Consider the following 72,089-nt stretch of genomic DNA (forward strand, 5'->3'; position numbering starts at 1 on the left):
GTCTTAGGTTCATGCATGAGTCGTTTTTCCGTCATTTGAGTTGAGGGTCCATTCCATTTCTATTCTCTTCCATATCCTCTTTCAATCTATTGCATGTTCAATTGAGCTTGAGCCAAAAATAATAAAAAAAAACTTATCCCTAATTTCCCTTTCCACAATACTTGGTCAAGAAGAGAAGGGCGATTAATCAAGTGATGCAAGTCTAAGCATGGAGAACTTCGAAGATTTTCTTATCATGCATCAAGATAGCTTGTCCCTAAACATTGATTCAAGCCAAGCATTGCATGGACACTTTCTTGGATATCAAAGCAAAGCCACGGTTTGCTTAGTGGTTTTTATTGGAGTCTAGTTCACTTTCTTGAACTTTCTTGAATTTTCTTTACTTAGATTTTGCTTACAAGTTTTTACCTTTCACTTGAAAGGGTTTTTCTTGGTTCAAGCATTAGGATCCTTAATCTTTATTTAGTTGCTTTAAAAATCAGTTAGTTAGCAAAATAAATCAGTTTAGGCGTGTGCTTGTTCTCCAAGGAGATTGGTGTATGCTTGTGCTCCAAGGTGCTTGCTCTTCAAGCAAGTTAGAATTCTAGTTTAATTAGGATTGAATTAGGAACTTGTCCTAATCTTGCTAGGTAAACTAAGTCTATAAATAGGGCTGTAAAACACACGAATTAAATAGAGATTAATATTCAGATTTATTTCTTAAGTTGCACACTTGAGTTTTTGTTGATTGCGATCAATTGCTGTTTTGCTTGTTTTAGTTAAAACATTCGTTTGGATTGATCAATTAGGTGGATTCTTAATTGATTAATCTTAGTTTTTGTTTAATTCTTGGTTGATTTCCTGTATAGAATTAGACTTAAACATATCCCTTGTGTTTTGTTGATTTTCGGATCAATAATTTACATCATCAAGGACAACACCTTCATTCAAGTTCAACTTTCTGATAAACTAGTCGGTGGAAAAAGAAAAGTTATGAAGATAACGGCAATTCAAGAAGAAGTCAATGAGCTTAAGAAGCAAATGGCTAATGTGACTAAGGTGTTGAAGGCTTTAAACCTTCAAATCAATGACCCTGTGAAACAATAACAAATGGAGCACATGCAAGAAATCTTGAGAAAAATATTCAATGACTATAGATTCCAGGGCATTAGCTCACAAGGGGTCTCAGTGGACAAGGAGCTTCTTCCGCAGATGTTCAATGCCAATGACATCCCTAAGTTCAAGGAAACAGATAATCCTTACTTCCACTTAAGGGCATTCAAAACTATAATGAACATTAAAGGGATTGATAGGAAAGTCTTTCATTCCTTGTTGTCTTTATCTCTTGAAACTGTTTGTCAACAATGGTTCTTTTCCCTTGACAAAGAGAAAATCTCTACTTGGGATGCCATTGTAAACGCTTTCATTGGTAGATATAAGTGTAATATTCAAGTCGAAACCGACAATAGACAACTTCATATGCTAAGACAAAAAGAGAATGAAGGCTTTACTTCTTTCTTTAAAAAGTGGAGGGAAACTTCCACTAAGATGATTTAAGTGCCCACTGAAAAAGAATCTGTAAGAATGTTTATCAAGAATCTCCACGAAAAGTATTCGAAGCATTTAAAATATCAACATAATTTGAATACTTTCAAGTCCGTCTATGACATCGGTATTGAAATCGAAGATGACCTCGCAAAGCAAAAAGCTACTAACAACAGTGGCTAGAAAGGAAAGAAGAACGACAATCCTTCTTCTTCCGAAAACGCCCACTCTAGTAACAATGTTAGTACCTTTGACAATAACGGTGTCTTATCCATGGATAATCTAGGATCTAAAAAGAAACCCAAAAGAGAGCTCACAACCATTCGAATGACATATGGTGTTGCTTTCGATCGTCTCTATGGTCAAGGATTAATCAAACCTATTGGCCCTACAGAAGATCCAACGCTAGAAAAGCGATCTTCAAGATGGGACCCCAATTCTTATTGCAAGTACCATCAAGGAAATGGTCATACTACCAATGAATGCTAGAGGTTTTAAAATATCATTCAAGATCACATAGAACCAAATAAGATCCCATTGCCTCTAGCTAGTAAGAATATCGGGTATGAGCACAAGACACAAGGCGAGCTTCGACAACAAGAGTTCATAACCATTTTTTCTATTTCTTTTATCTATCCTTTCCCCAATAAGTCTAGCATAGGAACCTTTCATTATCCATTAGATTCATTTTGTAGGAATTTCTTTTAATTTTACCTTTCAATAAAATGAGCATTTATTTTCTTGCATATGATCATTTCATTACATTGCATTAAAAAAAATGTCAAAATAAGCACAAGGTCTACCAATGATTTGAGGCACCCCTTGTAGCCACATCATATCAACTTTCACCCTTCAAATATACAATCCTTTCTTGATAAACTACTTTGAGCCTCGTCTAACGATAGACTTCTCTTTCTTCGACCCGCATCTACCTAACCTTAGGATGGGATGGTGTGTAACTTATGCAATTTTCAAAAAACAAAAGCTTGAGTGATTCAAAAGATTAAAATAGCAAAAATAGAAATAATTAAAAGTGTACAAAAGGGCAAGTGTTCCAATGTCATTGATATGAACATGTCTTTGATAAGAATACGTCTCATATTGCGAGTTTCGGCTAGAGCTATGTTTAGCCTAATTCCTAACGGATACATAGGCAACCTCACATCGAGGTGCGGCCGTAATAAACATGAATTCATATTCACATTCACAAACTCACACCATGATCATATCAAAGGATCTCTAATGCTCATCCCTATTCATTTAGAGCTAGACTTGGGGGCTTGATTCTTACATTATTAGTCTACCCAGCCTAAGAGTCACCACCATTTGACCCTTTTTAATATATTTTTTTCACACACTTAGCCCTTGCGGCCTAACTTTAATGTCACTATCACACACATCAGAGATACATGACCAAATATACTTCCCTTCGGAACCCTTTGTCATTAAATCTTAACACAAACGTTGAAGCATACTTCATCATAACAACATCACTCATCATTGCATCACAAAGAATGAAGTGTAAAGCCTCCTTGCCTAAGTTACCCAAATACTTTCATCATTGAGTCAACAATTGAGATAGCCTAGGATTAATTAATCCTTTCGCCTTGAGAGATAGTATCAAACAACATTTGACTACGCTCATTCAACATGCACCATCAAACACTTCTTCTTTTTGCGTCTTTCTTTTTCGGGAGAAAGTCAGTACCCTCCACAAAAATGACGGAATTTTTTTGTTTTTCTACATTTCAAGCCATGTACATATCGAGTTTCATGAGTCAACACTATGCACACACGAGTCACACGAGGTGAGTCATCATTAAGTTAAGTTTATAGCTTGAGTCATGTCAAGTCAATGAGTAAAGCAACACTATGTCTTAGGTTAACCCTAAGATTATTGCAAAAGACGAGCAAAGACCTATTGTCCAAAATATAAATGCAGGTTCATTCCAAAAAGCAAGCAAGTAAGAACATTCCAAGTTGAAGGTTCGGAGTGAAACCGGGCAATGAACAACAGTAGCAGCAGAAATGGAAAAGAAATATATCGCCAAACGACAAGGTTGTCGCCTGGCGACAAAGCAATAACGCGATGACAAAAGGTTCTGGCATGCGCTGGTGCTGCGACAAGATGTGTGATCCCAATATTAGATTATGCGGACTTCATGCTGTGATTTCGGGTTCTTTGGTACGCCAGTTAGCCCCTATAAGCAAATTGACATGATTAGTAGTTAGCTCGATTACAATCGCAGTAAGTGGTTGACCTGACTAAGCTTAAACGCCTAAGAATTGGCTCATTACAAGCACCAAGGCATTGGTTCAAAAGCAAGCACTTATACGACAATTTTTCCAAGATTGGATTGTCATCCCCAACTGACAATATTTCAAAAAGTGGATTGTCGCGTATTCTTCTTAAATGACAATTTTTCCAAGATTGGATTGTCATCTCTGGCAAAGTTTCCAAGCGTGGATTGTCGTACTCCTTCTATGTTTGGCAAGTTTTTACAAGTTCGGATTGTCATCCCTGGAAAGTTTTTCGAGATTGGATTGTCATACACGTAGTTCCCTATGGCCAAATTTCCCAAAGGAATATCGTAGGTCTCTATTCATCATAAATTTAGGTAAAATTTCCTCAACGTTGATTGTCAATCATTTCAGTAAGTGGCAAATTTTTCCGAAATGTATTGTCGATCGACTCTTTTTTTTTGCAAATGTTCCAAGACGCGGATTGTCAATAGTGGCAATATGTTCCTAAAAGGATTGTCGCATAGCGTTGGCAAATTTCCAAGGTGGATTTCTTTCAAGAGTTATATTCCAAGATGTGGATTGTCGATCGTAGCAAAGTTCTTATGACATATTGTTACGAAGCATTGGAAACTTTTACCAAAATTGGATTTTGGAAAATTTTCCGAGATACGGATTGTCGCTTCATCGTAGCAACATTTCCAAGGATGGATTGTTACGTGGCATTGACAAATTTCCTAAATCGGATTGTCATACATCATACAAGAGTTGTGTTGACAACTATTCCTGAAGAAAAGAGGATTGTCATCACCCAAAGCATCAATAGCAAAATTCAAGAAGCATTAAGGATCGACATGCGTTGATCTTCGGTAATTTTCTTCGAAATATAATCGCAATAACTGAGGATGGCTTTAGGAGGAGCAATCTTCGATCATGTTCCCTGGCTTGTGGAAGATGGTCACAAGGCGGTAGAAAGTCATTTTAGGAGAAGCAATCTTTGATAGTATTCTCTGGCTTGTAGAAGACTATCACAGCACAAATTGGAGGCAGTTACAAGCGTAGCAGTCTTCAAACGGTATCCCCTAGCTTGAGGAAGATCGTCAAAAAAACGAAAAGCTCTTTGCTCAGAGACGTGTGGACATATTATTCGAAGCTCTTTGCTCAGAGACGCGTGGGCATATCATTCAAAGCTCTTTGTTCAGAGTCGCGTGGACATATCAAAAAAGCTCTATTGTTCAAAAACGAGTGAACATCAAAACAGTAATGATGGCGTTCCCATGCTTGTGGAAGGTTGTCACAACAGCAAATGCAGCAACAAATTGGTTACTCTAGAGACGTGTGCTCGACGGTGAAAGATACGAGTTTCTTAACACTTTTATCTATTTAACTAACGTTAGTTTGCAGGTATCGGCATTATAAGAATGATTTAGGATTGTAGAATTTTCTAAATCATTCTCTGTCCCTATCACTACTTTGACTTTTGTTTTCGAAACTTGCGTTTCTCCAAAACTCGGATAAAGTGGGGGCTTCTTTAGACACCCATTTGTGTCTCCCTAAAACCAAACCCGGTGACGAATACCTTTCGCGTCAAATCATATTCAAATGAAGTGAAAGTGTGGAAAGTCTAATGTTGTGGTTAGTTTTTATTAAAAATCTTTCTTTTTATTTTCAAAAACCTGCTCTATTTTATGAAAATAGCCAATCTAGTTCAATTTTGTCCATGACAAGTGTCCAATAATGGTGTAGCTGGATGGGGCTCGAAAAAAGCTTTTCAACGATATATTATAAGCCCAATTCCGATAAAATAATGAGGAATTTATGGCCAAAATACTAAACTGGACCCGGTTTGGTTCTTATATGCGGCATAATTATCTAGAGGAGGGCTTATTATGAATTATCATTCCTAATGCTATTAGGATTGATTATAGTATTCTAGAATCTTCTAGAAGGTTCTTTTAAATCCTAATGGGATTAGGATTGATAATTATGTTTTATGAGTTTTATTTTGAATAAAAGAAGTGTTTTATATGAAAATACGATTTCCTTCGTACAGATTTCACGACTCGATTTTATCAAAAAAATAGATTTCGCATTGAAAGCACGTGGAAAACCTTCTGCATCGCCAAAAGACAAGTTCGTCGCCTGGCGCTGTAGTGCAACGCCTGGCAACGAGCCCTGTCGTTGACGACAAAGGGTAGTATTATTACTTTTCGAACTCTGATTCATTTTTATCAACTCCGGACTATTTTCTTATAAATAGGGTCCCTAGACCTCCGTTTACAGAATTCTCTAATTCTTCTCTCTCTCTAAGCTAAAGCTTTCTCTTTCTCTCCCTCTTTCTAGCCTAGCCTTTTACAAACACAATCCCTCATACATTAGCACTAGACACACCTAGCTAAGTTCGAATTTGCCTTCACCCTAGACGTGAAATTTGATATTTCTAAGGGTTTGGTCCCAAATCACTATTTCAATTATTTAATTTGATTGTTTGATTATTATTTTTCCTTGAAGTTATTAACGTGTATTTTGTTATTATAAAGAAATACGAGGCATCCAAGTAAATAATTTAGTTGCTTTATTGATATTTTGACATAGAAATCATGCTTAAATTATTTTATTGATTCCTAGTATCATGTTAGGATGTTTTATTACTTTCTAGTATCATGTTTAGGGTAATATCAAGTATGATTAAAAGAATGCTTCCTATTTACTTTCCTAATAAAATTTTAGTATCATGTTAAGGTTAAATCTTTAATCTATAATGTTTTAGTGACATGTTATGATTTGTTATTAATCTTATTAGTATCATGCCTAGGATCTTGCTATTAATATTGTGCTTGAACATGATTATTTTAATTATGATTATTATGATTGTTATAATTATGATTATTATTACTATGATTATTATGTTGCTTGATGTTTATTATTATTGTTATTGCTTGATCACGTCTTTTATGCATGTTTAAAGGGAATTTGTACTTGTAATCACACTTATTGAGATAATTAATAATCTTGTTTAGGTTAATTTGATTATAATTTAAGTGATCGCCGATAATAGTTTTATTTGTGCATTAATATTCAACCAACATAGATAAACAGGTTTAGGGTAAACCTAATGATTGCATGTTAGTCAGAAAGCGCACATGAATACGAGAAGAATAAAGTAAAGGCCTATTATTAGGTCAGGTTATTTCTCTTTTAGATTGGATTTGTACCTTTATCCCCAAACTTCAAGCCATGGTTGCAGACCTATTGGAGTTAACGATCTCATGGATCGTTAAGGGGTGTAAACTTCACCCTGTGAACGGTTTACAAGTTCCTAAAACTTATTGGCGACTCTTTTGCTCTAGCTTCCTCCCCTTTGGACACCACCATGCTTAAGTGAATGATCACAGTGGGGTTCAAGTTTGGGGTAATTCTTGAAATATTCCCTACAGAGACGCGTGGACATGTCGAAAAGCTACATTGTTCAGAGACAAGTGAGCATCAAGATGGCAATCCCTAGCTTGTGGAAGGTTGTCACAACATCAAATGCAGCAACAAATCGATTACCTAAAGAGACATTTGCTCGACGGTGCAAGATATGCGTTTCTTAACTCTCTTTTCTTTTTAAACTAACGCTAGTTTGCAAGTATTGGCGTTACAAGGATGATTTAGGATTGCAGAATGTTCTGAATCATTCTCCGTCCCTATCATTACTTTCACTTTTGTTTTCGAAACATAAGTTTCTCCAAACTCATTTAAATTGGGGGCTTCTGTAGACACCCAAATGTGTCTCCCCAAAACCAAACCCGGTGATGAATACTTTTCACGTCATTTGCTTATCGAACGAAGTGAGAGTGTGGAAAGTCTAGTGATGAGGATGTTTTTATTAAAATATCTCTCTTTCTGTTTTCTAAAAATATTTCTTTTCTTACTCCTATTTATAAAAACTAGCCGAGCCAATTTGGTTTTGTCCATAATAAAGGTCATATAATAATGTAATTGGATTGGGCTCGAAAAGAGTTTTCTAATGATATATTATAGGCCCAATTCCGATGACTTATGAGGAAGTTAAGGATTAAATTAGATTAGGCCCAATGATTTTTAAAGGTGGCCCGATGATCTAAAAGAGGGCCTATTAATCGTATTTTTAAAAGAATGTTTTTTTTAAAATAAAATATATTAAATCTGATTTTGAAAACTGCTCGGACGCATAATTACCTGCAACCTGTATTGAAGGTAATTACGCGTGGAAAAGCGCGTTGACTTTTGGAGCAACACGAGTCGGCAGAGTTGTCGCCAGGTGCTGACCTTCGTCGTCTGGCGTTGGCCCTCGTCGCCAATCGACGAGCTCGTCGTTTGGCGCTGGCTCCTGTTGTTTGCGATAGGAGGAGTTTTATTCTTAATATATGATTTTCTTCAATCCCGTGCTATTTTTCATTTAAATAGGGGTCGTATCTTCCTGTTTTCAAATCATCTAAATCTACAATCTTCTTTATCTTTCTCTCTCTCTAAAATCTCGATGCTTTCTCTCTCTTTTCTTTCTCTAAACCTTCCCTCTCTCAAAATTCCTCATACATTACCTTTGGAAACACCTAGCCAAGTTCGAAGTTGCCTTCGCCTTGGACGTGAAAGGTTTGATATTTCTGAGGGTTTTGTCCCAAATCTCTATTTAAATTATTTAATTTAATTGTAATGATTTATTATTTTCCTTGAAGTTACTAACGTGTGTATTTTGTTACCAGAAAGAAGTACGAGGCATCGAAGTAAGTACTTTAATTGTTTTATTGATTCCTAGTATTATGTTAGGATCTTTTATTCCTTCCTAGTATCATGTTTAGGGTTAATTAATATTTCTAATATCAAGAATGATCTAAATGATGCTTCCTATTTCTTTCCTAATATCATGTTAGTATCATGTTAGGGCTAAACCTTTGATCTTTAATGTTAGTGACATGATAGGGTTTGTTTTTAATCTTGTTAGTATCATGCCTAGGATCTTGATAATATTATGTTTTAACATGAATATAATTATGATTATTATTTTGATGATTATGATTATGTTGCTTGATATTATTTATTTTTATTTCTTGATCACACCTTTTATGCATATTTAAAGGGAATATGTACTTGGAATCACGCTTAATAAGATAATTAATAATCTTGTTTAGGGTTAATTTGATTATAATTCAAGTGATCGCCAATAATAGATTTATTTGTGCATTAATATTCAACCAACATAGATTAAGCGGGTTTAGGGTTAATCTATTGATTGCATGTTAGTTAGAAAACGCACATGAATACGAGAAGAATAAATTAGAGGCCTATTATTAGGGAAGGTTTTTTCTGTTTTAGATTGGATTTGTACATTCATCCCCGAACTTCCAGTCTTGGTTCGAGAACTATTGGAGTTAACGATCTCCTAAATCGTTAAGGGGTGTGACCTTCACCCTATGAATGGTTTACAAGTTCCTAAAACTTGTTGGCGACTCTTTTGCTCTACCTTCCTTCCTTTTGGACGCCACCATGCTTAAGTGTATGGTCACAGTGGGGTTCAAGTTTCAGATAATGCTTGAAATATTCCCTAGAGTTTTAGCGACTCCACTGGGGAGGATTTCTATTTTAATTCCTGAAGTTTATTTCGGCAATGATTTAGAATGAGTAAATGATATTTGAAAAGTTTTAAGTATTTCATGAGCGTAATTTTGATTAACATTATTGTCATATGCATAAAAAAGGTTCACATTGGAAAGACCATCTGTAATGAGTCAAAAACATAGTATTTTTACACGTAGGAAATTTGAGAATATCTTTCACAACTAGAATCGAAATAATACTGCGAAAACTAGCGTCAAGAAAACAGAGTGCGTCGCCTGAAAAATGGCCTCGTCGTCTAGGAACAATTTGTCGTCTGTCAACGGAGTAATTTTCTGGCGACAGACTCTGTTGTCTGCGCCAAGTTCTTCCAATACCGAGCCAGAACTCTACCTTCTTGTTTTGACTAGTTCTAGCACTGTTGGCTCGATTGTACTTCCTGATTGAGTTTTTCTCTCTTTTACTTCCAATCGAACGCTCCTGGCAACGAAGGGTACATCCAAGAATGTTGAATTCACCAAACTATGGAAGCTAGTTTAACTCGCCGGGTCCCATCCACACGCGACAACCCTTCCAAAGGTAAAGCATCCGCACGGTGCATCCGGACTCATAATCATGAACCCTCTTTGACTAACCTATATCCTTGAACTTTAGAGAACTAGAGTCATGGTTAGGTTGCAAACTCATTGCATCATGTTGTGACTACTTGTGCATTATTTGCTTGTGCATACTTACATGTGATTAAACTAATCGTTTAGTCTGACTTGTAATTGTGAATATGCTTAAATAAACTAATCAAAAACTAAAGGACTTTGCTTAATTAAGTGATTAATTAATTTGACAATATGTCTAAAATCGAGTCATAGTTCCTTTGAGTCAACCCGGATTTTTATTCCCATATACTGCAAAAACGTCAACTTGTTTTGGTCATAGCCGGAGTTCTAGGAAGAGTTATGAGTCGTACAGCCTATATATATGTAGCCCCAAGTTTTATATTTAAGTTGGCGTTGGTTTAGTCCCAATCAAAGTCACAGATAAAATGTTATGACTAAAATACTACAACTTGTCCAGTTTAATGCACATACATGAGATCTTAACTTAGTCTTTGTTCGATTCTAGACACATAGTCTAGCCACATGGTCATGACACAAGTCTTAACATGTCACCTACACTCACTAGTATTAGAACACACTTTGCATATGTTACCATGACCATGTCTTAGGTTCATGCATGAGTCGTTTTTCCGTCATTTGAGTTGAAGGTCAATTCCATTTCTATTCTCTTCCATATCCTCTTTCAATCAATTGCATGTTCAATTGATCTTGAGCCAAAAATAATAAAAAAACCTTATCCCTAATTTCCCTTTCCACAATACTTGGTCAAGGAGAGAAGGGCGATTAATCAAGGACAACACCTTCATTCAAGTTCAACTTTCTGATAAACTAGTCGGTCGAAAAAGAAAATCTATGAAGATAATGTCAATTCAAGAAGAAGTCAATGAGCTTAAGAAGAAAATGGCTAATGTGATTGAGGTGTTGAAGGCTTTAACCCTTCAAATCAATGACCCTGTGAAACAACAACAAATGGAGCACATGCAAGAAATCTTGAGCAAAATATTCAATGACTATATATTCCAGGGCATTAGCTCACAAGGGGTCTCAGTGGACAAGGAGCTTCTTCCGCAGATGTTCAATGCCAATGACATCCCTAAGTTCAAGGAAACAGATAATCCTTACTTCCACTTAAGGGCATTCAAAACTATAATGAACATTAAAGGGATTGATAGGAAAGTCTTTCATTCCTTGTTGTCTTTATCTCTTGAAACCGTTTGTCAACAATGGTTCTTTTCCCTTGACAAAGAAAAAAACCTCTACTTGAGATGCCATTGTAAACGCTTTCATTGATAGATATAAGTGTAATATTCAAGTCAAAACCGACTATAGACAACTTCATATGCTAAGACAAAAAGAGAATGAAGGCTTTACTTCTTTCTTTAAAAAGTGGAGGGAAACTTCCGCTAAGATGATTTAAGTGCCCACTGAAAAAGAATCTGTAAGAATGTTTATCAAGAATCTCCAAGAAAAGTATTCGAAGCATTTAAAATATCAACATAATTTGAATACTTTCAAGTCCGTCTATGACATCGGTATTGAAATCGAAGATGACCTCGCAAAGCAAAAAGCTACTAACAATAGTAACAACAGTGGCTGGAAAGGAAAGAAGAACGGCAATCCTTCTTCTTCCAAAAACGCCCACTCTAGTAACAATGTTAGTACCTTTGACCATAACGGTGTCTTATCCATGGATAATCAAGGATCTAAAAAGAAACCCAAAAGAGAGCTCACAACCATTCGAATGTCATATGGTGTTGCTTTCGATCGTCTTTATGGTCAAGGATTAATCAAACATATTGGCCCTACTGAAGATCCAACGCCAGAAAAGCAATCTTCAAGATGGGACCCCAATTCTTATTGCAATTACCATCAATGAAATGGTCATACTACCGATGAATACTAGAGGTTTCAAAATCTCATTCAAGATCAAATAGAACCAAACAAGATCCCATTGCCTCTAGCTAGTAAGAAAACCGGGTATGAGCACAAGACACAAGGTGAGCTTCGACAACAAGAATTCATAACCTATTTTTCTATTTCTTTTATCTATCCTTTCCCCAATAAGTCTAGAATAGGCACCTTTCGTTGTCCCTTAGATTCATTTTGTAAGACTTTCTTTTACTTTTACCTTTTAATAAAATGAGGATTTATTTTCTTGCATATGATCATTTCATTATATTGCATTAAAAAAAATGTCAAACTAAGCTCAAGGTATACCAATGATTTGAGGCACCCCTTGTAGCCACATCATATCAACTTTCACCCTTCAAATATACAATCCTTTCTTGATAAACCACTTTGATCCTCGTCTAACAATAGACTTCTCTTTCTTCGACCCGCATCTACCTAACCTTGAGATGGGATGGTGTGTAACTTATGCAATTTTCAAAAAACAAAAGCTTGAGTGATTCAAAAGATTAAAATAGCAAAAATAGAAATAATTAAAAGTGTACAAAAGGGCAAGTGTTCCAATGTCATTGATATGAACATGTCTTTTATAAGAATACGTCTCATATTGCGTCTCTTATCGAGTGCTCGGTACCGTGCCTAAGAAACATGAATGCCAAGTGAGTGGTAGACCGCATGATTGGGATTTCCCACACTTATCAAAAAAGGTTCAAAATAAAAAAAAATGCAAAAGCAGAAAAAAGAGAGAAAAAATAGAAAGAGCTCAAAAATGAGAAAACTCAAGCATAAAAATACAAGGATTCAAATGCAATGTTGCACACCTTGGGGGCTTATCTAGGGTCTTGAGCCTTTATCCCCTTCTTCTTCAACCTTTAGCCTAACTACGTTACAACCCTTAAAAGAACTCCTTGAGGAATATACACACTTGTGCGAGGTTCGGCTAGAGCAATGTTCAGCCTAATTCCTAACGGATACGTAGGCAACCTCACATCGAGGTGGGCCGTAATAAACATGCATTCATAATCATATTCACACACTCACACCATGATCATATCAAAGGATCTCCAATGCTCATCCCTATTCATTTAGAGCTAGACTTAGGGGCTTGATCCTTACATTATTAGTCTACCCAGTCTAAGAGTCACCACCATTTGACTCTTTTTAAAATATTTTTTTCACACACTTAGCCCTTACGGCCTAACTTTAGTGTCACTATCACACACATCACAGATACATGACCAAATATACTTCCCTTAGGAACCCTTTGTCATTAAATCTTAACACAACGTTGAAGCATACTTCATCATAACAAAATCACTCATCACTCATCATTGCATCACAAAGTATCAAGTGTTTAGCCTCCGTGCCTAAGTTACCCAAATACTTTCATCATTGAGTCAACAATTGAGATAGCCTAGGATGAATTAATCCTAGCGCCTTGAGAGATAGTATCAAACAACATTTGACTAAGCTCATTCAACATGCACCATCAAACACTTCTTCTTTTTTCATCTTTCTTTTTCGGGAGAAAGTCGGTACCCTCCACAAAAATGACGGAATTTTTTTGTTTTTCTACATTTCAAGTCATGTACATATCGAGATTTATGAGTCAACACTATGCACACACGAGTCACACGAGGTGAGTTATCATTAAGTTAAGTTTATACCTTGAGTCATGTCAATTCAATGAGTCAAGCAACACTATGTCTTAGGTTAACCCTAAGATAATTGCAAAAGACGAGCAAAAACCTATAGTCCAAAATATAAATGCAGGTTCATTCCAAAAAGCAAGCAAGCAAGAACATTCCAAGTTGAAGGTTCGGAGTGAAACCGGGCAATGAACAACAGCAGCAGCAGAAATGGAAAAGAAATATATCGCCAAACGACAAGGTTGTCGCCTGGCAACAAAGCAATAACGCGATGACAAAAGGTTTTGGCATGCGCTGGTGCTGCGACAAGATATGTGATCCCCATATTAGATTATGCGGACTTCATGTGGTAATTTCGGGTTCCTTGGTACGCCAGTTACCCCCTATAAGCAAATTGACATGATTAGTAGTCAGCTCGATTACAATCGCAGTAAGTGGTTGACCTGACGACAATCGTCACACTTAGCTTAAGCGCCTAAGCATTGGCTCATTACAAGCACCAAGGCATTGGTTCAAAAGCAAGCACTTATACGACAACTTTTCCAAGATTGGATTATCATCCCCAACTGACAATATTTCCAAAAGTGGATTGTCGCGCATTCTTCTTAAATGACAATTTTTCCAAGATGGGATTGTCATCTCTAGAAAAGTTTCCAAGCGTGGATGGTCGTACTTCTTCTATGTTTGGCAATTTTTTCCAAGTTCGGATTGTCATCTCTGGCAAGTTTTCCGAGATTGGATTGTCATACACGTAGTTCCCTGTGGCAAAATTTCACAAAGGATTGTCGTAGGTCTCTATTCATCATAAATTTAGGTAAAATTTCCTCAACGTTGATTGTCATTCATTTCAGTAAGTGGCAAATTTTTCCGAAATGTATTGTCGATCGACTCTTTTGTTTTGCAAATGTTCCAAGACGCGGATTGTCAATAGTGGTAATATGTTCCTAAAAGGATTGTCGCATAGCGTTGGCAAATTTCCAAGGTGGATTTCTTTCAAGAGTTATATTCCAAGATGTGGATTGTCGATTGTAGCAAAGTTCTTATGACAGATTGTTACGAAGCATTGGAAACTTTTACCAAAATTGGATTTTGGCAAATTTTTCGAGATACGGATTGTCGCTTCATCGTAGCAACATTTCCAAGGATGGATTTTTACGTGACATTGACAACTTTCCTAAATCGGATTGTCATACATCATACAAGAGTCGTGTTGACAACTATTCCTGAAGAAAAGAGGATTGTCATCACCCAAAGCATCAATAGCAAAATTCAAAAAGCATTAAGGATCGACAGGCGTTGATCTTCGGTAATTTTCTTCGAAATATAATCGCAATAACTGAGGATGGCTTCAGGAGGAGCAATCTTCGATCATGTTCCCTGGCTTACGGAAGATGGTCACAAGGCGGTAGAAAGTCATTTTAGGAGAAGCAATCTTCGATAGTATTCTCTGGCTTGTAGAAGACTATCACAGCAGAAATTGGAGGCAGTTACAAGCGTAGCAGTCTTCAAACAGTATCCTCTAGCTTGAGGAAGATCGTCAAACAAACGAAAAGCTCTTTGTTCAGAGACGTGTGGACATATTATTCGAAGCTCTTTGCTCAAAGACGCGTGGGCATATCGTTCAAAGCTCTTTGTTCAGAGACGCGTGGACATATCATAAAAGCTCTATTGTTCAAAACGAGTGAACATCAAAACAGTAAGATGGTGTTCCCTAGCTTGTGGAAGGTTGTCACAACAACAAATGCACCAACAAATCGGTTACTCTAGAGACGTGTTCTCGACGGTGCAAGATACGCGTTTCTTAACTCTTTTATCTGTTTAACTAAAGTTAGTTTGTAGGTATCGGCATTATAAAAATGATTTAGGATTGCAGAATGTTCTGAATCATTCTCTGTCCCTATCACTACTTTGACTTTTGTTTTCGAAACTTGCGTTTCTCCAAACTCGGACAAAGTGGAGGCTTCTGTAGACACTGATTTGTGTCTCCCCAAACCAAACCCGGTGATGAATACCATTCGCGTCAAATCATATTCAAATGAAGTGAAAGTGTGGAAAGTCTAATGTTGTGGTTAGTTTTTATTAAAAATCTTTCTTTTTGTTTTCAAAAACCTGCTTTATTTTATAAAAATAGCCAATCTAGTTCAATTTGGTCCATGACAAGGGTCTAATAATTGTGTAGCTGGATGGGGCTCAAAAAGTGCTTTCCAACGATATATTATAAGCCCAATTCCGATAAAATAATGAGGAAGTTATGGCCAAAATACTAAACTGGACCCGGTTTGGTTCTTATATGCTGCCCAATTACCTAGAGGAGGGCTTATTATGAATTATCATTCCTAATGCTATTAGGATTGATTCTAGTCTTTTAGAATCTTCTAGAAAGTTCTTTTAAATCCTAATGGGATTAGGATTGATAATTATGTTTTATGAGTTTTATTAGGAATAAAAGAAGTGTTTTATATGAAAATACGATTTCCTTCGTACGGATTTCACGACTCGATTTTATCAAAAAAATAGATTTCGCGTTGAAAGCACGTGGAAAACCTTCTGCATCGCCAAACAACAAGTTCGTCGCCTGGCGATGTAGTGCAGCGCCTGGCGACAATTTCGTCGCTTGGCGACTGTCGTTGGCGACAAAGGGTAGTATAAATCCTTTTCGAACTCTGATTCGTTTTTATCAACTCCGGACTATTTTCTTATAAATAGGGTCCCTAGACCTCCGTTTACAGAATTCTCTAATTCTTCTCTCTCTCTAAGCTAAAGCTTTCTCTTTCTCTCCCTCTTTCTACCCTAGCCTTTTACAAACACAATTCCTCATACATTAGAACTAGACACACCTAGCCAAGTTCGAAGTTGCCTTCACCCTAGACGTGAAGTTTGATATTTCTGAGGGTTTGGTCCCAAATCTCTATTTCAATTATTTAATTTGATTGTTTGATTATTATTTTTCCTTGAAGTTACTAACGTGCATTTTGTTATTATAAAGAAATACGAGGTATCCAAGTAAGTAATTTAATTACTTTATTGATTTTTTGATTTAGAAATCATGATAAAAATATTTTATTGATTCCTAGTATCATGTTAGGATGTTTTATTGCTTCCTAGTATCATGTTTAGGGTAATATCAAGTATGATTAAAAGAATGCTTACTATTTTCTTTCCTAATAAAATATTAGTATCATGTTAGGGCTAAAGCTTTAATCTTTAATGTTTAGTGATATCCTATGATTTGTTATTAATCTTGTTAGTATCATGCCTAGAATCTTGCTTTTAATGCTTTAACATGGTTATTTTAATTATGATTATTATGATTGTTATATTTATGATTATTATTACTATGATTATTATGTTGCTTGATGTTTATTATTATTATTATTGCTTGATCACGTCTTTTATGCATGTTTAAAGGGAATTTGTACTTGTAATAACACTTATTGAGATAATTAATAATCTTGTTTAGGTTAATTTGATTATAATTTAAGTGATCGCCGATAATAGTTTTATTTGTGCATTAATATTCAACCAACATAGATAAACAGGTTTAGGATAAACCTAATGATTGCATGTTAGTCAGAAAGCGCACATGAATACGAGAAGAATAAAGTAAAGGCCTATTATTCGGTCAGGTTATTTCTCTTTTAGATTGGATTTGTACCTTTATCCCCGAACTTCCAGCCATGGTTGCAGACCTATTGGAGTTAACTATCTCATGGATCGTTAAGGGGTGTAAACTTCACCCTGTGAACAGTTTACAAGTTCCTAAAACTTATTGGTGACTCTTTTGCTCTAGCTTCCTTCCCTTTGGACACCACCATGCTTAAGTGTATGATCACAGTGGGGTTCAAGTTTGGGGTAATGCTTGAAATATTCCCTACAGAGACGCGTGGACATATCGAAAAGCTCCATTGTTTAGAGACAATTGAACATCAAGATGGCATTCCCTAGCTTCTGGAAGGTTGTCACAATATCAAATGCAGCAACAAATCGGTTACCTAAAGAGACGTGTGCTCGACGGTGCAAGATACGCGTTTCTTAACTCTCTTATCTGTTTTAACTAACGCTAGTTTGCAGGTATTGGCGTTACAAGGATGATTTAGGATTGCAGAACTTTCTGAATCATTCTCCGTCCCTATCGTTATTTTGACTTTGTTTTCGATACATAAGTTTCTCCAAACTCAGTCAAATTGGGGGCTTCTGTAGACACCCAAATGTGTCTCCCCAAAACCAAACCCGGTGATGAATACTTTTCACGTCATTTTCTTATCGAACGAAGCGAGAGTGTGGAAAGTCTAGTGATGAGGAAGTTTTTATTAAAATATATGTCTTTCTGTTTTCTAAAAAAAAATTCTTTTCTTACTCCTATTTATAAAAAATAGCCGGGCCAATTTGGTTTGGTCCATAATAAAGGTCTGATAATAGTGTAGTTGGATTGGGCTCGAAAATAGCTTTCCAATGATATATTATAGACCCAATTCCGATGACTTATGAGGAAGTTACGGATTAAATTAGATTAGGCCCAATGATTTTTAAAGGTGGCCCGATGATCTAGAAGAGGGCCTATTAGTCTTATTTTTTAAAGAATGTTTTATTTAGAATAAAATATATTAAATATGATTTTGAAAACTACTCGGATGCATAATTACCTGCAACCTGTGTTGAAGGTAATTACGCGTGGAAAAGCGCATTGACTTTTGGAGCAGCGCGAGACGACATAGTCGTCGCCAGGCGCTGACCTTTGTCGTCTGGCGTTGGCCCTCGTTACCTAGCGACGAGCTCATCGTTTGGCGCTGGCTCCTGTCGTTTGCGACAGGACGAGTTTTATTCCGAATATGATTTTCTTCAATCCTGTGCTATTTTTCTTATAAATAGGGGTCGTATCTTCTTGTTTTCAAATCATCTGCATTTACAATCTTCTCTCTCTTTCTCTCTCTCTAAAAGCTAGATGCTTTCTTTTTCTCTTTTCTTTTTCTAAACCTTCCCTCTCACAAAATTCCTCATACATTAGCTTTGGAAATACCTAGCCAAGTTCGAAGTTGCCTTCGCCTTGGACGTGAAAGGTTTGATATTTGTGAGGGTTTGGTCCTAAATCTCTATTTCAATTATTTAATTTAATTGTACTGATTTATTATTTTCCTTGAAGTTACTAACGTGTGTATTTTGTTATTAGAAAGAAGTACGAGACATCGAAGTAAGTACTTTAATTGTTTTATTGATTCCTAGTATTATGTTAGGATGTTTTATTGCTTCCTAGTATCATGTTTAGGGTTAATTAATATTATCAAGTATGATCACAATGTTGCTTCCTATTTCTTTCCTAATATCATGTTAGTATCATGTTAGGGCTAAAGCTTTGATCTTTAATGTTAATGACATGATAGGGTTTGTTTTTAATCTTGTTAGTATCATGCCTAGGATCTTGCTAATATTATGTTTTAACATGAATATGATTATGCTTATTATTTTGAAGATTATGATTATGTTGCTTGATATTATTTATTGTTATTGCTTGATCACACCTTTTATGCATATTTCAAAGGAATTTTGGTATTTGTAATCACGCTTAATAAGATAATTAATAATCTTGTTTAGGGCTAATATGATTATAATTCAAGTGATCGCCAATAATAGTTTTATTTGTGCATTAATATTCAACCAACATAGATAAAAAGGTTTAGGGTAAATCTATTGATTGTATGTTAGTCAGAAAGCGCACATGAATAAGAGAAGAATAAAGTAGAGGCTATTTTTTGGGCAGATTCAATCTCTTTTAGGTTGGATTTGTACCTTCATCCCCGAACTTCCAATCATGGTTCCAGACCTATTGGAGTTAACAATCTCCTAGATCGTTAAGGGGTGTAAACTTCACCCTGTGAACGGTTTACAAGTTTCTAAAACTTGTTGGCGACTCTTTTGCTCTGGCTTCCTTCCCTTTGAACACCACCATGCTTAAGTGTATGATCATAGTGGAGCTCAAGTGTGGAATTCTTGAAATATTCCCTACATTATTCATCACTGGGTTTGGTTTTGGGGAGACACATTTTGGCGTCTACAATCCTCTATAGGGTTAGACTCTTGGGAAAACGTTTTAGCCTATTTCACTTTATAGAATTTCAATGTTTAGAATGCAGGGTGTTTATGGGCAGTGTTCTAGTAGCGGTTTGTGGAAGAACGAAGGATTGTGTTTTTTTGTCTTTGATTGAGTGTAGGAGGGTCGTGAGTGAATTGACAAGAAAAGGTAATTCCCACTGTCTGCTAGCAATGATCTTCGAAGTCATTGCTTTCAAAAATTTCTATATGAAAGAGGCTCTCCTTACACAATGTTTGGGGGTTCATAGCGCTCTAATGAAGTTGTGTCTTATCCCATTCAAGGAGGATATACCAACTGTACCCTTTCAAATGGGTACCAAGTCACAAGGAAATGTGACTCAAGTTATGGTAATGAGCCAAGAATCCCACTTGACTATTCTTACTTCAGGTCGTTGGGATTGCTCATATTATGAGCATCAAGTCTTGCTCATAAGTATCTCTCAATCAGGCCATGGTTTCTGGTTCTTTTTGCTTTTTCAATGTTTTGTCAAGCTCTTTGGGTGTCTAGTGGTTCCATTTCAAGTATTCTACCCCAACCTCTACACTATCTCCATCAGTGCAGTCAGCTCGTGTTATGGGTTGATGTCAATGCATACCACAGGTATATTTGGTTTTGACAAGTTTTACCGCTACCGTTTGTGAATTTCGTCCAACAATCAGGCCTCCATCAAGCGCAAAAGCCACATTTTACCAGTTGTTATTGATTTGTTTCAGTTCGTCTTATATGAGCTTGAGTTAAGTGTATTTGCTGTACTTTACTTTCCTGTACTTAGTATAGGTTGTTATCTTGTTTTTTAATTAATAGTATAGTTCTGACTCAAACATATCATAATTTGATCAAAGCAAAACCTAAACCCAAGCATGGGCTGACCAACATAGTATTTAAGCATATCCAACTGCTCATTTTAAACCCACACCCTCTGCTACATTGGTCAAGCTTGAAGTTTGAGTTAAGGCTAATGACCTTACCACGTTACCAGGCCCCCTTCACTCTTCATTGTAGTCGACAAATTAAAAAAAATAAAAAAAGAGGCAGCAGCTGAAATACCGTGTTCACTACACTGCCACCTCTGCCGAAGAGTCGAAGACAATACAGAGCCTCCATTCACCTCAAGCAAGGTCTCATACAAGTTTACAAATTAAACCTATATGATGTTAATTCATTCACAAACTGAGAACACTGTTAACTGAATCAGAAGGCAACAATCACTTCATACATATTGGCTGTAAACAAAGATAAACAACGCTGATGATTAATCATTGATATAAAGCGACAATATATAGCAAGCATTCATATGCAAATGATATGTTACAGAAAGCCAAAAGAGCCAATAAGTGATTAATGTCCAAACTCAAAAATAACCCAGGCATCAAAAAACACTTGATTGAATTATTATTAATCTTGGAGACTCAAAATGACAACATATATTCCCAATACTTATGGCCTGATTCAACAACCACTAAATGCAGCCTATAGCTATATAAATACCACCAAAAGGGAGGTACAGACCTAAATCACGGGTGCCTGGGTGATTGCCAAGCGAAGCCCACACAATTTACAGTGTGTTTGGATAAAGTGGATTTGAAGAGAAAAAATGGAAAGGAAAGTAAGGGATCCATTTTCCTATTTGAATATATATTGGGGGAATAAAACCCAAGGAAATGTGAAGGATCCAATTCCTTCTGAAGTTGGAAAGATTTAGAAGGAAAACACATTCCCTCTTCTCCCTCCTTCAACCTCCACCATTGCTATCCAAACACACTATAAACTAGTGCGGACAGCCGGACAGCATGAGTTTTTAATGGTTTACGCACTGGGACTAGGCTCCTTTATTTGTATAGATGTTCTCGACAAACTAGCTTCCAGCTCTTCCAACTCATCCATATCCAGGTCATCGTCTATGTCATCCAGACCATCGTTGTCATCATCATCATTCATTGCACCTGAACTGCTAGGAGCAGCAGTATCACCATGAGCAGAATTGATGTGGTCCACTTTAACAGATTTCTCACTTACCTGAAATCCAAGTGAAAGTAAATAGTTTACTACGATTCACCTTCACAACACTTATTTGTTTCAACTACCAAATGAATTCTTCATATTCCCCACAACTGCATCGCCAATCATTACATGCTAGCAATTATTCATAATCCAAACCAGGTTACAAAAACAAAAACAAAATAAAAGAAAATGAAAAGTGGGAAATCCCATAAAGATAAACAGAATTTCAACAGCCAATAAAATACTACCATTCCCTTCCCAAAATAAAAGAAACAGTTAACAACAGCGATAGAAATGTGGATGTTGACAAATGCTGTTAATTAGATGATTATGAATAAACATGACTTTCATCTCATAAGAGGCGGATAGAGAAGGCTAATTGCAAATACGAACATAAGAACCAATCACAGTAAACAAGGACTAATCATACAAGATAATATGTGAGTGGAAAAAAAAAAGGCAGATGTTCAATAGGAGTGCAAAGCATAAACTATCATCCCATATAAATCCAAGCAGCAAGCATCGCAAGACATCTTTCTTAAAGCCATGGTGGGCATATGATCAACAAGTATTTAAGATATCTTCAATGTGGAAGTATAATAACAGTATCTCCCCCCCCTCCCCCCCCCCCCCCCACAAAAAAAAAAAAAAAAAAAAAAAAAAAAAAAAAAAAAAAAAAGCTTAGGCTATTAAGAGAGACTATCCCAAATTACTAGGATGATAATTTAGGTCAAGTACATCGTTTCATAGAAATGAAATATAAGACCTACCTCTGTTTCATTATTTTCAGATTCTTCCCTTTCATATTGATCCCATGCTCCAACATCATCAACAAATAAGCTAGCATTTGACAAAAATAATTCTCGGCCACTGAAAAGAAGGAAAACCACATTACATATACTTACTTTCTATGAGAAAAAAGTAGATGACCAAGGATAAAATGATACCTCATTCTATCATTCTTGGCTCTCTCTGCACTCTGAGAAGCCATGCTAGCAGCCTTTTCAGCTATCTTTTTCTGCTTCCATTGTTTAAACAACTCTGTAGTCATGGGCGTGGTAGACTTCACTTTTGCCCGCTACAATAATTTAAAGGAAAAAGGTTAGCATATTCATTCACTACAAAGAGGCCAATTCATTTCACACAACTTCTAAGCCACATAGATGCCAATGAACTGCAACAAGTATTATCACCTGCTCCTCAATCTCTTCTTCAATAGGCATCTTATCAGCCTCTTCCTCTAGCAGAGCCTTCATCTGAGATTTTAGTACATAACCAGGTGGAAGAGCATGCCTATAATGACAGTTTTTACCACCATTTGGACATACCCAGAACCAACCATATTGTTTTTTCTCCACAGCATCCAAAAAATGTTTACATACCTGTATAGATCCTCAAATTGTTTAACAATAACAAATTTAAATAAACCATTTAAAAAAATTAAAAAAAAAAAAAAAAAAAAAAAAAAAGAGCACTAGGAAAAATATCATCACTATAACAGACCGACACAAAACGGAGTCGAAGTTAGAGGGAAGCACAACCAAAGAACAAGAGATTGTTATATACACCAAGGTGCACCGCAATGATGCACGGATACCCCAATCTTCAGCCATCTCCCATACCGGGGATGGATACAGTACGGGTACGGCCAGGATACATCCCCATGGCGTACCCTTGAAAAGTGGTACGCGGAGATATTTTGGGGACGGCTAGGAGCAGCTCTAGGTACGTTTCGGGGATGGATTTGCTTCTTTTTTGACGTCCCCGGCCCATTTAAAACTAAAAAACCCCTAATTTACTTTCTGATTTCAATTTCTCAAGAACCCTAAAAATTGGAGAAGCCAACTACAAAGTGCAACCTACGATGCCTTGGAGGCTACTCCGGAGACCACATACGACGGACACCAATAGCCGGAAACCGGCGACCGAAGACCAGCAGCAAACCTTCAAGAGTTCTTCTCTGCCACCAGTTCTCTGCCTCTCTCTCTTCCTTCTTTTCTTCAATTAACTTGATCGAGGTTTAGATATTTGTAAGTTTTGTTTTGTTTCTTTCTTTTTTTTATAGTATAAACAATAAAGTACTTCGTATTACTGCATTAGTAAGGTTTTTTTTTATATATATATTTTTTTAACTGTAGTCAGTAGGTGGTTTTTTTTGTTTTTTACCTATATTTCTTTTAATTTGTAGTGTATAGAATAATTCTTTTTAAAAAAAAACATTTTATGGATTTATATTTTGGTGATTTTTTTTGCCGTATCCTTGTCATACCCGTTTTTTGGAATTTTGATTTTGACGTATCCCGTTTCCGTACCCGTATCCGTTTCCATGCAACCTAGGTGCACTGTACACCCATGAGTATTTTGTTCTCACTTTGATAATTGTTTTTCATTAAATCATCAAATGAAGATCAAACACTAACCTTGAGTTAGTTGGGTGTACGTGCACCCGAGTGTATGTAACAAATTCCACCAAAGAACAAGAGGACCACTGTTAAAAGTTTATAACCAATTGCCCTAAAGAAACTCCCATCATAAGACAGAATATTTCAAAAAAATCCAATAAGCTGGGATCAAACACGACTCAAACTACCTCAGTCACAAAATACATACAATTCAGAACTTCGGAGACGGTGAAATAGATAATACAAGGAACAAATAATTTTTTTTTCCTTGGATTCGAATTTTTAGAAAAAGAGTAAAAAAATAATTACAAAGCATCCACATAAATTTAGTAATGCTATGAGAATATTTAGAATTCATGGCCCTTCACTCATGTCTTTTTTAATTGATTTGGGGGGGGGGGGGGAGGGGGGCGGTTCACTTAATTATATCTATAAGTCATTTTAGGAATTCCCATTTTTATCCAACATTCAAGTTGTTCTACAACATTAATACAATATAAATTGTCATTTGTTAATATAAAAATATTATTATAGGTTGTTTTACCATACCAATATACGTAGTACTATTTTATGCCACTTAACAATACCATAGTTGTATTAAATAAACTTTCCAAATACATTTGAAAATTGGTGTACTTATGTTGGATAAAAAAAGAAACAAATAAATTAGAATTTGTTCAACAGTGTTCAGTGTTCAGCTATAGCTGTTACAACTCACCCATCTCCGAGGCGCCCAAGGGAAGGGGGAATCTAATCCAGAATGGCATTTTCACATTCACTAATAATTAAGCAGTCAGCTCATATGAGATATTCATAAAAAGGATTTGGAGGACAATATTTAGTTGACACATTCAATTTAGGCACACATATTAAGGTGAGGGGAGAGAGTGAGAGAGAATGATAAAGCAAGTGAGGTACACTTAAAAAGCAAGGTATAAAACTTAGTCAAAAAGGAAACGTGTCAACTAAAAAAAAACTTCCTACAAAAGAATACGTGTCAACTAATAAAAAATGGAGGTAAGTATGAAATTGTGATTTGTGAATTGCAATCACTCGCCTAGTTTAACTAATCAAAGCAGTACTTAATCTCCAAATACAGCCTATTGCTCTATCAGAAATATGAGTGAAAAGATTTGAAACAGAGGCAGTTCAATACAGGGCATAATAATAATAATAATAATAATAATAATAATAATAATAATAATAATAATAATAATAATAATAATAATAATAATAATAATAATAATAATAATAATAATAATAATAATAATAATAATAATAATAATAATAATAAATAATAATAATAATAAAAAAAAAAAAAAAAAAAAAAAAAAAAAAAAAAAAAAAAAAAAAAAAAAATAATAATAATAATAATAATAATAATAATAATAATAATAATAATAATAATAATAATAAAATAATAATAATAATAATAATAATAATAATAATAATAATAATAATAATAATAATAATAATAATAATAATAATAATAATAATAATAATAATAATAATAATAATAATAATAATAATAATAATAATAATAATAATAATAATAATAATAATAATAATAAAATAATAATAATAATAATAATAATAATAATAATAATAATAATAATAATAATAATAATAATAATAATAATAATAATAATAATAATAATAATAATAATAATAATAATAATAATAATAATAATAAAAAAAAAAAAAAAAAAAAAAAAAAAAAAAAAAAAAAAAAAAAAATAATAATAATAATAATAATAATAATAATAATAATAATAATAATAATAATAAATAATAATAATAATAATAATAATAATAATAATAATAATAATAATAATAATAATAATAATAATAATAATAATAATAATAATAATAATAATAATAATAATAATAATAATAATAATAATAATAATAATAATAATAATAATAATAATAATAATAATAATAATAATATGACGACGACGACGTCCACCACCACAACAACAACAACAACAACCAACAACACCACACACCAACAACAACAACAACAACAACAACAACAACAACAACAACAACAACAACAATAGCAATAAACAATAAATAATAACAACAATAGCAATAAACAATAAACAATAACAATAACAATAATAAATGAATCTTATATGCCCTACATAAGTAATACAAGTATTACTTTTGATATTGCAAACCTCAAAACATTTGCAACTATGAAAAGGTTTTGAAAACAAGACAACAAAATTACTAGTTTGAAGACCACATACAGCTTTATATAACCGTAGCCTTAGTTTCATAAAAGCACAAGGCACAGTGAGGCTCGAGAGTTGGCGCCTTAGCTCTTTGAGGCTCAAAGACATTACAAAAGGTGCGCGCCTTTGCGCTTTTTTCTAGGCTTCCTGCGCCTTATTTCGCGCTTTATGTTTTAAAGCATCCATAGCTATTGTGTAAGTTTATTTTTCCTAAAGTATACCAGGAGACTTCGTTATAGGCAGGTTTTCTTCAATTCTACTGGAGAGAGAAATCCCACATCCTATAATTCGATTTGAAGAACCCTTGTTATTGATCACATGGCTCCCCTTTCACCTTTTCTCATAATTTCATTTTTATACTTGTTTAATAGGAATTATCATTTCTTTTCTATATGAATAAAGTGCGCCTCACCTATAAAAGGTGCGCACCTTCGCCTTGTGCCTAGGCTCCAAGGACCTTCTGGGCCTTGGTGCGCCTTGCGCCCTTTAAAAGTAAGACCATGTAGCTTCAAATCGCAACCCAAATTTATTGTTTATTTACTTGATCAAAATAAAATGCTCTTCATATAGAGTGGTTTCAATAGTTTTGTCATGAAATTTAAGCTAATCACAACCAACATTTTGAAAGCACACTTTAATTAATTTTGGGCTAATACTTTAAAGAGTTCTAACTAGCCGCCAGCCATTTATAATTATTATAATTTTTTTTTTTTGGAATGGATATGAGTTAGCACTAAGACATTATACCAACTGAAACAATATCATCTTGCAAATAAGAAAATAATTGACCCATTCTTTGGACTTCATAAATGTTTAAAAGAAAAGTTGGTATGTGTTTTTGGGAGCGTAATCTTAATCAATTGTTGATAGATTATACTAAATTAAAATTTATCAAGTTAACAATGTATATGCTGAATAGTCAAAGGTTTGGCAGGGATCGAAAAGTTCGGCAAGACAACTCCAAGCAGAAGAAGTATCAATCACATCCTCTCATACATCATAATAAAGTATAACTTCAGTTTTCTCACAGGAACATTTAACATCACAACTTCAACAATTTGTGACAGGTGACATCTAAGTCAAAAGTCTAAGAGAGACAAAAATAGTATAGCATTACTCAGCTCACATTTCAAGTAGAAAATTCACAGCTTCTTAAACAATGGGAAGCTCACAATGCTAGATATTAACTACTCATGCCAAATGACATTTTACAATTACAAGACTAACTTGACAAATTAAAAAATTTATCACAACTTAAACAGGGGATGAGGGGCGTAGACCAAAGATTACATTTAAACATCTAAATAACAATGAAAAAGACTTACAATATCGGTTGGTTTGTTCTGATTGTACTCCTTGCTCTTCTCTGCCACAGCTTTTTCCAAGGTTTCTAGATCCCATTCCTCCATTGTTCCTTGAAAGAAGAAAAATAAATGCCCACAAAAAATCCAATCAACAAAATACAAGGCAAAAGACAATATTCTATGCAGTTTAAAACATAATTTAAACCGTAAACTAACATCAAATACAATTACAACATCAAACATTTAACATCACAACATCAAATACAATTACTCACCATCATCACGCTTATCTGAGTAAACGTCAATCTTCTCTCCTTTCCTTTGCACATTCAGATCATGTGAAAATTTGCATTTAAAACCCTTTGTACACTGCCCTACCTTAAAAAATTCGCACAGTATAGACTTGGGATCAACACCTGATCAAGCACAAAAGCTAACATGGTAAATACTTCACCAAAACCACAACAAACATAATAAAACATGCAATGAATTGGAAAACAGTTAAGAAATAGATAAATCCATCATCAAGTCAAAAAAATAAATGTATTACCAACTGGAACTTTAGGCTGGGTAACAGCAATCTTAAACAAATCATTCAACTCCTTTTCCCTCGCCTTCTCTTCTTCTTTCTTTTTCTGCAATTCAGACAACCAACATTATTATTGACAATATGCCTATGCGCGTGCAATATTAATGCCGTGGCATACTCAGACTTCAATACTCAGGATGTTTCAATGCCAATAAAAAATTGACAAATTGAAATCCCGAAATTCAAATACTCCCACAATATTATTTTAGGATGTTCGTAAGTTGCTACACATAAAGTGAACCCTAGTGGTTTATGACTAAATTTCTCAATATGCAATTGCCCCATCAACAAAGATTTAGGGGAAAAAAACAGCAACAACAATGACAAAGAACCACAACTATTATACTGAAAATATTATAAATCAGATGTTATATCCTTAGTACACGAAAGTAAATCCAATTTAAAAACTAATTCCAAAGAGAGTAAACCCAATATGAATCAGTTAAAAAAATTGCCATCATATATTCACTAATAAAAAATATATATATATATATATATTTAAATACAAAAAAAATTGGAAAAAAAAAAACAAAACAAAACAAAAAAAAAAAAAAATCGATAACAATTATAAACAACTGCATGAGTAGGAAAAAAAAAGTAAAAATTTAAAAAATTGAAAGGTAGAGAACCTTAGCATCAGTCTTTTTTGGGTCAACTTTAGGTTGGACGGATTGTTTGAGGCTCTGAACATATTTCTGAACATTTTTGCTCTTACTCTTGTTCTTAAGACCAAAAGTCTTATCCTCAACTTGTTTCTGCTTCTTCGCTAGATCGGCCTTCGATTGCTGCTGTTTCGGCGGCATCCTCTAACGATTACGGCGTCGGAGATGCGGTTTTGGTGAAGAACTTGCCTGAGTTTTGTTAATCTTGGTCGATTAGTTTTTCGTGAGAGTTTTTTTTTTTTTGGGGGGGGGGGGGGGGGGGGGGGGCCGAGGAAGGGTGAAAGATGGGGTGGAACTTGGAAGAGTCCGAGTGTGGGAAAAAAAGAGGTTTCGAGGAGCAACAGCCAAAATTTTATTTGTGGAATTGGGCCGACAGGTAATTTCATATGTGGACTGTGGAGGGTGGACATAAGTTAGCAAACCACAGGGGGCGTGCAACATCCAATCCAAACTACTTCATGGTATGTTCAATTTTGTTCACTATGTTGTGCCGATGCCGTTCTTCCAATTAAAATGTTAGAAGAAATTGTCAAGAAAAAGATTTTTTTTTTTTTTTTTTACAAAAAGCAAACGCAATAAATTAAAGAGATAAAGTCTCCAAGTCAGACAACACACTGCCAGAAATTTCTTGAGGATATTCCTCAACTCACACCCTCAGTTCATTGTAGCTCTTACAAAGATTAGCTAAGTCATGAGCAACTCTATTTCCCTCCCTTTTCACAAAAGAAAAGATACAAAAGCACAAGAATTGGCCAAGAAAATCATGTCTTTAACCACATTGTCCAAATTCAGTAGGAGAGACAAGTGCTTTCTTCAGATGATGGAAGAGCTTGAGGTTATCGGTCTCGAGAACAAAGCTTCTAAACCCGGCCTCCATGGCTATGGACAAAGCGAAATGCATCGTCGTTGCCTCACCCACATCACTAGCAAGGCTGCCATTAATTTTCACGCACATAACAGCCAACACATCACCCTCAAAGTCACGAGCAACCCCTCTTAGCCCTGCAGTTGAGTCACTGAAGACCGCAACATCAGAATTAATTTTTAGCACCCTTTTTACCGGAGCTTCCCAGCTGGTCTTAAGTTTTGGTTCTCCCATACTGAGATTGCTAGCTTCAAAAGCATGTTCATACCCCCTAATAAGCCCCATACACTTAAAAAAAAAAACCTCCTCCACCTCCCTTTTTTGTTTCTCAAAAACCCACTTATTTCGTCTCAACCAAATTCCCCATACTAATCCCCAAAACAGATTACCCCAATCAACATTCAACAACAAGCTCCTCATTGACATACACCACTCACTAACATGATTGCCCACAAAAATTGTAGAATCAATACAAAGAGGAGAGTGGTACCATACCTTTTTTGGCTTACGAGCAGTGGGCAATGAGGTGAATCATGGTTTCGTCTCCCTCGCCACACATAGGACAAAGTAGCATCAGTTATAAGGCCTCTTTTCTTTAAATTGCTCCTCACAACAATACTTCCTATGACCAATCGCCAAGCAAAATGCTTTATTTTTTGGAGGTATTTTAGCATTCCAGATCAAATTCCAATCAAAACATACAACCTCACGTGACGACATAGCTTGACCACTTTCTTTTTCAGCAAGTAAGATATTGTAAGCATTTTTGACCGAGAAATTCCCATCCTTTGAATAATGTCAGCACCATTCATCACCTCCTCCTGAAAGAGGAATCATGAGAGACTTAATCAGTGAGCCTCTCTCTGTGAAAACCATTTCAATAACTCCTCATTACCCCACAACTTCCCATTCCAAAGCTGAGCCACATATATAGGAGGGTTTGTTTCAGCCTCAGGTTGAGATTGAATTTTGAATTCCGACAGACTTAAACACAGCTACATGAAAAATCATCAGAAAATAAACAAAAAATCAAAAAGATGCACATGTGGTTGCACGAGTCGCCGAAAGGGTCCTCTGGGGAAAGTCGCCGGCTGAAGTGGCTCGTCTTTTTTTAATCGTGACCAGTCGATGACCGATAGGAAAACGAGTAGCCTCAAGCATCCTGGGGGCTAAGAAAGGCGAGTACGAATATCCCCAAGCCTCTAAGAAGCAAAAATAATAATAAGAAAAAAAATAACAAAAATGGAGATTAAAAGAAAAAAGGGATAAGTACGCACCTCAAGGATACGACCATGCCATGAAAGGGAGATCCGAGGCACCTTAGTAGTTGCCGCGGAATCCATCACCTGAGTCGCCTTGCCCACACTGTAAGCATACGGGCATACGACACCTCCGCCCAACTCAAGTTACCTACCTGCCCAAAATCCTTGAGGCAAATTAGTAACCCAATGGTGAAACGCTCTCCTCGATCACTCAAGATAGTGACGGAAAGAACGTGAGCAATGTATATCCGAGCCAGCTGCTCAGGTGTATAGTGTCGATCAACCTCGTCAGCCGACAACTCATCGGCAAGAACCAAGTACGGACAAGACTGCGCATATATGTGAAGGGCCACCGCAAGACGATCCCCCACGAGGTCACGCATTCTCTCGTCTGACCCTCAACGACCTCCATAACCACGGGCTCACCTCCGAAAGGTAAACCCGTAATCATAGAGAAACCGTAAGGGGTAACCGTCATCTCTCCCCATGGAAAGTGAAAAGTGTTGGTGGACTCCCACCAAAACTCCAACAATCCACGAAGAAAAGCCGATGATGCAGGCTGACTCGATAAATCCCGAAGAGCCGCCAGCAGGGAGCTGATCCCCAAAAGCTCTACAACCTCCTTTTCCACCTCGGGCAAACTCTCAAAACGACCTCGTAGATCACCATAGCCGTATAGGCACATGATAGGCTCACTCTAAAAAAGGAAAGGCACAAAAGAGAGTAAAAAATTTGTTTTGAAGAACCCGCGCCAACCCTTGATCGAAACGTGATGGTCAGGATCCCACTTAAGGACCCTCGGGTCCTAGTTGGGAGGAGCCTCCCAAACCACATCCTCCTAGCGACGAAGATCAGCTCCGACGCGTCCCTCCTAAACCTCCTCTCGGGGACGGGTTACCCTCTTTCGAGGGCGAACCGCCTCGTCAGGCACGGGATCTCCTAGAACCTCCTCAGCATCAACAAATGGAGGTGAGTCCATGCTATGAACGGACAAAGTTTCTTTATTAGTTTATTCTAAACTAAGCAAATACACATGTTTTGGACCCATTTCGGCAGCATAACGTCTACCTAAAGGGCAAAACACAAAAATCAAATGCCACCCATACTAGGGGCTACGATACCTGCAGTGAAACTCAGCAAATGGGGGCTTCTAACACCCATAAAAACCACCCTATACTAGTTTCAACTAAGCATTCAAGGGATTACATTTCAAAATCTCAAAGAATCAACTATGCCTAGGCAAATAATAGTAACAATGGTGCAATTATCGTCTACCAAACAATCTTAAAGTTCGAACATGGCACAAATAAGCTAATTATACACTTCGCGCCAATTTTCGGATTCAAAATTTTCAAAACATTATTTATGAAGATATAACTAGTTCTAATACTATAATTACTTCATAATTAATATGTATAGCCAAAATGAGCAAGCAAATTAATAAGAAACAAACAAAATTCGAAGGAAAGTGCAAAAAACGTACTCAAACAAAGAAATGCTCATACAAGGTTCAATACTTAGCCATTTTTCATGAAAGTTGTTGCAAAACACTCCTTAAACATAGCATAATAACATGGAACAAACAATTTCAAGAATAATGTTCTAATAAAATCTAAAATTGGGATTTATGATTCGAAAAACGCCCAAATTCCGCCAAAAATGAACAAATTTAAACAAGAAAGTTACATTGGATTTATGGCAAATGTGAATTAAGTGTGAGATCAGTTTCCTTTGGCCTTGAAAATTGTAAAAAAATCGAGCTTTTTAGAGCGAGAAAGGGATGAAAATGGCGAAGGAAGAAGAAGAAGAAGAAAGTAAAATGAAAATCGTGCTCAGCGATTTTCTTTTTGCTGACTAAAATGCCGCGCGCAACTGAAACAGTTACGCGTGAAAGACCAGCGCAACTCAGAAAGATGCGCGCGCTTAGCCAGCGCGACCCATTGAGTTGCGCGCGGATACTGGTCACTAAAATGACCGCAATCCAGATTTTGATCCGTTTGATCATTTTCCAACGGTTTTTGCAAATTATCAAAATCTTTTTTTTATTGCTTTGCATTTTGTAGTTTGTTTTCTTCTTTGATAGATTTTTCCATCATTTTGCATGCACACCGTGCTTTGTGCCTTCCCTAAGCATACGTTTTGAACTTTTTCGCAAAAGTGTCTTAAGACGTTTCGTAGTAGTGCTTTACGTAAAAGCTCCCATAGACAGGTTTGTCATTTTAATGTAATGACGTTATAAATGTCCGGCTTTTCTTCTTTTTTCACGTCCACAGCAAAAAGGAGGCGTCATCAAACAGCGTAAAAATGCAAGGCGTATCATACAGCGTAAAATTGTATGGCGTAGGTGTTGCATAAAATTTCACTTCTTCCCCAAGCTTTGCGAGATCTACCTCTCGGAACTAAAAGGTAGAGAATTAATTTTCTTTAGGCGTTAGCTCACGAGTCGACAGGCACGCTGAACCATTCAGGAATAAACACTTCCTGATTGGAAGCAAATACGGTAGTTAGAGCTCTTACTAGCTTACCGGACAGTTAGGGTATCGTCCACCCCTGTACAAAGAGCGACGAGATGATGTTACACCTATATAGTCACGTGCCCCCAGTCCTACGACACGTGTACTCATCTTGAGGACAAAACTGCTGAGAGAGTTGCCGATTTTCTTCACTCTCACTGGATTTGGACATATGCCTCCAGTCTTGAGACATGTATTTCTATCTTGTGGACATCGAGTATTGCGTTTTTGACAAGCAAATTGTCAAGATCTCTATTCCGGCTGCGAAAGCCGAAGTGTTTAGGCTGCGAAAGACGAAAGGCTGCAAAAGCCGAAACATTCTTTTTATCATCTTTTTTAACTGTTAAAATCAGGCTAAAGTTTCAATGACATATCGAGGGACTTTAGACCAACGATGAAATGATTGGGTAGACATCATCCCTTTTTTTCCCTTTTTAAACCAATTTCTTCTCATGACATGACATCACCCAAAACACCCTTGTAAAAGCATTCTACAATTGCAAAGGATCAATCTAGATTCTTTAGCGCGTTAAGACATAGAAAATGCTTTTTCTACCCTTAATAGCTACTTGTTTCAAACACTTAGCGAATCAAGGATCGTTTCGACATCCTTAACATTTCTGCAAGATTCTCTATTCTTTGAGAACTTCGCAGAATAAGTCTCGGATTTATTTCCTTAGCTACTTTGATTCTCATATATCCCAGACTTGATCAAAGTGGGGGCTAAATGTAGACATCTACTTTTGGCCTTCTGTCCCGACAGGAAGTGTAATGACGATAAATAAAACCATCTTCGTATTGGATCGAAGTGAAGATTGCTTATGGATGATTGGATAAACCGCAAAACACAAAAAGACTAGCATAACCCAAAACAAATGCAAAACAAGGTCCAATTAACTAAACTCGATCATAACTAGGATTAGGCCCGTGCTTAAGACCCAATAATGACGGATTTAGAGGCGCCTAGGTAAGAATTAAGGCTACCGTAGAAAAATCCGCGCACATCTCAATGAGTCGCGCTGGTCTGGCGCGCGCAACACCCAGCGCAATTTGTAGAGATACGCTTGCGAAAGATTCAAAATTTTATAAAAATATAGAATTGAATCTTAACATAAAACCGCGCGCAAGACATTCAGTTGCGCTGCCCATAGCAGCGCAACTAAATCCTGGCAGAAATTCTTGTGAACTAAACCCTAATTGCACTCATTCCCTATAAATAGGGCTTAATACGAGGCTAAAACACACAAAAAATAACCTAAAGTCATGTCAGAAACTCTTGTGAACTTGTGCTTCCAAATCCTCTTGTCCTAAACACTCACCCCTCTTAATCTTTGTTGCTATGATGGAGGTTCTCGAACAAGAAGGGGTCCATAAGTGTTCTAAACGGAGATCTAGCAAAGAGAAGTGGTAAATTCCCGAGCACTTAGATAAATCACATATACTTTTCTTTTTTAAAAGAACTTTAATCAACGAAATAATGTTGTTTGGCCACTTTAAAGGACAATTAATCAATCGATTCCACATAGTATCTTGTGTTAAATAAGATTGGAATTGAATAATTAATTTATTGATTGGTCACCGAAGCCAAGGCTAATCTTTTTTACTTTTGCTTCTTTAACGAATTTGAATTAAATAAGGAATAACGACTTTGCAAAGTAATTCCTACGTGATTAATCCTTTAAAGGGAACGTTATTTTAGTACCCTCGCTCCCTAACTCATTTCCGGTTTATGTAGACCAATTTGGGCATGGGTAAACTTATGATTTGTGCTAAATATCCCGTGAACTCTACATGGGAGAAAGACATGAACGAGGTTTATGGATTTTTCCAAGACTCATTGGCGACTCCTACTTGTTTCTTACAAAAAAGGCGTGATGATAGAATCAATTCTAATTCAAGGTCCCCCAAACAGTCAGGAATTCAAATCCTAATACACCCTAACAAGTGTAAAGTCTTAGGCTTTCAAATGGCCATGGGCATATAAGGAAGGACCCTTACGATGGGATCACCCTCCTTATAGTGTGCATGAAGAATAATGCCAAAAACTATCAAAGAAGAAAGCAAACTACAAAATGCAAAGCAATTTATAAAGAATTTGATAATTTGCGCGCCACTACGTCTAATAACGAGCAAAACCATTGAAAAATAATCAAACGGATCAAAATCTGGATACCGGTCATTTTAGTGACCAGTATCCGCACGCAACTCAATGGGTCGCGCTGGCCAGGCACGCGCATCGTTCTAAGTTGCACTAGTCTTTCACGTGCAACTGTTTCAGTTGCGCGTGACATTTATTTCAGCAAAAAGAAATCGCTGAGCGCGATTTTCATTTTGCACTCTTTTTCTTCTTCCTTTTCCATTTTCGTTCCTCTCTTTCTCTCTCTAAGAAGCTCGAATTTTGCGATTTCAAAGCAAAAGGAAGTAGATCTCACCCTTAATTCACATTTTCCATAATCCAATGTATGTTTTTTGTTTAAATTCGTTTGTTCTTGGTGTAAATTTGGGTGTGTTTCGAACCATTAAACCCCAATTTTCGAATTTGGGGTTTTTTATTCAGACATTATTCTTGAAATTGTTTGTTCCATGTTATTATGCTATGTTTAAGGAGTATTTTGCAGCAAATTTCATGAAAAATGGTTAAGTATTGAACCTTGTATGAGAATTTCTTCGTTTGAGTACGTTTTTTGCACTTTTCTTCGAATTTGGTTTGTTTCTTGTTATTTAGCTTGCTCATTTTGGATACACTTGTTGATTATGAAGTAATTATAGTATTAGAACTAATTATATATTCATAAGTAATGTTTTGAAAATTTTGAATCCGAAAATTGGTGCGAAGTGTATACTTAGCTTATTTTTGCCATGTTCGAACTTCAAGATTGTTTGGTAGATGATAATTTCATTATTGTTAATATTATTCGCCTAGGAATAATTGATTCTTTGAGATTTTGGAATATAATCCCTTGAATGCTTAGTTGAAACTGGTATAGGATGGCTTTTTTGGGTGTTAGAAGCCTCTATTTACTGATTTTAACTGCAGGTATCATAGCCCCCTAGCATGGGTGGCATTTGATTTTTGTGTTTTGCCCTTTCGGTAGCTGTTATGCTGCCAAAATGGGTTCAGAACATGTATATTAGCTTTGTTTAGAAAAAATACACTAATAAAGAAACTTTATCTATTCACAGTATGGATTCGCCTCCATTTGTCGATGTTGAGATCCCGTGCCTGACGAGGCGGTTCGGAAGCGACTCGTCAGAGCTGATCTTCGTCACCAGGAGGATGTAGTTTGGGAGGCTCCTCCCAACAAGGACCCTAGGGTCCTTAAGTGGGACCCAAACCATCACGCCTCGATCAGGGGTTGGCGCAACATTGTGAGTCCCTTGTGCCTCCGTTTTTGTTTCTTTTTCTTTGTGCCTCCGTTTTTGTTTCTTTTTCTCCGAGACAAGCTGTAACCATATTTTTACTCTCTTTTGTGCTTCTTCTTCTTCTTCTTCTTCTTCTTCTTCTTCTTCTTCTTCTTCTTCTTCTTCTTCTTCTTCTTCTTCTTCTTCTTCTTCTTCTTCTTCTTCTTCTTCTTCTTCTTCTTCTTCTTCTTCTTCTTCTTCTTCTTCTTCTTCTTCTTCTTCTTCTTCTTCTTCTTCTTCTTCTTCTTCTTCTTCTTCTTCTTCTTCTTCTTCTTCTTCTTCTTCTTCTTCTTCTTCTTCTTCTTCTTTCTTCTTCTTTTCTTCTTCTTCTTCTTCTTCTTCTTCTTTTTTTTTTTTTTTTTTTTTTTTTTTTTTTTTTTTTTTTTTTTTTTTTTTTTTTTTTTTTTTTTTTTTTTTTTTTTTTTTTTTCTTCTTCTTCTTCTTCTTCTTCTTCTTTTGTTTTAGAGTGAGCCTTTGATTGGCATGATCTTCCTAAGTTGTTGCTATTGACATGATTACTTTTTGATCCCTGTTCCTAGTGTTTTTTTTCCTTGGTTACTTGTTTTGTTGGTTGTTAGTATTCTCTCTTTATCTTTGACTTTGACCTAGCTTAGGCACCCAAATATAAAGCATTTGAACATTACCGTTCCTTTAGGTTCGACCCTTAACTTGCCTCTATACTCATATTTAGGTTTGTTAAGTGTTTATAAATTAGTTTGACCGAGGGAAGATTTGATAACGACCTAGTTTTCCCCTCTCACTATGTGCCTATACTCAATTAAGGACTGAACATGATTACTGTCATTAATAAACTAATTAAACTGTTTTAGCAAATTGATTAAACTTATTTGTTGTGAAGACTCGAGCAAAAAATAGGTTGTCGTCAGACGACAGTACCGTCACCAGACACTAAGGGTCAGCGCCAGACAACAGGATCGTCGCATGGCGCTGAACACTAGCGCGTGGCACCACAACCCAAATCTCCGCGCCATTCTGGAACATCGATCTGGGACTGTTTCCAGTATTTTAATCTAAAGGGACAGGCCTAAAAGTCGTACTAAGCCAAGTTTGATCAATTTATTAGACTTTAATCATTAATTAATTAATTAATTAAATTAGCAAAGTCCTTTAGTCATTAATTAATTTATTCAGCTTATTCACAAGTCAAACAAACGGTTAGGGAAAATACATATAAAAATATGCACAATAAATAATGCACAAGTAGTCATGTAGTCACAATATGATGCAATGAGATTGCAACCTAACCATGGCCCTAGCTCTAAAGTTCAGGATATGGGTTAGTCAAAGAGGGTCCATGGTTTGGTGAATTCAACAAACTCGGAGTACCCTTCGTTGCCAAGAGCGTTCGATTGGGTAGATGGAGCGTGAATTTCCAGAGGGTTATGGACATATGTAGAACACATATCGGTTTCAGAAAAAAAGGAAAAACTCAATCAGGAAGTAAAGCCGAGCAAACAGTACTAGAAAACTAGTCGAAACAAGAAGGTAGATTTTTAGCTCGATTATGGAAGAATTTGGCGGAGAAAATAGCGTCGTCGCCAGCCGCTGGCACTGTCGCTAGACGACAAGACTGTCGCCAAGCGACAACGCCATCGTTTGACACTGAATTTGTTTTCTCAGCGCTAATTCCTACTTGCCTCGGCAGCTTTCTATTCTTGAATTTTCCATTTTTTCGTAGCATAATTTCGACTTTAGTTGCGAAAGATATTTACCTAGATTCCTACGTGTAAAATGTTTTTTTACTCACTACGTATGGTCTTTCCAATGAGGACCTTTTTATGCATACGCCAATAATGTTAATCAAAATTACGTACATGAAATACTTAGAACTTTTCGAGTCTCATCCACTCATTCTAAATCATTGCCAAAATATATTTTAGGAATAAAAGCAGAAATCCTCCCCAGTGAAATCGCCAAAAAAACTATAGGGAATATTTTAAGCATCCCGCACTTGAGCCCCACTGTGATCATACCTTTAAGCATGTTTGTAACACCCTAGAAATTCCTTTCCTTTAAATTCACACTTTACTCCTTTTAAAATACGTTTTAGGAATATCTAAGACATTACCGCCACCGTGAAAACGGTTAAGGCAAATATCAAAGATACACAGCGGAAGACTTGAAAACCAAAACTATTTAGATAACACAATTTAAAAACTAAACCAACGAAAATAAAGTTGAAAATCAACAAAACCAAAGCCAATTGAAATCCACTACAACTTGGAACCATTTAAGGCCCTTATTCAAAACCGAAACAACCCAACTTTTAGTGTTAGTCCACAAAGTAATATAATAAACCATTCAATGCATAAAACAAAACATATCCTAATGGAAGCTAGCATGATTCCCTCTTCACTCATGCCCTGTCATAAACATGCTTCAATACCTGAAAGAGTATCTTTACTTGCCCCCACTACTCTCCATTAAAATTGATCATCGTAGGGCCAAGATCAAGACATGGCCAGACACAAACAACACACACAATCAGCAAAGCTGAGTACATAAGCGTAGCTAAACACACTAGCATGCATTCTCCTATCATCACACACACTTACCTCATTACACCTGTTTACAAGAACACCCAACAACAAACAAGACACAATGACTAGACAATAATTAATTCATTTTGCCTTGATTACGCATCGAACGGGTTTCCAAATCTACCTCCCCCAAATATAATTTGAGGTTAACTGGCACGGGAGCTAACCGTGCTAGCGACAAACCACACAAAGGTGGCGGTATTCCTGCGCATAATAAATAATAAAAAGGAATATACAACGTCCTGTACTCCATTGGAAGTTGTGATCAAATATAAAGTCACATAACTCCCCCCATATGTTCATACTCAAGGTATATACGTTCCAAGAGTTTTGGTGCGTAATCTCTTTCACTTTACGTTATTTACATATTATTAGACTTGGTGATGACTCTCAAAGCATAACTATTCAATCATCAATAATTATTCAATCAACAAACATACCAATTTAGTTCTTGAATATTTAGTGACCACATAATATTTAATGTTGAACCCTTTTTAATTCTACCTCAGTGTCAAAGACACCTTAAACGCATAACGCGCCACAAATCCTATCCCTCGGTGTTAAACACACCTTAAGTGCACAAAGGCACCGACATACAATTTATTCCTCGTGTACATAGACACTTATCTAGCTCCTTCCTCATGCTTAAAGCATCAATAAAAATTATATGAACCATAATTAAATTCCTTTTCAATATTCCAAACATAATTAAACCATTAGTTTAATTAAACAAGCTCTCTATCATGCCATAAATAAATATGTAGTCCACATAATCATGCCAAAATATAATTTTCCAATCCATAAACCATCACAAATAATTCATGCTTCACAATTCAATTACCAACACCAATAATTCACAATTTAATACATAAACCTTAGCATGACACTACTTGCAATTGTTTGAAATTAAACCTAGCATGATTCTACATCATCAAAATATACTAAGTACGCGAACGTACCTTGAATACGATCTTAAACTCGTCACAACTAGTAAAAATTGCTCACTTCGAAGTCTGCTACACATTAAAATTATAATAGAGTATTAAAACCCACTCTAAACAAATTTCCAGCAATATATACTATCCTAAAATCCCTCTTAGAATAATTAGAATAAGCTGAAATTATATTTAAAACACTCTAATTAAGTCCCACTTGATGGGTAATTTAAATTTCCTTCAAAAACATAATATTTAGGGTTCTACATAAAATTCCAGCACTTTATTTCTAATTAAAACTTGCTGTAATTTGGTTTCAAAGCACTTAAATTGAAGATCTAAACATTCATACATCATCTACTTCCATAATTTCATAAATCAAGAACCTAGGGTTTCAAAAATTGGGGCTTTTTAAATTAAAACCAAAGCTGAAAATTAATTAACATGATTACAACATTCAAACATCAAAATTAAATCCCAAAATTCATAATTTGTAATTAGATCTAAGCATAGATTAGATTAGAATAGGAAAGATTAATTCTTTTTTTTTTTTTCGAGAAAACCCATGGCAGCAGCAGCCACCACGGCACGACTGGGCTGCTGCCGCCTGCCGCCGCGGTTGCTGGCCGTGTGCTAGTGGTGCGCGGTGGTGTGTGGTGGTGGTCCGGCCACGTGTATGGTGGTGGTGGTGGCCGGCCATGAATAGGGGAAGGGGAAGAGGAAGAAAAAAAGGAAAGAAAAGTAAAGAGAAAAGGGGAGAAGCTTACCTTGGGTTTTCTCCACTCTGGGAAAAGTTGATTTGCCTCATAAGTGGGATATTTATACCCCCTTCTCTACCAACCCTTTTACCCTAAACTTTCCTCTTTTGGTTTTTCCTAATCCCTTCCCTAATAAAACTTGTTAAAATTAAACTTCCTTAAAATAAAATCCCCAACTTTTAAATAAAATACTTAAATAAACTTTCCTTTTATAATAAAATACTTTAATACTTTATTAATTAAAATACTTTCCTTTTATAATATTAATTAAAATACTTTAATTAAAATAATCACAACTATTTAATATACTTTATAAAATACATACTTTAAATAAAATACATATAAAATACAGGGTATTACAGTCTACCCCCCTTAAAAGAAGTTTCGTCCCGAAACTTGGGGAACGGAAATCAACCCTTTTTCCTTATTATGTATAATATTGCTGTATTTTTTGTCACACCTTTACTGTTTTATGTCTCTTTGAGAGCATAAATACTCGAAATACTTGTTTAAATTAGTGCAAAGAGCACGAAAATAACTGAAATATAGGGGAAAAGCGCGAAATTCTACCGCATTCTACCCCCCTTAAAGAAAACGAGTTACGCCCCCGTAACTCTACATACCTGAAACAACTCTGGGTATTTCTTTTTCATTTCATCCTCTGCTTCCCAAGTGGCTTCCTCATATTCTTAGTTAGACCAAAGTACCTTTACAATCTTAACGTTCTTGTTGCGTGTACTACGCACTTTACTGTCAAGAATCTTGTCAGGTCTCTCTTCATAGGTTAAACTTTGGTCTAACTCGATGGTTTCTGGTTGTAGCACATGGGATTTATCGGGGATGTACCTTCTCAATTGGGAAACATGAAATACGTCATGTACTTTACTAAGCTCCATTGGTAAGGCTAAACTATAAGCTACTTTGCCTATTCTTTGTAGTATTTCATATGGACCGATGTATTTTGGACTGAGCTTTCCTTTCTTCCCAAATCTCATCACTCCTTTCATCGGTGAAACCTTTAGTAACACCTTATCGCCAATTTCAAATTCTTCTTCTCTTCGCTTTAAGTCTGCATAACTCTTTTGGCGATCTTGAGCTGCTTGGATTTTAGATTGGATTTCTCTTACTTGCTTGACTGTGTCCTCAATCGATTGAGGCCCAAGAATCAGGCACCTAGGTTAAAATTAAGGCTGTCGTAGAAAAATCCGCGGGCATCTCATTTAGTCGCGCTGGTCTGGCGCATGCAACACCTTGCGCAATTTCTAGAGATGCGGTCACGAAAGATTAAGAATTTTATAAAAATATAGAATTGAATCTTAACATAAAACAGCACGTAAGACATTCAGTTGCACTGCCCATAGCAGTGCAACTAAATCACTTGCGCTAGGATGCCGCGCGCAATTCATCCAGATGCGCGCGACACCTGCTGCAGCAGAATGCTTAAAACCCTAATTTCACCCATTCCCTATAAATAGGGGCTTAATATGAGGCTAAAACACACAAAAACTAACCTAAAATCCTGGCAGAAACTCTTGTGAGCTTGTGCTTCCAAACCCTCTTGTCCTAAACACTCACCCCTCTTAATCTTTGTTACTATGGTGGAGGTTGTCGGACAAGAAGGAGTCCATAAGTGGTCTAAACGGAGATTTAGCAAAGAGAAGTGGTAAATTCCCGAGCACTTAGATAAATCACATATACTTTTGTTGTTTAAAAGAACTTTAATCAACGAAATAGTGTTGTTTGGCCACTTTAAAAGGACATTTAATCAATCGATTCCACATAGTATCTTGTGTTAAATAAGATTAGAATTGAATAATTTATTTATTGATTGGTCACCTAAGCCAAGGCGAATCTTGTTTACTTTTGCTTCTTTAACGAATTTGAATTAAATAAGGAATAACGACTTTGCAAAGTAATTCCTACGTGATTAATGCTTGTAAATAAAATTAACTAACTTAGTTTTAGGTATTGCGTTGCATATATTGTTTGGTGATGAAATTGTAAAAAAGGGAAGAGCTAGTAGAGGCCGCACTAGGGCTAGAATAGCGATTCTCCTTTAAAGGGAACGTTATTTTAGTACCCTCGCTCCCGAACTCATTTCTGGTTTATGTAGACCAATTTGGGCAAGGATAAACTTATGATTTGTGCTAAATATCCCATGAACTCCATATGGGGAAAGGCATGAACGAGGTTTATGGGTTTTCCCAAGACTTATTGGCGACTCCTACTTGTTTCATACAAAAAAGGGTGATGATAGAATCAATTCTAATTCAAGGTCCCCCAAACAGTCAGGAATTCAAATCCTAATACACCCTAACAAGTGTAAAATCTTAGGCTTTTAAATGGCCATGGGCATCTAAGGAAGGACCCCTACGATGGGATCACCCTCTTTACAGCGTGCATGCAGAATAATGCCAAAAACTATCAAAGAAGAAAGCAAACTACAAAATGCAAAGCAATTTAAAAAGAATTTGATAATTTGCGTGCCATTAAGTCTAATAACGAGAAAAAACCATTGAAAAATAATCAAACGGATCAAAATATGGATACCGGTCATTTTAGTGACCAGTATCCGCACGCAACTCAGTGGGTCGTGCTGGCTAGGCACTCGCATTGTTCTAAGTTGCACTGGTCTTTCACGTGCAACTGTTTCAGTTGCGCGTGACATTTATTTCAGCAAAAAGAAATCGCTGAGCGCGATTTTCATTTCGCACTATTCTTCTTCTTCCTTTTCCATTTTTGTTCTTCTCCTTCTCTCTCTAAGAAAGTCGGATTTTGCAATTTTTAAAGCCAAAGGAAGTAGATCTCACCTGTTTTGGGTGTTTTTGTCCCTCGGGAGAGTTACAACACGAAGACTGATCTGGTGCGGCCTGTACCTGCAAAACAAACGGAGACACCGGTTGAGTGGTGCTTCGCCTCCGACGAACAAGTTAGTAACTTGAAAGGAGAGAAAGAGGTGCGGAAATTTAGGTTGGTATCTGCTCGGTTTCCAAGCTCAGATGTCTCTATCACAGGGACAGTTTGTAATAAATGGTAAAACGTGTCCTCCAAAAGAGGAGAATCTCCCTATTTATAGGGTCCTCGGGATTTGTGCCCCTGATTAGGTCACTGAACCCTAATCATTGGTGGGCTACGCCGCATTGCGACTTTCTTGGGATTTGGGCCTGAAGGCCGCTATTGCCCCCAAGTTTCTGGAGTGACACGTGTCAAACAGGAATTGGTCCACTTTGGGCCATCATGGGGCTAACACGTGTCATCCTCTGATTGGGCCACGTGTCGGGGTAAAATTACCCTAAACATTTGCCCCTCACAGATGTGACGTGGCACGCCGCGTGGCATCTGTGACACGCGTCACGCTCCGGTTGGTGGTAATTTTACCGCCAAAAAGTAACCATTCAACTTCTGGGTAAATTACGGGGATGCCCCCGTATTTACCCACTATATATAGCCGTTTACCCTCATAATTTTATACGTTTACAAAAAATTTTCAAGAGAGAGAACTTTGAGAGAGTAGAAGTCAGCTGTCTGAGTCAAGCGCAAGTAAGAAAACTCATTCTCGTCAACCCAGCCGGACCCGTCTATCTTCAGATATCAAATCTAAAGGTACCGTCTCTACTTCTCTCAGCTCTTTTTCATGTTTCATCGCTTGTACATATTTCTTGCAATAAATGGATGCATCACCAACACACACAGCACAACCTAGGTTAGAGTCTAGCCGGTCACTAGGGACGGCTGAGTCTAGGACTGGGAGTGTCGTCTCGGGGTGTTGGGACCACCCTTTTGCTTGGATTTCGGCCATTTACGTGTCTGTGCAGGACACAATGGCTCGGACTATGCAGACGACCCCCAATCTGGAGTACAGAAGCGGGGGTCAGGCGGCCAAACGCTTGAGGGAGAAGCGTCTGGTCAGAGAAACCAGACGGCTCTGGAGAGATCCCCTCCGCGTGCCCCTTTTACTCCCGCAGATTCCTTTTTGGAAGAATGCGACCAAGGCGACGATGAAGATAGTGAGGAGGATGAGAGGAAGTAGTGGAGTGAGAAGGACGATCCCTTAAAAATCCACGTCTCAGCCAAGGACAGGGGTCACACGGAGGACGATCCCTTAAAAATCCACGTCTCAGACGGGTACAAAATCAGAGTGCCGCCTAAGGACGACACCATTGTCTGAGAAGACGATCAGTAGAACACCAACAGCTACTTCTGCTGTTATGAGGCGGCGTTCAAGGTCGGTCTTTGCTTTCCCCTTCACCAGGCGGTGAAGGCAATCTTGAGAGGCTATAACATTGGAGTCTGACAACTTACCCCCAATTCTTGTGCAAACATCTTGGGGTATGTTGCCGCCTGCAAACTCCAAGGGCTCCATCCCGGCTGGGAAGCTTTTGCTAAGATGCATTATCTTACCCGAAGCCCAGGCGGCTAGAGGGCGTGGTACACTTTAACCACGTATCTCCAATACATGATGACCTTAGACAAGGTATCTAAATTTGACGGCAGGAAGCACAGATTCTACCTGTTGACGGCTCCCAACAAGCGAGAGAACTAAGAGTTCCGCCAATATAATAAGAAGCCCGATCTGATGGGCCGAAAGTGCTGTCTTCCCCGGATCTCAGATGAGGACTTAGACAAAATAATTGAGGCAGACTTTTTCAGCCTCATAGACGCAACCTTGTCAACTGGGGAGACAATAAAAGTCCCCAAGAAGTGGATCCCTAAGAGCGCCTGGTTCAAGGACGAGTGTTTCTTAGCCACCTACGGGCTAGGAAACATGTTTACCAAACGTATGCGCCTGAGTTCACATCCGCCTGTAGTACTTTTGTATCAGAATTGCTTGATGATATATTGATCAACTTTTTTCTTTTTGCAGAAGAAGCTTTGAGCATGTTGCAAACTGAGAAGACACCCAAGCAGTCCTCCGCAACCATCTGCAAGGAGCTTGCGGAAAAAACAGGCGGCCGCGGTCAGGGCCAAGGTAAAAATCGCTTGACTCTTTCTTAGGTTGGCCTCAAAGTTTACTTTCTCTGGATGCTAACTTAACTTGGTTATTTTCACAGGGAGGAGAGGTAGGGAAGACGTTTGAGAAAGATCTCAAACGGGCCGGGGAAGAATCCGCCTCCACCCCCAACAAGACCAAAAAATCTAACTCCGCCATAACTCCTGGCGCCTCAGCCGGGAACAATCAGATGCGGATAGGGGGGCGAAATGAGAGGATAGGCGGCAGTTTGGGCCTCGACCTCGTCAACCCCCTATCAGCAACCGGGGGGCTCACCATGCCTGCAAGCGGATCCCGCTTGGCCGGTTCTGAAGGTAAGAACCCATTCGAATCCCCGCCTGAGGTGGGGTGGCCTTTGCGAGTGAAATCCCACTCCCAACAGACGTCATCCTCAGACAGTCGACAACAGATAGGTGCTGCCTTAATTTTGCACTCATCACCTGTTAATTATGGTGCAGATCAATCTCCTCGCTGGCCAGACGTCCAGAGGCATGCTAAGGCCATGCTGGAGGCGGTGAGCAGGAAGGACAAGAACGCTATCCCTGGGATAGAGACGTTCAATCTGGAACGAATCCTGTCCCTTCTAGCTGAGGTAAGATACTTAACAAATTAGCTGAGGTAAGATACTTTACTCGGCCTGCAATACTAACTTGATTTACTTTTGCAGGCTCTACTGCGGGTAGAATGGCTCAAGCGTCCTTATACCCGCAAATGGGAAGAGGTAAAAAGGGCCAAGAAGTCCGCCACAGACGCTGATAATGTTGCTTTATACTCCACTATCGTAAATGATCTTGAAACTAAAGCAATCACCATGACACAGGCGTCGAAAATCCAGCAGCTGGAGGCGGATCTGAAGACGGCCAACCAGCGAGTGAGCGACGCAGAGACGGCTCAGAAGGGGGCGGAGGAGGCTCAGAAAAAGGCGGAGGAGAGCCTCAAGAAGTTTGACGAGGCGCTCAAGAAGGCCGACGAGGCGCTCAAGAAGGCCCAGGCGGACCTTGGCACACTCCAAGGTGTTTCTGAAGAGAACACCAACTTGAAAGCCAAGGTTGAGAAGCTGGAGAAGGAGGCTGCCCAGGCTCAGATAAACTTTGCAACAACTCTGGAGGAAGAGAAAAACCGCCTGGTTGCTGAAAGCGATGCTGACAATGACGCTAGAATGAAGATCGCCTGAGCTGCCTTGTACCCAGACAAGGATTATGGCGTCTGGGCACTGGCTCACAGGTACGCCGAAGACGTGGTGTACTTGAGAGAGAAAGGTGAGCCAGAGCCTGAGTCCTTTGCCGTCTTGGCCAACGCCAACACGGAGCTTCCTACGCCTGAGCTACCCGGTCCCGGTGAAGCGCATGAGATTCCCTCAGATGATGAGGAAGAGAAGGAGGACCAGGAGAAGCCGCTTGTGGGCCAGAAGTGATTTCAGCGGCAGTATGCCAACACTCTTTTATTATTTTTTTTATCAGCGGCATTATGCCAAAAAACTTGCTTTTCCGGCCTGCGTGCCGAGTATTCTTGTATTTACCGGCTGAGGAGCCAGGTTAATCAACAATTTCTCTTTTCTCTCGGACAGGGTTCGGTTAACATTTTGATCCACTACAACCGTTTGGTTGGATGGACATTTAATGAATGCACCGACTGAGTCGGTTTTGATCATTTTGCGTTTGTGTTTGGACTTCGTTTTTTGCAGCTTTGCGTATATGCCTGATTTTTGCCTGACTTATCAAAAGCATGCGGCAATTTTTGCCTAACTTATCAAAAGCCGGTTGTCCTTGCCCCTGGACGGCTGTGTGGTTGGTTTCGAATGGAGTTGGTTAATTGACTTGGGAACATCTGATGCTGCAAAGAGCATGACGCGTTTGTAAGTCAATCAATCACAGTAGTGATTGCTCCAAACCAAGTGCACAACCGTACACCAACAGGCGTTCCAGTCACTAACCAGACGGTGTTTGTCCGTCTAGGTAGAGATTGCATAGCCATCGCACAACTTTTTTGCCCCAAACGAGAGAATTGGTGCAACTTAAAAACGAAAAAACTTTGGTAGGTCACCGGCTGATGTCTCTTTGACATTTGGTTCTCGAAGACTTGCTCGTTCTTTAGATTACCCAGGTCAGGCGGCTATGAGTTGACCAATAAGGTCGCTAAACGTTTTGCCGCCTGCATGTGTACGAAAAGCAAACGATAAGAGTGCTTTCTACGACGATTGCACTCGGAGAGGTGTCGTCGGACGCCATATTCCACATTGGAGCAGATGAATTTACAAAATTGTATAACCATCCGGCCATTGACCTCATGTCCTTTTCAAGACGGTTGTATAGCCATTGCCCAACTCTTTTTGCCCCAATGGGAGAGTCTGTGCAATTTTGGAATGAAAAGCCTAAGTAAGAACTTCGGTCGGTCACCGACTAATGTCCTAGGACATCCGGTGTTCCAAAAGCTTAGTCGTTCTTTAGACTGTTCTAGTCAGACGACTATGGATGGGCCGATTCGGCCACCCAATTGTGGTTGTCTGCATGGGTACGTAGAGTAAGCAGGTTGGCTTCTCTCTGCGACAATTGCACCCGGAGGGGTGTCGCCGGACGCCTTTGTCCATGTTGGGGCAGACGAATTTGTGAAAAAACAGCCATCCGGCCATTAGTTTCTGGTCTAGGTTGAGACCGGATGTATAGCCACTAAGCGGTTTTGTGCTTAGCTTAATTATCTGGCCATTGGCTTCTCATCATACAGACGTTAATTTCTTTTCCAAGTCTCAAACTCAGAAGGTTTAATAAATGACCGTCTGAGCATTGCTTCAGGCGGCGTACAAAACACAAACAAAATTGAAAACAAAAAGCGATTTCTCATTAATATACTTCTTGTTTACAAACATTACAAATCTCAAAAGTAGTATTTTTTTAAAATTGTCTACATTCCAAGTTCTAGGTAGGCGCCTACCGTCTGGAGTTTCCACGCGGTAGGTGCCGTCTCTTACTTCTTCATAGATCCGGTAGGGGCCTTCCCAATTTGGAGTTAACTTTCTCAGTTCATTGGCCCTACCGGTTGCCTCCATTTTCCGTAACACTAAGTCGTCAACCTTCAAGGGACGCTTGTGCACTTTCTTGTTGTAAGCTCTGGTCATTCTTAGATGGTAAATCTCATGACGCAAGGCGGCATTGCCTCTGCGTTTTGGGAGTGAATCCAATGCCAGGCATATTGCTTCCCAGTTTTGCCTTTTCATCATATAGCATGAATCTGAGAGTCAGCTCGTAATGTTCAATGGGCAAGACGACATCAGCACCATAAACCATGAGAAATGGGGTTTCACCGGTTGCCCCCTTTGCTGTTGTCCGGATGGCCCATAGGACGTGGATTAACTCTTCTGCTCACAAGCCACCGGCTCTTTCAATTTTCTTCTTAATGCCGTCTGAGATCAGTTTGTTGAAGGCTTCAACTTGGCCGTTTGCTTGGGGTCAGCCGACTGATGCAAAATAGCTTGAGATCCCTTGATCTCCCAACCAAGTTTTGAGCTGAGGCATCTCAAACTGAGGACCATTATCGAACACCATAGACATAGGTACCCCAAACCGGGTATAATGTTCTTCCAGATGAAGGAAATTACGTCTGAGGTCTTGATGTTCTTAACCGCCTCGGCCTCCACCCACTTGGTGAAATAATCAACAGCCACCAAGATGTAGCGCTTTCCGCCTGGAGCAGTTGTGTAAGGACCTAAAATGTCCATGCCCCATTTTGTAAACGGGATTGGGTTGTGGATGGCCGTCAGATCAGTAGTCGGACGGTTAATAAGTTTGCCAAATTTTCGGCACTTGTCACATTTCTTCACGAACTCCTTGGCGTCTTCCTCAAGAGTGGGCCAAAAATAATGTAATCCGGCTCTGGACGGCTAGGGACCTGCCGCCTATGTGGGAGGCGCAGAATCCCGAGTGCAAGTCTTCGAGAACTTCCTTCCCCTTTTCTGGGGTGACACACTTCAACAGAGGCTTCAGAAACCCCGCCTTGAAGAGTTCTTCGTTTCTCAACTCGAAGCTTGAAGCTCGCTTCTTCAGGACGGCTGCCTCCCATGGCGAATCAGGAAGTGTACCGTCTGAAAGGTAGGCCCGGATGCCATCCATCTAGGTAGAGCTTCGGTGAAGAATTCCAATGGGATCTTCATAGATGCTTCTTTTTTCAAGAACTTCCCAGAAGACTGACCTAGGCGTATCATGGCAGGCGGAAGATGCCAGCTTTGACAATGCATCCGCCTGGTTGTTGTTCGACCTAGGCACTTGATTCAGACGGAATTCCTCAAGTGCCCCAGCCTCTTCTTTGACTGCCCAAAGGTATTTGATCATAGCCGGATGAGTTGCCTCATATTTTCCCTCATATTGGCTAACGACCAACTGTGAATCAGAGTAGGCGTCAATTTTCATTGCCCCTGCCGCCTTACACATACGGATACCGGCTAGTAGGGCTTCATATTCCGCCTCATTATTAGAGGCCTGAAATTTGAACCGTAGTGTATACTCATATCTGCCCCTTCAGGAGACTCGTAGATTACACCTGCACCACAGCCGTTCTTTGTAAAGCTCCCGTATACATACACTTTCCAAACCTGATTAAGATTATCCGGAGCCACCGGACGGGTCATTTCAACAATGAAGTCGGCAAACGCCTGACCTTTCGCTGCCTTTCTTGGTTCGTAAGTGATTTCAAGACTTTGCATTTCAATAACACATTTCAACATTCTCCCGGATGACTCCAAGGTGGACATTGGCCGTTTGAGTGGCTGGTCGGTGTAAATCACCATCGGATGTGCCAGAAAGTAAGGCTTCAGCTTTTTGAATGCCATATACAAAGCAAGGCCAAAATTATCAGCCATGGGGTACCGGAGTTCAGCATGTTTGAGAACATGGCTAATGAAGTAAACCGGGAGCTGAACGTCGTCTCGCTCAACAAGGAGAACGACACTGAGAGCATGATCTGAGACAGCTAAATATATGTACAACGTCTCCCTAGGCAAAGGACTGACCAGCCTAGGTAGAGAATGCAAGTGTTCTTTTAACTTCTGGAATGCCGTCTCAGCATCGTCTCCCCATTCAAACCTGGTCTTCTTCCTGATTGCTTGGAAGAAGTAAAGGCATTTGTCGCCTGACCGGCTGAGGAACCTCCCCTAGGCGGCCAGGCAACCGGTGAGTCTCTGAACTTCCTTGACAGAATGGGGTGACTTCATGTCAATCACCGCCTGTATCTTTTCGGGGTTAGCCTTTATCCCCCTTTGATCAATCAGGAATCCGAGAAACTTCCCAGACTCAACACCAAAGACGCATTTCTTGGGGTTTAACATGACCTTATGGCGCCTGAGGGTGGTGAATGTTTCTCGGAGATCAGCAAGGTGATCCGCCTGTTGCTTGGATTTGACTATCATGTCATCAATGTACGCCTCCACATTCCTCCCAATTTGATTAATGAAGACCGTATTAATCATCCGTTGGAAAGTGGCAGGCGCATTTTTCAAGCCAAACGACATCACAGTATAACAGAATAACCCCAAATCGGTGACAAAGGCCGTCTTCTCTTGATCTTTCTTCTAGAGGGGTATCTGATGGAAGCCAGAATAGGCATCCATAAAGCTCATCAAGGCGTGACCGGCTGTGAAGTCGACCAAACTGTCGATCTTTGGAAGCGGGTAACTATCCTTTGGACACGCCTTGTTGAGGTCTGTGTAATCAACACATATGGGCCAGGTCCCATTTGGTTTTTTAACAAGGACCACATTGGCCACCCAGTCGGGGAAATTACAAGGCCGAATGAACCAGGCGTCTAGCAGCTTTTTGACTTCGGCAGCTGCCGCCTAACTTCTTTCCTCGCCGTGGTTTTTTTTTTTTTTGCCGGATGGGCTTCTTTTTGGGGTCCACGACGAGTTTGTGGACAGCGAGATCCGGGCTGATGCCTGACATCTCTTCCACTTCAAAGGCAAAAATGTCTTTGAATTCTTTCAGCAGAAGGTGCAAGCTTGCACCCAGAGTAGCATGAGCAACCGTTCCAACCTTTACAGTACGCTCTGGACGGCTGTCATCCAGATTGAGATCAATGTTTTCACCAACCGGTTGGGGACGGAGCTCGTCTGACTGTTCACCGATCAATGATTGCAATTTTTTCTCTTTCTTCACCTCCACAAGCAGAGGTGCCTTTCTTTTCTTCCCAACTGCTGGTAGGGCGGGTACTAGGTCGGCATCCTTGACATTGTCAAAGTCTATTGGTTCCTGGCCGTCTGGGGCCACATTATCTTTGACGGCTGAGAGGTAGCACTCTCAGGCCGTCTTCTGATCCCCATTCAAGGAACTAACAGAGCCGTCATCCCTCTCATACTTCATGAGCATGAGAGACGGGATGATTACCGCCTTGGCTTCGTTGAGAGTTGGCCGGCCAAGGATAATGTTGTAGGCGGTCAACTCCTCAACGACCAAGAATCTGACGACAATATGTCGTCCTTGGCCTTTCTCTCCTAGCCGGATGGGTAAGTCAATTCTTTTGACTAAGTAGACCATCCCACCCCCAAAACCAACCAAGGGGTGGGTGATCGGATGCATGCTGCTGATATTGTATTTCAGCTTTTGCGGGCACCGGAGGCTGATGATGTCTGATGAGCTGCCAGTTTCAATAAGGATCCGTCCAACCAGCGGGTTGGCAACCTTACATTCAATGACGACCGGATCATCATGCGGACGACGGATGCTGCCCCTGTCCTTCTCAGTGATCAGGACGTCTGGGAAGGAGGAGCTTACAGACGCCTGTTCATCATCATCTTTGTCCATCTTTCGAAGATGGCTCTTGGTGCCCTGGATGGTAGGGCCACCACATGAGAACCTGCCTTCTATTGTGTAGACCGGCTCCTTGTCGGTATCCGAGCTACTAGCATGCTGGTGGGTAGTCTTGGAGGACTGACCCTTGTTCTTCTTCTTTGCCCCGGCTGGGGACTTAGAAATGTAGGACTTTAACAAAAATAAACCAATGTTGGGCGATGCTCTTCAATGTAGCTGGGAAGCAACGACACCAAGTGGCATCATCCAACCCCTGCAGATACATGAGGTTGGTATAAGCCATGAGATGGTCTTCCGGATTGGTGGTACCATCATAGGTACCAACTAACACATTATGAACCTTGGCCGGCTAGGCCGCCTCGGTTATCTCCCGGGTGAATACAGAAGTTTGTTCACCCAGGCGAAGCAGACGGAGCTGCCATTCTAGTGGCTGATCATTGTGATATGCCGCCTGACCTCCGAAGAGGGCCGGCTGCATATAGTAAGGTGGGTAATGACCATAGACCTGAGAAGGTACATATGGTGCAGTCCCGATCATCTGAGGGCCAGAGTGGACGGTATTACCGCCTGTCTGACTCTTATGCAGGGAAAGTGCATTCCATGTAGAAGTATTGTTGAAGCTGTCTGGAAAATTCGACGTAGAAGCTGACTCAGACAACTATTGATTTCTCTTCCGGTTGATGATCTCCCGGGCATCAAGAGTTGATTTTTTACTTCCCACCGGCTGCTGGGTCCGGCGGGTATTGTTTCTATTCCTCTTAGGAAGAAGAATTTCGGACCAATCAATGGTCCCGGTGCCTTCTCCTTTGGATGAGGAGTGGGCTGCCGATCTCTGACTGACTTCCCCTTTTCCAGAGGAGTCTTCTTGACCGTCTGACCCCTACTTGGGCCAGCCCGGCTCTTAGTGATCAGTTCTTTAGTTTCACCCTTGAAACTTGTCATGAATCTCATGAGTTCGTCTCGGGTGACAGGTGCTGATCCATCTGCCATATGGGTTTCCCCTTCCGGCTGCCCAGGGGGTCGATTTGCCCCCGCCTGGGAGGCACCCCGCTCCAGAGTCTCTCTGGGCTGGATGCGCTTGGTTATCAGAGAGCCATCATCGGCTGTATAGGTTTCGACATGAGGATCTTCATCCTCCTGGTCTGTAAAGACTTATGGGTCATCGCCCAGACGGTTAGGAGGTGGTACAGACTCTTGAACCATCTTCGAGGTACTCTCCCCACAGACGACGCCAAATGTTTTGGGTGTTTTTGTCCCTCGGGAGAGTTACAACACGAAGACTGATCCGGTGCGGCCTGTACTTGCAAAACAAACGGTGACACCAGTTGAGTGGTGCTCCACCTTCGACGAACAAGTTAGAACTTGAAGGGAGAGAAAGAGGTGCGGAAATTTAGGTGGGTATCTGCTCGGATTCCAAGCTCAGATGTCTCTATCACAGGGACAGTTTGTAATAAATGGTAAAACGTGTCCTCCAAAAGAGGGGAATCTCCCTATTTATAGGGTCCTCGGGATTTGTGCCCCTGATTAGGTCACTGAACCCTAATCATTGGTGGGCTACGCCGCATTGCGGCTTTCTTAGGGTTTGGGCCTGAAGGCCGCCATTGCCCCCAAGTTTTTGGAGTGACATGTGTCAAACAGGAATAGGTCCACTTTGGGCCATCTTGGGGCTGACACTTGTCATCCTCTGATTGGGCCACGTGGCGGGGTAAAATGACCCAAAACGTCACCCTTAATTCACATTTTGGGTGTTTTTGTCCCTCGGGAGAGTTACAACACGAAGACTGATCTGGTGCGGCCTGTACCTGCAAAACAAACGGAGACACCGGTTGAGTGGTGCTTCGCCTCCGACGAACAAGTTAGTAACTTGAAAGGAGAGAAAGAGGTGCGGAAATTTAGGTTGGTATCTGCTCGGTTTCCAAGCTCAGATGTCTCTATCACAGGGACAGTTTGTAATAAATGGTAAAACGTGCCCTCCAAAAGAGGGGAATCTCCCTATTTATAGGGTCCTCGGGATTTGTGCCCCTGATTAGGTCACTGAACCCTAATCATTGGTGGGCTACGCCGCATTGCGGCTTTCTTAGGGTTTGGGCCTGAAGGCCGCCATTGCCCCCAAGTTTTTGGAGTGACATGTGTCAAACAGGAATAGGTCCACTTTGGGCCATCTTGGGGCTGACACTTGTCATCCTCTGATTGGGCCACGTGGCGGGGTAAAATGACCCAAAACGTCACCCTTAATTCACATTTTCCATAATCCAATGTATGTTTTTTGTTTAAATTCGTTTGTTTTTGACGAAAATTTGGGTGTTTTTCGAACCATTAAACCCCAATTTTCGAATTTGGGGTTTTTTTTTTTTATTTAGACCATTATTATTAAAATTGTTTGTTCCATGTTATTATGCTATGTTTAAGGAGTGTTTTTCAACAAATTTCATGAAAAATGGTTAAGTATTGAACCTTGTACGAGCATTTCTTCGTTTGAGTACTTTTATGCACTTTTCTTCGAATTTGGTTTGTTTCTTGTCATTTCGCTTGCTCATTTTGGATATACATGTTGATTATGAAGTGATTATAGTTTTAGAACTAATTAATCATCATAAGTAATGTTTTGAAAATTTTGAATCTGAAAATTGGCGCGAAGTGTATACTTAGCTTATTTTTGCCATGTTCGAACTTCAAGATTGTTTGGTAGACAATAATTGCATTATTGTTACTATTATTCACCTAGGCATAATTGATTCTTTAAGATTTTGAAACATAATCCCTTGAATGCTTAGTCGAAACTGGTATAGGATGGTTTTTTTGGGTGTTAGAAGCCCCCATTTACTGAGTTTTACTGCAGGTATCATAGCCTCCTAGCATGGGTGGCATTCGATTTTTATGTTTTGCCCTTTCGGTAGCCGTTATGCTGCCAAAATAGGTTCAGAACATTTATATTAGCTTTGTTTAGAAATATACACTTATTAAGAAACTTTATCCATTCATAGTATGGATTCGCCTCCATTTGTCTATGCCGAGGAGGTTCTAGGAGATCCCGTGCCTGACGAGGCGGTTCAGGAGCGACACGTCGGAGCTGATTGTCGTCGCTAGGAGGATGTGGTTTAGGAGGCTCCTCCCAACTAAGACCCATGGGTCCTTGCGCCTCCGTTTTTGTTTCTTTTTCTTCGAGACAAGCTGTAACCATATTTTTACTCTCTTTTGCACTCTTATTCTTCTTCTTCTTCTTCTTCTTCTTCTTCTTCTTCTTCTTCTTCTTCTTCTTTCTTCTTCTTCTTCTTTTCTTCTTCTTCTTTCTTCTTCTTCTTCTTCTTCTTCTTCTTCTTCTTCTTCTTCTTCTTCTTTCTTCTTCTTCTTCTTCTTCTTCTTCTTCTTCTTCTTCTTCTTCTTCTTCTTCTTCTTCTTCTTCTTCTTCTTCTTCTTCTTCTTCTTCTTCTTCTTCTTCTTCTTCTTCTTCTTCTTTCTTCTTCTTCTTCTTCTTCTTCTTCTTCTTCTTCTTCTTCTTCTTTCTTCTTCTTCTTCTTCTTCTTCTTCTTCTTCTTCTTCTTCTTCTTTCTTCTTCTTCTTCTTCTTTTTTTTTTTTTTTTTTTTTTTTTTTTTTTTTTTTTTTTTTTTTTTTTTTTTTTTTTTTTTTTTTTTTTCTTCTTCTTCTTCTTCTTCTTCTTCTTCTTCTTCTTCTTTTTTGTTTAGAGTGAGCCTAGCATGTGTATATACGGCTCTGGTGACTTGCAAGGCCGTTTAGAGATTTTACCCGAGGTGGTAAAGGAGATAGTGTATCTTTCAGGGATCAGCCCCCAGGTGGCGGTTCTTCGGGATTTATCGAGTCAACCTGTGTCGTCGGCTTTCCTCGTGGATTATTAGTAGGATTCCACCAACACTTTTCACTTTTCATGGGGAGAGATGACGGTTACCCCTTACGATTTCTATATGATTATGGGTTTTTCTTTTGGAGGTGAGCCCGTATCTCTGGAGGTCGTCAAGGGGTCAGATGAGAGACTGCGTAACCTCATGGGGGACCGTCTTGCGGCGACCCTTCACATGCATGCGAAGTGTTGTTTGTACTCGGTTCTTGCCGATGAGTTATCGTCTGATGAGGTTGATCGATAGTGTACACCTGAGCAGCTGGCTCGGATATATATTGTTACGTTCTTTCCGTCCATATCTTGAGTGGTCGGGAGAGCGTTTTTCTATTGGGTTACTTATTTTCCTTAGTGATTTGGGGTAGGTAGGTAACTTGAGATGGGCGGAGGTGTCATATGCTCATATGCTTATAGCTATGGGCAAGGCGACTCGGGTGATTGATTCCGCGGCAGCTACTGAGGTGCTTTGGATCTCCCTCACGTAGCATGGTCGTATCCTTGAGGTGCGTGGTTTTCCTTTAAATTTTCTTTTAATCGCCATTTTCGTTTTCTTTCAATTCAATGGAGAAAATGCTAGAATCATCAATCAAGAACTTCTCTCTCTACAATCTAGAGTTTCTCTCTCTATAAAAATGATCTAAAATTCCTATTCTAATTCTAAAAATTATCCACACTCCAATTCTTCTCTCTAAAAATAGAATGAAAATCTATATATAGTAAAACTAACAAAGAGAAATTAGTTAGATCGTCCCCAAATAAACTCGTACAGGTGCGACCAACTATAAGGAAGAGCGTAGCCACGCAAATCTGGGTACGGAACAGAGACCCAGACAGGCGCACGCTTGTGAGAGGCGCACTCGTGTCACTTGGCCGAGCTGCCGCGCCATAGTCGCGCGCGCCCGCGCCTTGGAACAGGGCAACCCTCTTCACCATCATGTCGATGCTACTCGTGCGTTCCACTCAATGCTGTTGATAAACACGGGACCTTGCAGTTTCCAAACTCCATGTTTGTGCGTTCAACACGAGAAATCATGCCCCCATAACTTAAATGCACGACCTAAGGTCTTTAGGAACTTGCACTTCTCCATGCTTGAGCTTCAAATGGAGAACATTGGGCATCATAATCAATGCCAAACTTGAGAAGGGGCCTCAGGAATCATTGGATAACGACCTTAACCTGAAAATGAAAGAAAAACAAGCAAATAAAAGAGAAAATAACAAAATAAACCAAGAAATGCATAAAGATATAAATTCTACTAAGAAAATGCAAACTAAAGAAATAAAGAGTAAAATTAAAGAAAAGATAAGGAAAAGAGCTATAGAATAGCATGAAATCCACCCTAAAGAGAATCAAATGAGTGCCATAAATGACACTCATCACGCGGCCTTCTGGGTTTTATTCGCGATTTAACTTCTTTTCTTCGTTTGTATATATTTTGTACGACTTTGTTTAGTCTTCATACATGTAATTCTTTAGTTTTAGAATAGTTTCTCTATCCTCTAAGGAGGATTAGGGTAGATTAGGAGTCTCTCTCTCTAGATTAGGAGTAGTTTTAGAGAGAGAAAGTGAGGAATTTCAATGGTGATTGAGAGATTTATGATACAAGGGTGATAATTGTGTTGAAGATCTTCTCTATTATTAATGAGCATTCTTAACTCTATCTCACCTTATTGCTTTGTTTAATTTCATGTTTGTTTTATTTGATTTTGATGTTTGATGTTTGATTATTGTAGTTGTTCTTGTTACCTTGGTGATTCTTGATTTCATTAGTTGTTAGTTGATAGATGATGATTCTTGAATAGTTGTTTGGCTAGGAATTGGCTGAAACTAGTATGATTAATTGATTGTGATTAATTTGGGAATTATGTTGATAGATTGTTAATATTAAAGTGATTAATGAAGGTTTTCATGTGTATAATTCGATTAGGCCTTGAGAATTATGCTAGATTGCATTGTAATTGCTAATGACACGAACAATTGATTTAGTAATTGCAATTATCGATTGGTTTTGATTGTGATTTTCTTATTTTGTTATTCATAGTGAACCCTAGCTTAACAATTAGGAGATAGCTCTTTGATTCCAATTGATTGCTTTTATCATTAGTCTTCACAACCTTTGATTGACATGATCTTCCAAAGTTGATGCTATTGACATGATTACTTTTTGATCCCTGTTCCTAGTGTTTTATTTCCTTGGTTACTTGTTTTGTTAGTCGTTAGTATTCTCTCTTTATCTTTGACTTCGACCTAGCTTAGGCACCCAAATTAAAGCATTTGAACATTACCGTTCATTTGGGTTTGACCCTTAACTTGCCTCTATATTAGGTTTGTTAAGTGTTTATAAATTAGTTTAACCGAGGGAAGATTATATAACGACCTAGTTTCCCCCTCATTACTATGTGCCTATACTCAATTAAGGACTGAACATGATTACTGCCATTAATAAACTAATTAAACTATTTTAGCAAATTGATTAAACTTAATTGTTGTGAAGACTCGAGCAAAAATACAGGTTGTCGTCAGACGACAGTACCGTCGCCAGACACTAAGGGTCAACGTCAGACAACAGGATCGTCGCCTGGCGCCGAACACTAGCGCATGGCGCCACAACCCAAATCTCCGCGCCATTCTAGAACATCAATCCGGGATTGATTCTAGTATTTTAATCTAAAGGTACAAGCCTAAAAGTCTTACTAAGTCAAGTTTGATCAATTTATTAGACTTTAATAATTAATTAATTAATTAATTATATTAGCAAAGTCCTTTACTCATTAATTAATATATTTAACTCATTCACAAGTCAAACAAACGGTTAGGGGAAACACATATAAAAATATGCACAATAAATTATGCACAAGTTGTTACGTATTCACAATATGATGCAATGAGATTGCAACCTAACCATGGCCCTAGCTCTCTAAAGTTCAGGATATGGGTTAGTCAAAGAGGATCCATGATTATGAGTCTAGATGCGCCGCACAGAAGCCTTACCTTTGGAAGGATTGGCGCGTGTGGATGGGACCCCGCGAGTTAAACTCGCTTCCACGGTTTGGTAAATTAAACAAACTCGGAGTACCCTTCGTTGCCAGGAGCGTTCGATTAGGTAGATGGAGCGTGAATTCCCAGAGGGTTATGGCCATATGTAGAACACATATGGGTTTCAGAAAAAAGGGAAAAACTCAATCAGGAAGTAGAACCGAGCAAACAGTACTAGAAAACTAGTCGAAACAAGAAGGTAGATTTTCAGCTCGATAGTGGAAGAATTTGACATGAGAAAAATAGCGTCGTCGCCAGTCGCCGACACTATCGTTAGACGACAAGACTGTCGCCAATCGACAGCGCCATCATTTGACATCGAAGTTTTTTTTCTCAGCACTAATTCCTACATGCCTCGGCAGCTTTCTGTTCTTGAATTTTCCAGTTTTTCGTAGCATTATTTCGACTTTAGTTGTGAAAGATATTTCCCTAGATTCCTAAGTGTAAAAATCCTATGTTTTTTACTCACTACGAATGGTCTTTCCAATGAGGACCTTTTTTATGCATATGTGTAGACACCCATTTGTGTCTCCCCAAAACCAAACCTGGTGATGAGTACCTTTTACGTTGAATCATAATTGAATGAAGTGAAAGTGTGGAAAGTTTAGTGTTGCGGATAGTTTTAATTTCTTTTCTCTTCTCTCTGTTTTTGAAAACCTATTTTAAGAACACAGCCAATCCAGTTTGGTTGGTACATGATATGGGTCCAATAGTAGTGTAGTTGGATAGGGATTTAAAAGAGCTTTCCAACGATATATTATAAGCCCAATTCCGATGAATATTGATGAAGTTATGGCCAAATTACTGAACTGGGCCTGGTTTGAGCAATATATGCGGCCCAATGATCTAGAGAAGGGCCTAATATGGATTTATCATTCCTAATGCGATTAGGAATGATTTAAGTCTTATAGATTATTCTAGAAGGTTCTTTTCATTCCTAATTCAATTAGCATTGATAAATTGACTTTTGTTGACTTTTTAAAGTTTTAATCAGAATAAAAGAATGTTTTTGAGGAAAATACGATTTTATCCTCCTGTACGACAATTTCTATCTAATTTTAGAAAACGCGACAATAACTAAGTTAGTGCCAAACTCCAGCATTAGCGCTTGACGTTAAGCTTGGCGCCTGGCGCTAGCGTTAGCGCCTGACGCTAACCTCGTTTTGCGCGTCAGAACTCTATTTCGATTTTCTATCTTTTTGGCTGGGTTTCTCTATAAATAGCCTTCTAAAAACTCCGTTTTGATTCACCAACTCTCATCAAGAATTCTTGATTACCCTCTCTATCTCTTTTCTAAACTAGCTTTTTTCAAAATACAAAATTCCTCATTCACAAGACCTAGATACACATAGCCATATTCGAAGTTGCCTTCGCCCTAGACATGAAAGGTTTAATTTATGAGGGTTTGGTCCCAAATCTCTCTTTCAATTATTTAATTTTATTGTTGTTTTATTATTTTCCTTGAAGTTACTGACGTGTGTATTTTGTTATTAGAAAGAGGTACGAGGCATCCAAGTAAGTAATTTAATGGTTTATATTGATGTTATAATGTAGAAATCATGCTTAGGTTGTTATTATTATTCCTAATGTTATGTTAGGGCATTTTGATCTTCCTAGTATCATGTCTAGGGTAACTTTAATATCAAGTATGATTAAAAGTATGATGCCTTTTATGTTCTTCCTAATATTTATGATTGTTAGTATCATGTTAAGGCTAAATATTTTATTTTTATTTCTTAGTTACATGCTAGGGTTTGTTATTAATCTTGTTAGTATCATGCCTAGGATGTTGCTATTATTATGCTTTAACATGAATATTATGATTATTTTTATAATTATTGTGATTATTATTATGTTGCTTGATATTATTTATTGTTATTGCTTGATCACACCTTCTATGCATGTTTAAAGGGAATTTGTACTTGTAATCATGCTTAATAAGATAATTAATAATCTTGTTTAGGGTTAATTTGATTATAATTCAAGTGATCGCCAATAATAGTTTATTTGTGCATTAATATTCAACCAACATAGATAAACAGGTTTAGGGTTAATCCTATTGATTGCATGTTAGTCATAAAGCGCACATGAATACGATCAGTATAAAGTAGAGGCCTATTATTAGGGCAAGTTCAATCTCTTTTAGGTTGGATTTGTACCTTTATCCCCGAACTACCAGTCATGCTTCAAGACCTATTGGAGTTCACGATCTCCTGGATCGTTAAGGGGTGTAACCTTCACCTCGTGAACGGTTTACAAGTTCCTTAAACTTGTTGGAGACTCTTTTGCTCTATCTTTTTTCCCTTTGGACGCCACCATGCTTTAGTGTATGATCACAGTGGGGTTCAAGCTAGGGGTTAACGCTTGAAATATTCCCTACAGTTTTTGGCGACTCCACTGGGGAGGATTTCTATTTTAATTCCTGAAATTTATTTCGGCAATGATTTAGAATGAGTGGATGAGACTCGAAAAGTTCTAAGTATTTCATGTGCGTAATTTTGATTAACATTATTGTCATATGCATAAAAAAAAGATCTCATTCGAAAGACCATTCGTAATGAGTTAAAACATAGGATTTTTACACGTAGGAAATTTGAGAAATATCTTTCACAACTAGGATCGAAATAACACTAGGCGAAACTAGAAAATTTTATCGAGCATAGAAAGCTGCTGAGGCATGTAGGAACTAGCGTCAGCGAACAAAGATCAGCGCTAGTATTTTGACTTTAGCGCCAGACGACAACCTTTGTTGCCAAGCGCTACAGCCAAAAGCTGGCACCAGCCTCTGTTTGTTGGCGCCAAGTTCTTCCAATACCGAGCCAGAAATATGCGTTCTAATTTCGACCAGTTTTTAGCATTGTTCGCTCGATCCTACTTCCTGATTGAGTTTTTTTTTCACTTTTCTGAAACCCATATGTATTCTACATATGGACGTAACCCTCTGGGAATTCATGCTCCATCTACCTGATTGAACGCTCTGAGCAACAAAGGGTACATTCGAGAATGTTGAATTCACCAAACCATGGAATCGAATTTTTCTAAATTCGAGGTGTCCCATCCACTCGCGCCAACCCTTCACGGTTAGGCTTTCGCGAGGTGCATCCGAACAATTAACCATGGACCCTCCATTGACTAACCCATATCACGAACTTTGGAGAACTAGAGCCATGGTTAGGTTGCAAACTCATTGCATCATATCGTGCCTACTTCACTAATTGTGCATTATTTGTTGTGCATATGGTATATGTTTTTCCTAACTGTTTGTTCGACTTGTGCTAAGATTAAATAAATTAATGACTAAAAGAACTTTGCCTAATTAATTAATTAATTAATTAATTTGAGTAAATAAAGTCTAATATTTTAACTAGAATTGACTTAGTACGACTTTATGCATACCCCTGTTGATCAATAATAACGAAAATAGTTTCAGATCAACGCTCCAGAAATGGCGCCAAAGTTTGAACTGTAGCGCCACTATGTGGAGTGTGGCGCCTGGCGACAGTTTTATCGTCTGGCGCTAAACTGCAAAGAGAGGCGCCAGTCCTGTCGTTTTGACGACAGTTCGGTTTATTACTCGAGTCATCACTTTGTGTCTAATTAACCTATTTGCTAAGTAATTCGGTTAAATTTTACTGTTAATAATACCTTGTTAAGTCATTAATTGAGTCTAGGCACCAAGTCCCATGGTCTTACACAAAAGTCCAAGCATGTCACTTACACTCACCACATAACGCACACACCAATTCACACTTTTGACCATGTCTAAAAAAGTCTCGTATGCCCGTTTTTTTCGTCATTTTTTAGGGGGGTAAGTCGGAAATTAATCCTCCAATTTAAATACCATACTTGGTTCCTAAAAATATATACCTTATTTTTGCCAAAAATATGCACCTATTTTTTATTTTTCTTTTTAAAACCGTAAAGTCAAGGTCGATTTGAGTCAAGTAATTAAAACAAAAATGGTTTAAATTACAGCGCGTGGGCAAGAAAGGAAGGGCGATTAATCAAAGACAATCTTTTTGTACAAGTCCAACTTTTTGATAAACCCATCGCTCGTAAGAGGAAAGCTATGACAGTATTGGCAACACAAGAAGAAGTCAATGAGCTCAGGAACCAACTGGTTACCGTGACTGAGGCACTAAAGATCCTAACCCTTAAGATCGATGATCCCGTGAAACAACAACAGATGGACCTCATGCAAGAGAGTATGAGCAAGCTATCTAGCGACTACAAGTTTCAAGGGATTAGCTCACAAGGGGTCTCGGTGGACAAGGATCTTCTTCCACAGAAGTTCAATGCCAACGACATCCCGAAATTCAAAGCAACTGATAACCCTTATTTTCATTTAAGAGCCTTCGAAACAATAATGAGTATTAAGGGTATCGATAATAAGGTGTTCCCCTCTCTGTTTTCACTATCTCTCGAAACTGTTTGCCAGCAATGGTTCTTTTCTCTCGAGAAAGAAAAAACCTCTACCTGGGAGTCCATAGCAAACGCTTTAGTTGATAGATACAAATGCAACATTCAAGTTGATACTGACCATAAGGAACTTGAAATCCTCAAGCAAAAGGAGAATGAAAGCTTCACCTCCTTCTTTAACAAGTGGAGAGAAACCTCAGCTAAGATGATTGAGGTGCCCAGTGAAAAAGAGTCCGTAAGGTTATTCATCAAAAACCTTCAAGAAAAGTACTCCAAGCATCTCAAATATCAGAATAACCTCCATACCTTCAAGGCCGTCTACGACATTGAAATCAATATTGAAGACGACTTGGCTAAGTTGAAAGCTGCCAACAATAACTCCAACAGTGGCTGGAAAGGCAAGAAGAACGACAATCCTTCTTCTCCCAAAACCACCCACTCAAACAATGTTAGCACTTTTAACCTAGGTTAAATCCTTGCTATGAATAATACAGGACAAAAGAAACCATTTAGGAGGAACTTTACTCCTATTGGCATGAGTTATGACACCGCATTTGATCGATTAAATGCAAAAGGTCTTATAACTCCTATTGGACCATTTGAGGACCCACCAATCGAAAAGAGGACGGCTAACTGGAACCCTAATGCACATTGCAAGTAACACCAATGTAGGGGCCATCTTATCGAGAACTGTTGGAAGCTTAAAGAAGCTATCCAAGACTTAATCGACAACAACAAGCTACCATTGCCCCCTGCCAGTAAGAAGCCAAGTATTGATAATGCGCCTCTCGCTCACTCCTTGGCCATCTCTGATGAGGAAAACCAGGTTGATCCTTCATCTCTCATCAAACCCGTCAAAGAAATCCATGCTATCGAAGAAGAGGAGGAGATCTTTTTCGATGCCATGGATAGCCTTCCAGAACTAGCAAGTAAAGAGAACTTACAATTTCTTACACTGACTATGATGAAAGGATCACACTTGCTACGTGAATCCCTCAAGGTAGTAAAATAACTTCAGCAGAAATATGACGAGGTTCCACTCTCGAAAGATAAACCCAAGAGAGAATTCACACCCATAGGAATGACCTATGATGCTACTTTTGATCATCTCTATGATCAAGGACTAATTAAACCTATTGGCCCTACTGAGGATCCAACACCAGAAAAGCAATCTTCAAGGTGGGATCCCAAGTCCTACTGCAAGTACCATCGAGGAAACGGTCATACCACAAATGAATGCTATATGTTTCAAAACCTCATTCAAGATCTTGTGGAAGCCAATAAGATCTCATTACCTCTAGCTAGCAAGGGAACGAGGAAACACTTTTCTTTGCAAGTCACCGATAAACCCAAGAAAAGTAATAGACTCTACACTCCAATTGGGATCCCCTACGTACAAATGTTCGAAATGCTCTCCGAGAGTGGCGAGATCAAACCTCTCGAACCGAGACCATTTGAATCATTGAAAATGACAGATAGATATTACTGTCAATATCATCAATTAGGGGGTCATACTATCGAAAATTGTTTTAAATTCAAGGATTTAATTCAGAAAATGATTGATGATAAAAAGCTAGTCCAACTTCCACAAGAAGAGACTGTAAATATTAATGGAGTTTGGGATAGCGACGAAGAAGACGTCTACTTAAAAGACATGGTAGGACCTCCACCTTCGGTGTCATATGCCATGGATGACTTTTGGGTTGAATAAGATTCATCAATAGACGTCCTCACAAGATCCGGGAGAATGCAACCTCTTATTTTAACACAACCCATGCCAACCACACAGCAAGTTCCCATACCTATCATTGAAGATAATGACATCGTCAAACAATTCAAGAAAACAAAAGTCGAAATGAACGTATGAAAACTTCTGGCCACGTCTCGAGAACATAGGTTGGCTGTAATGAATGCCTTGGACAAAATAGGGATAGATTATGACACCACTCTTGAGGGGTTGGCTAACTTCCTCACGAGTAATCTCCCTAGTCCCATCAATTTGATCACCTTTTCCAACAAGGATTTACCCCCAGAAGGTGACAAACACTATAAGGCATTAAACCTCACAGTGGTTTGCAAGAGAATGAACGTCCCTATGACTCTTGTAGACAATGGATCAGCCATTAACGTCTGTCCACTTAGAACTGCGAGGATGCTAGGCATAAGGGATGAAGACTTAACCCCGTCAACGCAAGGAATAAGAGCCTATGACAACAATCGTCATCAAGCTCTTGGTAAAATTACTATGAATGTAACGGCGGGAGCGATAGAACATGTTACTACTTTCCAAGTAGTAGATATTAAAGCTTCATTTAATCTATTGTTGGGATGCCCTTGGCTTCATGACCTAAAGGTCGTTCCCTCATCTCTCCACCAACAAGTAAAAGCTATAGTTGGAGGAATTCCTATTACCATCGATGCTTCGCCTATGAGAATCAAGTCTATAGAGAATCCAATAATTAATGTGGAGCACGATGAAGACGATGAAGATTTGTGGGGCTTTAATGAAGAGGTCTCCTTAATCCACGAGGATGAAAGGACCGCTCTCTGCCACAACCCCCATTCCAACATGATCGTGAATGCTATTCTGAAGAAGCAAGGACATTTTTCTGGGATGACCCTAGGAAAGAAGAAAGGAATAGCAAAACCGCTGGAATCACCTGGCCTCCCTAAATTAGACACTTTCGGACTTGGTTTTGAACCGACTCGGAAAGATCTCAAGCGAGCCTAGGAAAAGTCGAAGGCACGTAGAGACGCTCGCATCCAAAAGAAAGCAATCCCAATGGATCAGTACCCTCTTACCCTTAATTTTCAATAAAAGAAGGAGAGGACTATCTAGCTACTAATTTCCCAAACCATTTGTCGTAAATGGCATAAGGCAACCGGGATTTGAAATTTTCCTAGATTGCTGTTTCACAGACGAAATCCCAACTCCTGTCCATAAGGAGAAAGCTCCCCCATGATTTGACTTTAACGTCATGTGATTATTATTTGGGCGAGAAAAGGATGAGCCGACATACAAAGAGGATAAATCCTCGCTCATTCAAACAGTCCTACAAAGTGAAAACTTCGATACCTCGAAGCTAATCACTCCAACGGAAGGATCACTACAAGGGTGGCGCAAGACCGTCAAGGTGACTACTCCAAGTGGAAGGAAAATCTCCATCACGACAGGGCAAGGATCGATGTTCGAAGAGTCGTCTGAGTCAGAGTCAGAGTCAGAGTCTCTCCCTATAGAGTCATCTAGGTCTTTAGTTGTAGCACCTTCCCCTTCTATTTCTTCTCCTAGAATAGTTAGTGATCAAGTCCCTGAGGACATATCACTCTTCAATGTAATGATCTCAGAGTATAATAATATAACTTCTTCTCCTTACTCCTTATGTTCTTCTTTAACCCAAGATGACGAGCATTGCTTAACTAACAATGAAAAAGGCAAAGAACTTATTAAAGCAATGGAAACAATTGAAAAGAAGACACCGATAATTGAAGAAACTGAGACAGTTGATATCTCAAATTATTCAACCACTAAAAGAGAAGTTAAAATCGGACTAACACTTAATGAACAAGAAAGAACAAATTTAATCAACTTGCTTAAAGAATTCATCGATGTATTTGCTTGGTCATACGAAGATATGCCAGGCAATAATAGAGAAATAGCCCAACACACTATACCACTAATTCCGGGAATGAAACCTGTAAAACAAAAGTTACGTCAAATGAAACCCGACGTAGCTCTTAAAATAAAAGAAGAAGTTCAAAAGCAAATAACTGCAGGTTTCATCAAGGTATCAAAATACCTTGAATGGGTCGCCAACGTCGTCCCAGTTCCGAAAAAAGATGGAAGGGTAAGAATGTGTGTCTACTATCGAGATCTAAATAAGGCAAGTCCAAAGGACGACTTCCCTTTACCATACATCGATATTCTGGTAGATAACACAGCAAATCACACACTTCTCTCATTCATGGATGGATACGCAGGCTACAATCAGATTCTCATGGCAGAAGAAGACATGGAGAAAACAACCTTCATAACACCGTGGGGTACTTACCGCTACACGGTAATGCCATTCGGGTTGAAAAACGCGGGTGCTACTTACCAACGTGCAGCGACTGCCTTACTCCATGACATGATGCATAAAGAAGTCGAAGTATATGTGGACGACATGATTGTATAATCAAAAGATCGCCCAGGCCATCAAGTAGCCTTAAGAAAATTTTTCGAAAGGCTAAGAAAATACAATATGAGGTTGAACCCATCTAAGTGTGCTTTTGGAGTCACCTCAGGCAAGCTTTTAGGTTATGTCATAAGCTCTAGAGGAATAGAGATAGACCCAATCAAGATCAAAGCAATCATGTCAATGCCACCGCCTAAAACCGAGAAGCAGATTCGAGGATTTATTGGCCGGTTGCAATACAAAAATAGGTTCATATCAAAATTGACGACAATATGTGAACCTTAAGAAGAATGTACCAGTAATATGAAATGACGAGTGTCAAAAAGCCTTTGAAAAGACAAAGCCTATCTCGCAAATCCTCCCGTATTAGCACCAGCACTTCCGGGAATACCTCTTAGGCTGTATTTAACAGTTACAAAAGAGAAAATGGGAGCTTTGCTAGCACAAGAAGTAGAAGGCAAAGAAAATGCGATCTACTATCCAAGCAAGAAAATGCTCGAATATGAAGCACTTTATACACCACTTGAGAAATTGTGCCTTGCCTTGGTGTGGGCCACAACCAAGTTAAGACATTTCATGCTAGTACATACAGTATTCGCAGTCTCCCGATTAGATCCACTCAAGTATCTATTCAAGAAATCTACACTCAATAGGCGCATATCGAGATGGATAGTCAATTTAGCCTAGTTTGATGTAAGGTTCATGCCACAAAAAGCTATCAAAGGATCCGTGGTGTCAGATTTTCTAGCGGACTTTCCAATAGAAGACTTGACGCTAATACAGGAAAATGAGTTTCTAGATGAAGACTTAATGGTCACTGAAGATGATACCTGGACCTTGTACTTCGACGGAGCCTCAAACCAAAAGGGATGCGGCGTTGGAGTATTGCTAGTATCACCTAAAGAAGAGCATGTTCCAATCTCCATAAAGCTTGATTTCGACGTTACCAACAACACTGCTGAATATGAAACATGCGTGTTAGGCCTTGAAACAGCCTTGGCATTGGGAGTAAAAAAGTTACGGATATTCGGAGATTCTTTATTAATCATCAATCAAATCTCCAAAAGGTGGAAAATAAGGAGCAAAAGTCTAGCCCCTTACCAAACCTATCTGGAAACCCTTACTGATCAGTTAGAGAAGGTAGAATACACATATCTACCTAGAGAAGAAAATCAATTTGCTGATGCCTTGGCAAGACTAGCTTCAATGGTTAGGATTCCTACGGAAATCGAGCAAATGCCTCTAACTATAGAAAAAAGTCACAAACCAGCATATATTCAAGCTATAAAAGATGATGAAGTAATCCAGGACAAAGATGAAGAAGAAGAAAAACCGTGGTATACAGATATACTCAATTATGTCACCAAAGGAGAATACCCTCCCCATGCTGACAAAAGAGCAAAACGAGCATTAAGACTCTTGGCTTCCCAATACGTACTCATAGAGAATAAACTACATAAAAGGGTATCTAAGGGTCGAGCTCTCATATGTGTAGGAAAAAAGGATGCCCAGAGAGCAATGAGGATAGTCCACGAAGGAATTTGTGGAACTCACGTAAATGGCAAAATGTAGTCCAAAAGATAATGCGAGAAGGATATTGTTGGACTACAATGAATAGGCATTGCCATCAATACGTAAAAAGATACCCTAAGTGCCAAATCTATGCTAATTTACAACATGTTCCTCCGTCCTTGCTCTACACCTACACATCACCATGGCCGTTCTCTACATGGGGAATTGACATCATCGGCAAAATCACTCCCCTAGGAACAGGAGGCCACGAATATATCCTAGTGGCAATTGATTACTTCACAAAGTTGGTTGAAGCACAATCATACGCCAAACCCACCACAAAACATGTAGCACTCTTTATCGAAAGGAATATTATTTGTCGATACGGAGTCCCACATGAAATGATAAGTGACAATGGAACTCACTTTCAGGCCGAATGTGAAGAATTGCTACAAAAATATGGCATTCAACATCATCACTATTCTCCTTATAGACCCCAGGCAAATGGAGCAGTCGAAGCAGCTAATAAAAATTTAAAAACTATCATCGAGAAAATGACGGAAAATTACAAGGATTAGCCTGACAAACTTCACTTCGCATTGTGGGGTTATCGCACGTCAATTCACACATCAACAGGAAATACGTCATTTTCCTTTGTTTATGGAATGGATGCCGTACAACCTGTCGAACTAGATATTCCATCTCTACGCATCGCATTAGAGAGCAAACTCGATGAAGTTGAATGGACTAGGGCAAGATATGAAGAGCTAATTCTACTCGATGAAAAACGACTAGAAGCTCTACATCACACTCAATGTTACCAAACTCGTATGGCTAGGCATTTTAATAAGAAAGTCAAGACACGAAACATCAAAGTAGGAGACTTGGTGTTAAAAGCATTAAGGAAAAATGTTTTAGATCCAAGGTAAAAATTCAGACCTAATTGGCCTGGACCCTACATTGTCAAAACAATCCTGTCAGGGGGTGCAGCAAAATTAACTGATATGGATGGAAATGAGTTCTCGAACATGACAAATCTTGACCAACTTAAGAAATACTACCCATAATTACTTGAGTAGGATAACCAAGAGAGCTACGTTTGGCCTGATTCCTTAATTAAGGATACGTAGGCAACCCTTAGGGGTGCGACCACTTTATTTTTTTCAAAACTCGCTTCCCACACTTAATAAAAAATTCAACAGAAGATCGACGAAACATCGGCGTCACAAAAAAACATTCTGGCGCCAGCCGATGAACATTAGCGCCAGACGACAGCTTCCGTTGCCTGACGCCAAACTCTGTAGCTGGCGCCAGTCACAGAATCGTGGCGCCAATTCACAGTAATATATCTGGGAATATTTCGGTGTTTTTCGTTCGACTTCCGTACTCGAAAAAATTTCTGGAAAATTAATTCTTCGGTTTTCATTGCTTTAATAAAATAAATTTAAAGTAAATAATTTAATTAAAAAGCTGGAATTTCATTAAAATAAATTACATTATTGATGGAATTTAAATAAAGCTTAAATAAATTGACTTTAAATTTAAAAACTAAGTCTAATAATTGGAAATTAAGCAATGCTCTTAATCTTTTTTCTCTTTCTTAGCGCTTTTCCAATTCTTGTCTACATCTTCTTCCTCATCCATAATCTTAGCTAATAGGCATCCTTTAGAGGACTTACATTCAATCTTGGAGTAAATAGTTTCCCCCTTAGATAGGACCCCATGCTTCTTTTCTACCCAAGCTTTCTTTTCTGTGGTGTCAGCTTTGCCTTTTCCTTTATCTTTTTCAGTACTTTTCTTCCTAGGCATTATAGGTGTTTTGAAATCAATCCTTTCACCCAATTGTTCCTTAATAGGGATCACTTTGTCACCTAGAGACTCTTCACATCAGTTTTACTCTGATTTTTCTTCGCGTCCTTTGAGGGTTTCTTCAGAAGCCACTTTTTCACATCATTGGGCAAAGAAGGAGGAACCTTTTGGGTAATTACTTCCCATAAAGGTCTAGCGCTCCAATAAGCATCAAATTTGTCTACTTCCTGGGAGACAGGGAACTCGTAGGGACGACGAAGATCTCCGGAAGGAATAGTCTGAAGTAGGCCGTACTGTCTTTTTACCCTGCAGGGATAATAAAAAGTCATGCGGGACAAGTTTGGAAGATGACAGAAAGGCTGCTTGTTGCCACCAACCATCTTTTCTATTTTCCACCAAGGGATGAC

At 38.7% G+C, this 72,089-nt stretch overlaps 1 protein-coding gene across 1 annotated transcript; it reads right to left on the reverse strand.

Annotated features, from left to right (window-relative positions):
* Positions 1 to 20,818: 20,818 nt before the first annotated feature.
* LOC110739177 (zinc finger CCCH domain-containing protein 11-like) lies at positions 20,819 to 29,048 on the reverse strand. Its single transcript, XM_021919642.1, has 8 exons — positions 28,767 to 29,048; positions 28,099 to 28,183; positions 27,824 to 27,964; positions 27,570 to 27,658; positions 22,796 to 22,984; positions 22,550 to 22,680; positions 22,373 to 22,472; positions 20,819 to 21,617 (listed from the first exon to the last, which is right to left on the reverse strand). Exons 1-8 carry the CDS (start codon positions 28,938 to 28,940, stop codon positions 21,408 to 21,410), a joined length of 1,119 nt encoding a protein of 372 aa, XP_021775334.1. The 5' UTR covers positions 28,941 to 29,048; the 3' UTR covers positions 20,819 to 21,407.
* Between the last annotated feature and the right edge of the window lie 43,041 nt (positions 29,049 to 72,089).

Source organism: Chenopodium quinoa, unplaced genomic scaffold, assembly GCF_001683475.1.
Source record: "Chenopodium quinoa cultivar QQ74 unplaced genomic scaffold, ASM168347v1, whole genome shotgun sequence".
NCBI lineage: Eukaryota > Viridiplantae > Streptophyta > Magnoliopsida > Caryophyllales > Amaranthaceae > Chenopodium > Chenopodium quinoa.

Bases quoted from the DNA above. Each gene is read 5' to 3' on its own strand.
- LOC110739177 (XM_021919642.1), bottom strand. From the start codon at position 28,940: ATGCCGCCGAAACAGCAGCAATCGAAGGCCGATCTAGCGAAGAAGCAG. The intron at 27,659-27,823 runs GTGAGTAATTGT...TCTTCTTTCAAG, and splicing joins CTCAGATAAGCGTGATGATG to GAACAATGGAGGAATGGGAT. The intron at 22,681-22,795 runs GTGATAATACTT...AAATTATTGTAG, and splicing joins AAGAAGAGATTGAGGAGCAG to CGGGCAAAAGTGAAGTCTAC.